The sequence below is a fragment of the Anthonomus grandis genome, chromosome 5 (genome assembly GCF_022605725.1).
Source record: "Anthonomus grandis grandis chromosome 5, icAntGran1.3, whole genome shotgun sequence".
Taxonomy (NCBI): Eukaryota; Metazoa; Arthropoda; class Insecta; order Coleoptera; family Curculionidae; genus Anthonomus; species Anthonomus grandis.
This window is the reverse complement of record NC_065550.1, coordinates 27,868,301-27,931,962: the sequence shown is the minus strand read 5'-3', so window position 1 is coordinate 27,931,962 and position 63,662 is coordinate 27,868,301. Positions and strand designations below refer to the sequence as shown.

The 63,662-nt window shown below is 32.5% G+C and overlaps 3 protein-coding genes across 16 annotated transcripts; all 3 read left to right on the top strand.

Moving 5' to 3' along the window:
* The first annotated feature begins 3,950 nt into the window (after nt 1-3,950).
* On the top strand, nt 3,951-22,326 carry LOC126736424 (conserved oligomeric Golgi complex subunit 1). 2 transcript variants are annotated; one of them, XM_050440757.1, is made up of 14 exons: nt 3,951-4,152; nt 4,233-4,400; nt 4,592-4,731; nt 4,789-4,925; nt 4,974-5,172; nt 5,230-5,368; nt 5,422-5,597; nt 5,650-5,916; nt 5,969-6,203; nt 9,073-9,361; nt 9,415-9,843; nt 10,091-10,288; nt 21,698-21,728; nt 21,871-22,326. In XM_050440757.1, the coding sequence occupies exons 1-13, from the start codon at nt 4,016-4,018 to the stop codon at nt 21,701-21,703; spliced, it is 2,520 nt and encodes an 839-aa protein (XP_050296714.1). In that variant the 5' UTR covers nt 3,951-4,015; the 3' UTR covers nt 21,704-21,728; nt 21,871-22,326. The 2 variants fall into 2 exon arrangements, with proteins under 2 accessions (XP_050296714.1, XP_050296713.1); XM_050440756.1 differs by lacking the exon at nt 21,698-21,728.
* Nucleotides 22,327-22,698: 372 nt separating this feature from the next.
* On the top strand, nt 22,699-26,983 carry LOC126736247 (NF-kappa-B inhibitor-interacting Ras-like protein). Of its 2 annotated transcripts, none has more exons than XM_050440511.1 (3): nt 22,699-22,921; nt 22,978-23,244; nt 26,572-26,983. In XM_050440511.1, the coding sequence occupies exons 1-3, from the start codon at nt 22,856-22,858 to the stop codon at nt 26,815-26,817; spliced, it is 579 nt and encodes a 192-aa protein (XP_050296468.1). In that variant the 5' UTR covers nt 22,699-22,855; the 3' UTR covers nt 26,818-26,983. The 2 variants fall into 2 exon arrangements, with proteins under 2 accessions (XP_050296468.1, XP_050296469.1); XM_050440512.1 differs by having other exon boundaries at nt 22,978-23,248; nt 26,572-26,716.
* A 119-nt stretch (nt 26,984-27,102) lies between these two features.
* On the top strand, nt 27,103-50,435 carry LOC126736678 (uncharacterized). Of its 12 annotated transcripts, XR_007660734.1 has the most exons (3): nt 27,143-27,226; nt 27,319-27,408; nt 50,016-50,435. XR_007660734.1 is itself a non-coding variant. In XM_050441166.1 (2 exons), the coding sequence occupies exons 1-2, from the start codon at nt 34,101-34,103 to the stop codon at nt 50,295-50,297; spliced, it is 603 nt and encodes a 200-aa protein (XP_050297123.1). In that variant the 5' UTR covers nt 34,086-34,100; the 3' UTR covers nt 50,298-50,435. The 12 variants fall into 12 exon arrangements, 1 of the variants encoding a protein (XP_050297123.1); XR_007660735.1 differs by lacking the exon at nt 27,319-27,408 and having other exon boundaries at nt 27,103-27,226; XR_007660732.1 differs by lacking the exon at nt 27,143-27,226 and having other exon boundaries at nt 27,248-27,408.
* The last annotated feature ends 13,227 nt before the right edge of the window (nt 50,436-63,662 follow it).

Genomic DNA, 63,662 nt, shown 5'->3' with positions numbered 1-63,662 from the left:
GCATTAATGCTGAAACTAAACAGAGCTCAGGTTGTTCAGTGAATGTTTTAAATTGAAGACAAGGTTGACTCTTATTTGGGCCAGAGGTTTTTATAGCATCAGAGATAAAAATAAGAACCTCAGCTTCATTTGTGAAAATGATATTTTCTACTTTAATTAGGCCAAATGTTTGAAAACGTTGGGCCGTAATTAAAGCCAAAAGAGATATCACCTTTTTTGAGAGCAACTCAAGAGATAAAATTTCATTAGGGTGAAGATTTCTGAGGTAATTTAGTAGTACCTGGGGATCTCAAGTTATATTGTATCTAGGAGTCTGTGGACGTAGTTTTGAAACGCCTCTTATGTACCTTTTTATTAAGAGGTGTTTACCTAATCTGCCTGGCCGAACGTAAATTGTTAAATGACCCATATTTAAAACATCTTTGTTTAAAAAGGAATTGAAAAAACTGTATCACTTGAGTGGGTGTTGCCTTGAATACAGGAATATTCCTCTCTACAGAATATTTCCACCAGGACCTATAAGCTGTGTCATACTGTTTTTGTGTTGTGGTAGAAAGGGATTCCACCATGACATCCATGCATTCTTCTGGCACATTCCTCAGTCGAAAAGCCTCCCTGATAATTCCCCTGCAACCAGGGTAAGGTTTGCTATGGGGAATGGTTCCCTAAAAGGAGATGTAATCAAATTACTGTCTGGACCAAGAATTATTGGATCTATAGTAAGGAGCTTGATAAAAGTAGGATACCATGCCTGACCTGGCCAGCTTGGTACAATTAGAATCCCTTCAGCCCTATCATTAATAATCTTTTTAATAACTCGTAATATTAGTGAGAATGGAGGAAAGGTATAAAAAAATTCCCCCCTCCATGAAACTGTAAAAGAGTCTACTGCACAAGAGGATGGATCCTTGTTTAATGATATATATCTTTCACATTTCTTATTAATGATTGAGGCAAACAGGTTAATTGATGGTTTCCCAAACCTTTTAACAATTAACTGAAAGGCAGCATTGGATAGTTCCCATTCAATGCCTGGACTTGTTATGCGGGAGCTTTTATCAGCCAAATTATGATCAGTCGAGATATATGAAGCATGAATCCATATATCTTTTTGTTCACACCATTTCCAGATTTTTGGGCTACTTTATTTAATAAATGGTTTCTTACACTACCCATATGATTTATGTAAAATATTGCTGTGACATTATCTATTCTAAGTAAAACATTACAAGATCTTAATTTAAAAGCAAAACATTTTAGCCCATAATATACTGCGAGGAGCTCTAAAAAATTAATATGGTTCTTTTTCTCTGCCTCGCCCCAAAACCCATGTGTCTCCTCTCCTCCTGAGTAAGCACCCCAGCCAGAGCTTGAAGAGTCTGTGTAAATTTCTAAGGAATAATTATCCTCTCGAATATTTTGCCTAGCCTTTGGAATGTTATCAATCTACCAATTAAGGTCTTCAGCAATAATACTTGGATTAATTTTCATATAGGAATCATAGTTTTGATTTGATACTTTGAGGGCAAATAATATTTCTTTTTCTAAATTCTTAAGATATAAAAGGCCATATTTTAGGGTTGGGAGGGTAGAAACTAATAAACCAATTAAATGGGCAAAAAAACTAATTTTACATAAGGTCAGTGTCTTAATTTTTTTTATCTTCCTAATAATTCTTAACCCTTTCTCAAGAGGTAATTCTATAGAAAATTATCTAGAATCAAGTATAAATCCCAAAAAGTGACATCTTGTTTGTTTGTGGCTCTAATGAGCTCTTTTTATCATTAATCAGAAAACCAAGATATTTTAAAAGTTCTAAACATCTAAAAGATTCCTGTCTATTTTGTTCTTTTGTTTTGGACAAAATTAATAGATCATCAAGGTAAATAACACAGCATATGCCCCTTTTATGTAAATATGAGACAACTGGCTTCATAACCTTGGTAAATATATATGGTGCACTAGACAACCTAAATGGAAGACAGTTGAATTCAAAATGTTTTTCATTAAATTTAAATCTGAGATTTTTTTTACTAGATTGATGCATAGGAATTAGGTAGTATTCATCTTACAAGTCTATAATTGACATAAGCCAATTCCTTTGCATTAATTTAACAGCTGTTCGCCAGTCATCCATTTTAAAATTATTCTTTTTTATATGTACATTTAATCTCTTTAAATTAAGTATGAATCTTTTTTTGCCATTAGGTTTTTTAATCAAAAAAATAGATGACAAAAATTGTCCTTTAATGCTCTTACATAGGCTAACTGCACCTGAGATTAACATGTCATTGATTACCTGAGGAACAAGACGGGCCTCTCCAGTTTAAATGGTCTGCCTCTTGAACAGCTCTTCTGGGATTTCATGTTAAACCAGATTTTGTGGCTTTTAGATCTCTACTGTTTTTTTCTAAATCTCTTGCAGTTTTAATTTTATCTGCAAAATCAGAACCAAATAACTTAGAGTCTGGGGTCGTTTTGACCACCACTTGCCGAAGGGAATCATCTAGGGATGGTATGATAACATACCTCCTAGATATTGATACATAATGATGTAAATCCCTTAGTAATTTGCCTGTATCTGATAGTTCAGTTATAATGGCTTTAAGATGATCATTACTTTCTTGACCTAGGATTTTATTTAATGATGAACCCAAGGCTGCTAAAGAAGCTCCTAACTGAGATTGAATGATAGCTAAATACTTATCTTTTTTTAATGTGTCTTGTGATAGAATTTTTAAAATTTCCTCATTTAGATCTGGGGCTTCTAAGGTTTTTATTGGGTACAAGATATTTTTTAGTTAGATCTAGTCTTTTTTGTTTATCTAGCCCGCATTTAATTATGTTAGAGCATCTAGAAACCATGGCTGGGTGTAGTTCAATGCCCTCGCTTATAATGTCATTGGGGTCTGTGTCATCTTTCAGAGTTAGAAACTGTTCTGTATCCTTGTCTGGGTGGATGACTAGGATCTCCTCTCTATTGTCCACCTCAGAGTCTATTGTTCTGCTGTGCACTTGCACTTGCTCGATCATCTTGGAAGGTCTATGATTAGGTTGGTCCAGCTCACTCGAGTCTAGACGCCTATACCTCTTACGTGGATGGATAGGGGTTCGGGGCTCCTGCTCACTCGAGTCAGGGCTCCGCGAAATCCAGTCGCGTCTTCGAGGACGCGCTGAATGTTCTGAACACGAGTCAGATGATCTAGATCGGCTTCTTTTTGGCCTGCCTCTAGATTTAGTATTTCCACGTGTTGTTTTAACTATGAATTGCTCAATACGCTTCATACGGGCGTCGAGGTCATGGAAAGCCAGCGCTGACTCCCTTGAATCGGAGCCAGAAACTGACCTTTTTCGGTTCCTTGAACCCTTTCCCATTATGCTGAAAGAAATTAATAACGTTATTACTTAAAATTACAACTTACTCCTCGGATTTGAGCTGAAATTTATTTGTGGAAAAATTCACTTGTTACCACCCAAGCAGAAGCGGTACTACATAGTGAATAATTGTATAGTAATCTATGAAGAATGAAGCGCCGAAATATAATTATAAACTCACAATGAACCTTCAGTCAGCTAATCTATTGATAAGCAAACATAATTATCTTTTAATTCTTGCTTTCTACTCGAAACTTATTCTATACTAACGATGTCACTCTACGTCAAATAAACGTCATGACGTCAAACATAATATATTTTTGTATTTAAAAGACATATTATAGTCATTAAAACCTTGGCCTTGACTGCTACAAATAATAGAATATTTAAAAGGAATAAGTACCAAGAGATTAATAATTAAAAACTCATGGTTATCCTGCAGTCAGCTAATCCATTGATAAACGAACTAATTATCTTTAAATTCCTGCTCTTTACTCGATATTTGTCCCATACTAACGATGTTACTCTACGTCAAATGAACGTCATGGCGTCAAATTTGTTTTTGTTGACGTTTCCAGTTTTCATTTTTAGGTTATGAAAATCAAAAAAAAAAATAATATTAAAAAACTACCCTATAAACATGAATAGAAATGATTTGATGCGTCTAGATGTTAATAAACTATTTGAGGAACGTAACATCGATGAAATAATTGAAATAGAAAAATTATTAGATGCAGAAATCGAAAGGAAACGCAACGATTTGCGCTCTATGGTTGGGTCAGTGTAACACCAATTTTCTTTAATATTTCTATGGAATTTATTATAAGTTCATTAAAATAACGTGGTTTTTACTGTAGGGATCGTTACAAAGACATACTGGCAGCCTCCGATGCAATAAAATCAATGAAAGAAATATCACAAAATATAGTCTCGAGCATAGACAAAATCACCAGGACCTGTGAAGATCTTGTTCAAGTTCAAAACCGGGACCCTGCAGTAGTAAATAAAGAAAAAGCTAATGGAAAGTAAGTGTTACTTTGCAATAGTTCATATTTTTGTTTTTAAATAGGCATCATTAAAGCCACTCCTTGTGGAATCATTTGTAAACTCATTTCCTAAATATTATTTAACAGATAAATCGGTTGCTGTATCTAAACTACTACTGATCCATAATTTTTGGAGAAAATATCTATAAAAATTACCTCTCTTTTTACAGGAGTGACCATGAAGAAAGGACACTAATTATACAAGTGAGACTGGCCATATTTTTAAATGAACAAATTTGGCTAGCATTAGATAATGGACTAAATCTTGATGCTACCCAGTATTACCTTTTAGCTCAACATATTCACTTGGGTATATAATTCCTTTACAGACCAATTTTCCATTATGATTCATTTGATTCAACTTTAGGTTTCAATTTAACCCAGAATGATCATCTAACAAGAGTACCATTACTAAAGCATTTAAAAGCGAGTTTATCAACACTTAGAGAAAATATATGTGAACATGTTACTGGTCAATTAGAGTCAGTTGAGTTAACTTCAGAGGTAATAAATTAATAAGTTTGATTAGGAATTTCATTTATATGCTTTTAGGAAGCTAGTAAAAACCTAAATGCCTTAATGCTGCTAGAAAATAAAACAATTGACCACTTATTAAGCATATTTATAGACCATAGAAAAACAGCATTACAAAGTGTAATTAACACCCAGTATGATAATGTAAGGCTGCAAATTTGTGCGATGGTGAAATGTCTTGTGACCACTGTACTATTACTACATGACTGTTTTATATGTAAGTGGTTTTTTAAGGTAAATTTGATTATTTTTAATTTTAATTACACAATTTTAGATAATGAAAGTAAAAATGGCCTAATTTGGAAGGAGCTTGACTCTATAGTAGGAAATGATGCTCCGGCAACCCTCACAAAATTAAAACTGCCGATTACACCCTTAGTTAGTTATATTCCTGATATAATAAGAACTTTTAAGTAAGATTTTGTGATTCACATGTCAAATTATTTGCTAAATAATCAAATTGCAGGCCAAAGTTAGATCCAATATTCACCCAAAATAAAAATGAAAAATTAGACAAAGTAGTGGTTGACAGTTGGTTGGAATTTACTCAGAAAAGTATTGATTCTGGTTTAGGAAAAAGTTTGCAACATGTAACTACTGTTAAAGGGTTATATTTAATCAGGGAAGAATCACTAAAAATTGGTAAGTAAAGCATCAAATTATTGATAACTTACTGCTTTTACATGAATTTTAGAGTTGCCTGACTCCTGGCCCACAATCTGCAGTGATCTACTTTTACCAGACAATTTTGACATCTGGTATCACTTTTTCCAAAATTTAATAACCCTTAGGGCACAAGAACTAATTTCTAAAATTATTTTAAAGAACATTAATGAACTTAACGATGATATCAAATCCACCTTAAACAACTCGAAACTGTTAAGAAGTGAGTTGGATTTAAGGTGGTATTCTTGGAAGGAGAATAATGAAGATGTTAGTAAAATGGAGGATAACCATATAGGTATGTGAAAGATTTGCTTATTTAAGATTATACCAGAAAAAATGTTTTCCAGGCCTTTCCATGAAAACCAAAGGCTACTCAAAACTGGTGGTGCAATTGTGCGAAAAGTTGGACAAAAAGTACTTAGGACTATTAGAGGATGTTTCGCAGTATTTATATGGAACTGAATATACTGGAATACCCAGTTTTCCATTTTTAATAGGAGACTTTAAATATAAAAGAAAATTTATTGATAAAGAACAGTTAGAAAATCATTTGATGACTGAAAGTACAAATTATTCATTGGGGTAAGTCTTGAATATTTTCTAAGTTTGAATATTGTATTAGCACAATGATGTTTTTGCCTATCAATATTTAATTTGACAAAATGACTATAAATAGATGTTAATAATAATAATAATAGATGTTTATTTTCCAAATTAACAGAATTCATTTATTTAAAACTGACACTGTCTACAACTGAAGAAAATAAATGATTTACATAGAAATTTCTTTATTTAGCAACTTGCTAAAAATATCTTCTTCAGAACTGTCCAATCATGTTGTCCAATGAATTAGTTGTCTAATACAGTAAATTGTCAAAAACTTGAAAAAAAATACCTTAGTAATATTATAAGCAAAATCATTTTTCCAAATATAAGGCTTAATAAAATACTTATATATATTTTAATAAAACCAGTGAATGAGTGTTTATTATAAATTATTTACCAAATCATGGAATATTATTGCATGTGTGTGCTGTATCCATTCCCTGATGTGAACCTTAGATCCGAAAAAACCGAAAATCCGAACACTTCTATATCTGTTGACCTTAACATCCCTATTAAGTCTACTTCGTGTTATACATTTTACACATAGAACCTGACTTATCCAGTATAAGCATAACTTTGATTATCACCCTATGATACTCACAATAAAAATAACTTATAATGAGTGGAATTTAAAGAAGCCATTTATCTAGGTCAGTATATACACTTGTCAATGAAAAAGAGATACAGAACTACAATTGAATTATTTAAAATATTAAATCTACTTAATAATTCAACATTTACTTTTGCCCAGTGTGATAAATAAAAACTCAAGACTTCAAGATTGGAATTAGTTTAATTTTATTTTTCATTGAACTCTTTTTTAATTTTTTATGTCAATAGGAAGAAATTTATAAAACTTAATTGAGAGGCCGCGTAGGCTATTTTGACAACTTTTTAATCTATTGTGAACAGTAGGTAAGACCCCAAAGTGAAATTTAAATTTCAGTAAGTTGTCCTTAAAGTATAAGACATTTTCGAATATGAAATAAATTGAGAGGGTAGTTAATATTTTGAGACTTCTAAAAGGTTCTCTACAATCTTCCCGAAAACCCAAACCTGCCATGGTTTAGTATCTACAGGAACTCTTTTATTTAAATGCGAGAAATGCCATTTCAAAAGCCATAAATGCTGGCAAGTGCACATTTGCACTGTATTTTGACTTGAGTAAGGCTTTCAATATGTTGGATCACAAACTCTCTTGGATGTCACTAAATCAGTGGGATGTGTCGTAAAGAGTATTTTTCTTCTAATCAGGATGTGGTCGTCATTTTAGATGACAAGGTCACATTTGTTAACCATATAAATACTGTTTCAATAAAGACATCTACACTTCTTCTCTTTGTTACTAGAAATTGTAAATATTTTTCAATAGCTTTAGATATTGAATAGATTGGATGTTGCCAGAATCATGTTGGTACTTTGTAGGGAATCCAACATAATTTTCTGAGGTATTGTACATACCATACTTGCATTACCATTGAAAATCATGATTATTCTGCTATAGATCTTCTACTATTAATCTATTTTTATCGACAGCGGCTGTTTTTATTTACAGTCATAAGTGGATTCATCCAGATCTTTTGAGGCAGATTTACCAATTAAATTTTACGATACCCGAGTGTTTTCAACATTCCTTTAAACAGAAAATCTTATGGTATTCACAACTCATTAGATATGTACCTGGGGCTATTGAATAAATACAATTTTGATTACTTTAACTCATTTTAAAAGACTTCTTGCTAAATGTTGTTGTTTTTTTGTAAATAATATTTTTCGCTTTATGATAATGTATTTATTACTAATTTTGATAATCTTTAAGTTTTGATACATTGCTAATGATGTTACCCTGTGTATTAAATAAATAAATAATTTGAATAGTACTTCAATGTTATAGCTGTTCCTCGTATTTTTCCTCTGTTAATTTCTTGATATTTTCGGTTCTTGAAACTGCCAAAAATTTAGGCATTGTGATGGACAGTAAGTTGAGATTCAGGGAGCATGTTAAAAAAATTGTTCAAAAATCGTTTGCAGCTTTAAAACTCTTATATTATAGTAATAGAGATATTTTTAATCTAAGTCTTCAACGCAGTCTATGTGAGGCCATGGTGCTCTCTTATTTTAACTACTGTGATTATGTTTATGGTTTTTGCTTAGAAATTCAAAATGCCTGTATCAGATTGGTTTATGGCTTACGTAAGTATGATCATATTTCTCAATATTTTAAAACAATTAACTGGCTTAAAATGGACAATCGTAGAATTCTTCATTTTTCCACTTTTTTGATAAAAATCATTAGCAGCCCAAAGGCACCTGCGACTATAAGGAATAGATTGTTGTTTAGAGCAAATGTACACGGGGTAAATGTTAGAGCTAGAAATAAGTTAACCATGCCGGTCCATAGGAGTGCTATGTTCCAGCGATCGTTTTCTTACAATGCTGTTCAGTGCTACAATAAAATACCTGCAGAATTTGTTGACCTTCGTGCAGATAAATTTAGCAGGAAATATAAAATTGTTCTTATGAATATTCAAAACAATTCTCTTACTGTTTAATATGTATCAAATTTGCTGTTTTTTATAAAAGAAGAAAACTTTTTTTGTGTTACATTATAATTGGGAATATTTCTTTACATATAACATGTTGTTATAATGTTGGTTTATATACTTTAAATACACCCTGATCTGGTTCAGTGGAGTAGCTATATAAAGCTAGACTGCGCCAGGTTCAGGTACCTTGTTTTTTTTTTGTATCAAGTTTGTAATGAATTTGAATAATAAAAGACATTTATTACTATTATATATACAAACTATATGTTTATTATTTTTCTTTATATTTTTTTTTCCAGAATTGCAACTTACATCACCAACCTAGTTTCGCTAGACTCAGATCCGGACTTGGTACAAAAGTCCTTATTGTGCGCAAGATTTCTCCAAGCGAGTTGCGCACTGTGCACACACTTTCGCACTTGTTGCGAGTTCGGAAAAGCCGGATCTGAATGGCAGAGGATATGTGATACGTTCAAAAAGACTAGTCAAAATCTGTGGTCTAACTGGGTGAAAAAAACCGTAGAAGAAACCGGGATTTTAGTGAACAAATTCGATTGTACTGAGGCTGATATGTTAACGAATTTATCGGTTAGTGTCTTTACTTTATGGACCGTTTTTATTTCAGCATTTTATATTTTCAGAAGTGGGATGAAATTGAAATCCAAGAACAAGCGGAAGAAAAAGTGTTTAATTCGCAGATAAAAGTACCTTTGAAACCCAGTATACCGCTTACTAAAGTGCTGGTTAAACTTAACCAGGACCTGAGCCAAGTATTGCCCTTTACCCTACCAAAGGCCATTCATGTATTATTTATAGAAGCGAACGTTAATAGAATTTTAAAAAAATACGAGGAAATTTCTACTGCAAACCTAAATCAAATTCAAGCTTTACAGTATTTATTGGACGTAAGGTATCTTACGACGCTTTGTATACCCAGAGAGAACACTACCATGGTGAACTATGCACAAACTATCTGTGATAAACTCAGGGGCAAAATCGACCCTTTTGACTTGGACGTGTTTTATAGTTATTTGCAGACGAATGTTAAGAAAGCAGTAGGACAATCACAAGTAAGAAAGCTAAATTTAAAAAAAAAAAATATTTATAATCTACAGCATTATGACTTATGTTTCACTCTAATAGGGCATCAATTATTAACATCGAAAAATGAAACAACTTACCAATATTCACTTACCACAACCACTAAATAAACCTTGTAGATTTTGATATTTTGTTTAATTCTTTTTGTAAATTCTTTTACCAGCATCCTGGATGAATTCTTTGACTTAGTTAAGTTGATTTTTATAATTATTTTAGTTGTTATTTGGATGCCTGCTGCCCTCTTCTGCTCAGCTGGTGAACCTCGGTGCTTACGCTAAACCTAAGGAACAAGAGAAGAATCCATCGCTTATGTCTTTAAGTACCCCATCTACGAATGCCTGGTTTCCTCTTTTACCTATTACCGCTCCATCTCAGAGAATACCTGGGAGTGGACCTAGTAAACCTAAATTCACGGTAAGGTACCGGAAATATTTAATAATTTCTTATAGTGGATGTTTCTAGTTTGGTTTATGAAAAGAGTGGATTTTTACATATTTACAAAGGAAAAAAATGCGTCAAAACAAGGCAACATACACTTGCGTGCATAGAAATCGGCCCACTGTAAACTTTTGACTTTAAATATATTTTTAAAAAAAATTATACATCAGATCATTTTAATATGAGTAAAAATTTATGAAAACTTATTTGAACATCCTATCTTTAACATAGTGAAATTAATTAATTAAGAAAATTAGGCTTTTTTATTATTAACATAAATAGGGTTATTGACAATTTAAAACTTAACACTTAATTTTTTAATAATGGGTATGACCTCCTCTTGCCCTAATAACATCTCTCATACGATTAGGCATAGATCTAATCAAGTTTGCTATTGTTTCTTGTGGGATGTTTAGCCACTCTTCTTCTACTGCAACAATAAGCTCTGGGATCGAGTTTGGGGTACGAAGTCTAGCTCGAATTCTTCGTTTTAGCTCATCCCATAAATGTACGATCGGATTTAGGTCAGGACTGTATGCTGGCCACTCCATAATTCGAAAACCGACTTCTGCAATGTAATCTTGCACGATTCTTGCGGTGTGCGGCCTTGCGTTGTCATGCATAAAGGTAAATTCATCTCCAATGTAGTCGACGTAAGGTACCACATGAATTGCTTAAATCTCCTCGATATACCTAGCAGCCGTTAAACCTCTTCTTCCGTGAACACGGTCGCCCCTACGAATGAACTGAAGGTCGGTTCGTACTTCTATAGAAATTGCAGATCATGCAGAAACCACCTCCATAAGCACTTTGCTTTTCAAAGCAGCAATCTGCAAATCGCTCTCTTGGTCTTCGGTACACTTTCCTTCTTCGGTCGCTACCATGGAGGCATATTCTGGACTCATCTGAGAACAGAACAGATCCCCATTGTTCCAACGTCCAATTCAGATGATCCCTTGCAAAACGCAGTGCAGAGTAAGTTTTGGACCAATCGCAGGTGTTTTAGGGGTCAGGTTATTTTCCTGCAGTCTTCGTCTCACTGTCCACTGCCTAATAGGCACTCCTCGCACCTCACGGAGCTGTCGTTGCACTTGAACGCCATTAAGGTGAAAATTTCTTAATATTGTTGACACAATAAAGCGGTCATCACGAGCGGTTGTAAATCGCTTCCTACCTGTTCCAGGTCGCCTATGAAAGGGTCCAGTCTCCTCATAACGTTGGCACACTCTTCGAACCGCTGCGCGAGTCATATCCAATTGTCTAGCAACAGCTCGCCGACTAAGTCCATTTTCGATTAAAGCAATAACTTGGGCGGCTTTTTGTGGTGTATTATGCATTCAATTAACACACTTGAACACTATTGAGGTTATGAAAAACGAATAATATGCAAATTTCAGTTGCAAACGCAATAATTTTATTATTTGACAAATTTGTTATATTCGTTACAATCACCACATAAACACGGTTCATTTGTTTACCGGTGGCTACGCATATACACGATAAGCCTTCTTGATAAATTTCTACTCACATTAAAGGATATTAAATTGTCTAAAGTCTAAAAGTCAAAAGTTTACAGTGGGCCGATTTCTATGCACGCAAGTTTATATAGAATTAAACCAAAATGACATTTATAATACGTTTATTTTTTCGCTTTTCCCATTTCATCAAGGTTTTAAAATTTAAAAGAGGAAATAATAAATGGATACACAAAATTCTTTTATAAAAACAATTTTTGATTCAAAATCACTATTCATTTAAAATGACGTGCTTTTTTAATACTAACTAACTAGACAATAAATAGATGTTTTTCAAAAGTTGTAATTAGAGAATATAGTGCCAAAACTGTGAATATTCAAAATCGCGTTTCTCAGGTATTTGAGTTTTAAAAGATGCTGTGAAAAATCAGTTTTTTACGCTACATGTTTTATCTATTAAAATAAAGAAAGAAAAAATGTTTATTTGTCAAAAAAAACTTACAGATTACATTATTCGACATAATTTAACTTAACAAAAGAGGCGAATAGGATAGTGCATCTCAATTATAAGGAAACCGTTCCACAGTAATACCTTAGCAAGGAGTTACGTGTGATGCATCCTTGAAACGATTACTTCATTGAAATTCAAAAAAAAAATTACATATACTTTCTTTCCTGAAAAGAACAAAACATGAATAAATTATAATTTTTAAGAAAAAATTAACATATAAATAGAAGTGAGGAGGGAAGTAGAAAAATATTGATATTGAAACCACATAAAATTATTACATAAGTCTTTATTATTTGATGAATAAAGCAAAACACGTGATATCTTCTCCTAATTGACATCCACAAAATTGAGAATTTATTTAAGAAAAGAGTGATATGATTTCTTTAGGGAATATTGAATAAAAAACGCATTCAAGAATTTTTTGAATTGATTTTGATGTGGCAAAAATGATTGAATCATTTTAAATTATATCTATAATTAAGTAAAGATATGAGTTAGTGAATTGCATATGTCATATTTTGTTTTTTCCGGAAAATGCATCTTAAATTTTTATAAATGCTTTAGTCGCAAATAGGTAATACTTTTTTTATTTATATGAGAATCAAAGGTTAATTTATTCTCAAGTATACAGGGTGTTACTTAAAGGTATGTCATCGTTTAAAAGGGACATTCCTGGACCGATTTTAAGTCGAAAAGTTCATATAAACATGGGTCCTAAAATGCTTAGTTTTTAAGATACAGGGTGTTAAGTTTTATTTTTTTTTTCGTTTTTAATCAATTTTTCAATACGGTTTAAAATATTGAACTGAATTTTGGCACAGGATATTATGGCATAAAAACACATTTTTTAGATGTTCACCTACTTTTTTTTAGCAACCAGCGGCGTCGCTATGATGAATTTTTAATACAATTTTACAAAAAAAAATACTACGGCATTGACTTACGAAAAAAAATAATGATTTTATCTTAATTATCAATCAGTTATAAACAAAAAATTCCTCCATGACTTTTGCCGTAAATCTTACCGTTTGGGTGTAATCGTTAATTAAAAAAACATCTTTTATGCATAAAATGCATCTTTAAAAATTATGGAAATAAATCAAATTAGCTTTGCTCGTTGCCAGAAATTGTTTTTGTTGTTTTAAACATTATGACACTTGCGTTAGTGATTATTCTTGGCAGTTTGTTTTTAGTACCCTTTGGATCTTAAAACGTGAATTGTACTAGTTGAAAAATGGTAGATTATTCTAATTTGGAAATGACGCAAATGCATTTCCTTTTTGGACTTGCCAATGGTAATGCTATGGAGGCGCGGCGTTTGTATCAAGAAAGGTATCCTAATCGCGCTGTCCCAGATAGAAGAATATTTATAAACATTCATCGTCGTCTGGCTGAATCTGGGAGTTTTAAGGCTAATTCTGCCGAGGGAAGGCCCCGTACAGTTAGGACACCGGCAGTTGAAGAGGCTGTCCTACATGCCGTCGAAGAGGATCCGACCACAAGTACATGAAAAGTTGGTATGGTATTGAACATCTGCTACAAGACGGTATGGGAAATTTTAAGGGATTCTTTGTTATATCCTTTTCATATACAAAGGGTTCAGGCATTGCTTCTTAGAGATTATGAACCGCGTACGCAATTTTGTAGATGGTATCTCCAAAAAGTAACACAAAATCCTCAATTTGGTGCGAACATCTTGTTTACGGACGACGCTATTGCAATTCTCCAGAAATGCAATAATCAATTTCCATATTAATCATTACTGCATGGGCTCAAGAAAACTCTCATGCGATTACAGAGACACATTTTCAGGAACAATTATCAATAAACGTTTGGATCGGTACCGTATCCGATCATTTAATTGGACCATTTTTTTTACCAGGACGCCTTAATTATTGTAATTTTCTTCAAAATGATTTGCCTTTGCTTCTCGAAGATGTTCCTCTTCAGTTACGGCAACAACTTTGGTTTATGCATGATGGTGCTCCAGCCTACTTTAGCATATTGGCTCGTGAGGATTTAAATAGAGTCTACCGAAATAAATGGATAGGCCGTGGAGGACCACAGTTTTGGCCACCTAGATCACCTGACTTAAATAGCCTAGATTTTTTTTTGTGGGGACACCTAAAAACATTGGTTTATCAGACACCAATTGTGACATTAGAAGAACTAAGAAATAGAATTATTGACGGATGTGAAACTATACGAAACACGCCTGGAATTTTCGAAAGAGTTCGTGATTCTATGAGAAGAAGAGCAAAAGCATAGAGGCAAGAGGTGGTCATTTCCAACATTTGTTGTAAATTATGTATGTATCTATTGTATTTAATTGTTGTTGCTTTTTGTTCACCAGTTTGTAAAAAATAGCTTGAAAATAAATATTTGAAAAATGTACCTAATAAAAACTGAAAATAAAATCAAACTTAACACAATCAAAAATAATCATTAATGTCAGTGTCATAATGTTTACAACAACAAAAAAACAGTTGCTGGCAACGAGCAAAGCTAACTTGATTTATTTCCATATTTTTTAAAGATGCATCTTATGCATAAAAGACGTTTTTTTAATTAACGATTACACTCAAACGGTAAGATTTACGACAAAAGTCATGGAGGAATTTTTTGTTTATAATTGATTGATAATTAAGATAAAATCATAATTTTTTTCGTAAGTCAATGGCATTTTTTAGTATTTTTTTTGTAAAATTATATTAAAAATTCATCATAGCTACGCCACTGGTTGCTAAAAAAAGTAGGTGAACATCTAAAAAATGTGTTTTTATGCCATAATATCTTGTGCCAAAATTCAGTTCAATATTTTAAACCGTATTTGAAAAATTTATTAAAAACGAAAAAAAAAATAAAACTTTAACACCCTGTATCTTAAAAACTAAGCATTTTAGGACCCATGTTTATATGAACTTTTCGGCTTAAAATCGGTCCAGGAATGTCCCTTTTAAATTATGACATACCTTTAAGTAACAACACCCTGTATAAGGCCTACATTTTTTGCTTCTGAGACCACTGGAATTTTTATATTGAAAATTTTAATAACATTTTTGAAATCAAATCAAACTTTTTATTTTAGTCAAGGAAAAGAACACATGACTTAGAGGCATTTAACTTTAAATTTAATATTATGGTTTCCAGCAGATTTGTAAATATCCTGCCCTGATTGAATTGATTTTGAGAAAAAAGAAAAGAGTCAGCAAAAAAAGTCGCATACACCTGGGAATCGTCGGCAAACTGTTGAGGTTTAAAATAAGATATTACATTTCTTGTCTGCGGCATACAGAGAAAATAACAACGGCTCGAGAATAAATCCTTGTAGGACTCCAGTTTTATATTAAAATAAAGAAATAGAAAAAATCTACTAAGAATCCCAGCATCTTCTGCGTAAATCAAAAATTCCAACTGGTGTCATATATACACCGGAAAATGCAATAATATTTCACAGGTCAAAAAAGGTCGAACATATTTATTAGATTTAAAAAATAAAAAGTGACTGTTCAGATTCCTTAAAGAATACTCAGAATTATTTTTTAAGGCAGTTTATTTTTGTTTTTTGTATATAATATGTCGCAGCCTTCTACTGTAATCAGTCATTACATGAAAAGCTGCCAAACACTGAAACAGATAACTGTTACGCCGAAAGACTATAAATTTTAGACGTTACGTGTAACGTCAGCGTGCTTCGGCCGCTTGATGAAAGCGAGCAAAATTACGTTAGGTGTCCGACTGTATTGGACGTTTCATGTACCGGTTCGAATCTACTTTGCACTTGCTGAATCAACATCAACGAAATAACACACATACTAACCTCAAAATGACGACGGCCGAGAGTATTATTGTCACACAACAAACGCAATTCTACAAGAAATTAGAAGAGTTTTATTCCCAGAAACCTCTACGAAAGCCTTATACAAAGCACAAAATTGAAACAGTTATACAGGAAATTGTAGCAGCTAAGCAGAAACCGTAAGTACTTATCTCATTCTTATAGATTGTTTAGGTTAAGTTTATATCCGGGATTTCCCGGGTTTCTCGTGGACTCGTGATTTGTACAGTGTACGCTGTAAATAAATTCATGCTATTACAAAAACATATCCCCACTGTTAGTAGGTACTACCTGCGAACCTATCATTTTGAAATTTTATACACTTGTGTAGTTTGGATAGCAATATTTAGATATACAGGGTGTCCTAATATTTCGTAGACATCGAACTAACACGTATTTTTGAAATTAAAATAAGTCGATTGGAGACAATTTACCTCTAAACAAAAGTGCTTCATTTGTCTGTTAGAGCTTAGTTTTCGAGATACAGGGTGTTAACATTTTTATAAAAAAAATCGTTTTTTGTTGATTAGTCAAAAACAATTTCTCCGATTTTGATGAAACTTAGTAACTTTTGTTTTTTGTTTAACTAGTATTTTGATGTAACTAGCAGTAATAAGGGGCTACTTTCTATGCAATTAGATTTTGTTTTATATAATAAAAATATCAAACTGTGTTTTTATTGTTAAACTTTGATGCCTTCTAACGGACAAACGAAGCACTTTGTATAGAGGTAAATTGTGTCCAATCAACTTATTTTAATACCAAAAATACGTGGCAGTTCTATGTCCACGGATTATTGGGGCAACCTGTATAATGTTAGGTATACAGGATGGCCCAATAGTGTGGCAAAGTTAGCTTTTTAGAAAAAATGTTTCCTAGAAAAGTTTTATGGGAAGCATTGTACTTTCGCAGAAAATTATTATTAGATACACAGGGGGTTCTATAATAGCGAGGCACAAGAAAATTTTAATTATTTGAACATTTCTGACCTTTCTGACCAATCACATTTAATAAAGAAACATAAAAGCGAGGATGAAATCGAGTTTGTAGTGGCGTACGAGGATTTATTTGAGAAATTATGTGAATATCATATGAACAAAACAGGGCACGGTGGTCGCGTTAAAATGGAAGTAGCTCTCAAAAATAAATTGAGTATCCCACGTCCGGTCATAGAATGTTTTGTTCAATGCTACAAAAGCCGCAATGAAAAGAAACATGGCAAACAAAAAATTGTAGTACATCCCATTGTAAGCAAAGATTTTAATGAAAGAGGGCAGGTGGACCTGATAGATTTCCAATCGCTTCCCGACAAGCAATTCAAATGGATAATGAATTATCAAGATCATGCCACAAAATTCGTATCGAGGAAGTTGCTTCCAACTTATTAAGTATTTTTCTGTTAATAGGAGCCCCGAAAATTCTCCAGAGCGACAACGGTCGCGAGTTTGTAAATAAGTAAATGAGGTCAAAGTGACCCAGCGGTAGTTGTTGCGTTATAAATATTTTTTTGAATTTTTCAAAAGTTTTTTTGCATAAAAATTGTTTTGAACAAGTGTTTATTGTAATTTTTGTATCTAGTTATCCATAAAAATGGATTCCAAATTATACACGGATGCGGAGCTTTTAGACATTATAGAAAATTACGATTTTTGGCAGGACCTCGAAAACGTGAATGAAACTAATGAGTTCACGGATGATGAAAATGGCGCCAATGTGCCCTTGGAAATTGCTGACAATGAACAGGACGCTCTTAGAAAAATTTTGGAGGATGGAGATAAAAGCGATGATTCTGAAGAGGACTGCGAGCTATTTAGTGAACATGATTCTCTGAGTGAGGCTTCTGGGGTTTCTGGCAATGATGATTCTGAGGAAGATCAACCTTTAATTAATTTTACGTCTTGGGTTGGAAAGGATGGAACAAGATGGTCAAAAGGAGCAGCACCACGTGGAAGAGCAGCAGCTCATAACATTATTTACACTAAACCAGGTTTGAAGAGCTTTGCATTGTCCAATCCACCCTGAGTCAGCATGGAATTTACTTATAAATGATAAGATCCTAAAGATAGTTTGTAAATTTACAAATATAAAAATTGGACTGTGTCAGGCCAAATATAAAAGTTTCAAAAGACGTAGGGCTGCCAGAAGAAAATTTCAACCAACGTTTATTGCCAAAACAAGTGAAGATGAGCTAAAAGCCTTTTTTGGTTTGTTATATCTTCAAGGCTTATTCAAGTCTGGTCATGAGGATCTAAGGTCAATATGGTGTACTGATGGAACAGGAAGAGACATTTTTAGAGCTACAATGAGCCTTGCAAGATTTTCTTTTTTGCTTTGTTATTTACGTTTTGATGATTTACAAACCAGGAAGAAAAGGATCAAATTGGACATACTGGCGCGGATTTCAGAAGTTTTTAATACATTTGTGGATAACGTACGGGAAGTGTATAACCCTGGTAATAATGTTACCCTGGATGAGATGTTGGTACCCTTTAGTGGTAGATGCGGATTCCGTATGTACATCCCTAGTAAACCAGCCAAGTATGGCTTGAAAGTACAAATTCTGGCGGATTCAAAGACCCACTATATGTTGAACGCCGAAGTATATACAGGTGCCCAAATTGGAGATCGGGCCCCTAAAGAAAAACGTTTTTCGAATCCTTCGGAGGTTGTGCTTGGTTTGACAAAGCACATAATGGGTACTAACCGCAATGTAACCGCTGACAACTGGTACTCTTCAATTGAGATAGTAAATGAGCTGCTGAATAATAAGCTTACTTATGTAGGCACTCTAAAAAAAAATAAACGTCAAATACCACCAGAATTTCAACCCAGCCGTAAGCGACAACCTAAAAGTTCACTGTTTAGTTTTTCTCCGGCGATTACCATGGTATCATTTGTTCCAAAAACTAATAAAGCAGTTATATTAGTATCAAGTATGCACCACGATAATAAGATAAATGAAATTTCATTGAAACCAGATATAATTGAGTACTACAATGGGACTAAAGGGGTTGATGCTCTTGACGAAAAATGCGTAAATTATTCTACTTCGCGCAGAACAAGACGTTGGCCAATAGCATTATTTCATGCAATATTGAATATTGCTGGAATTAATAGTTATGTTTTATGTAACTGTGCATCTAATGAAACAAAAACTACGCGCTATGATTTTCTAAAGCGGCTAGGGGTATCGTTATGCAAGCTGTTCGTCATAAAAAGACTAGGAAATACAAAGGTACCTCGAAAGGTTCGAGAAATGGGCTCCAATATATCTTACACTGAGATTCCAGAACCTCCTGTACCACTCACTGATAGAACAACGTCCAAGCGAAAAAGATGTGCCATATGCCCATGGTCAAAGGACCGAAAAACAAACACTGTTTGCAATAACTGTAAAAAGCCTATTTGTCAACAATGTGCAGTAAAAGTTATTCCTAACTGCACTAAGTTTTTTTTTGTTAAAATGTTTTTGTTTTTATGTTAGAAAATACGTTGTAAGTGTCGTTACCTTTTTTTGAATAAATAATACAGTGTCAATCAACAGGCAACATCAATAGTTGTTGCGATTTTTTTTTGGAATAGTGGTTAAGGGTTATAGTAGACGGTCGTCCTAGACACCCCCAGAGTCAAGGCAGCATTGAACGGTCAAACCAAGACGTTGAAAACATGATACGAGCTTGGATGTCTGACACGAATAGCAAAAGATGGTCGGTAGGGCTTCAGTTTGTGCAATGGCAAAAGAATATCTCATTTCACAGAACAATAGGACGGTCTCCGTATAAAGCACTTTTAGGCTGTGAACCTAAAGTTGGTCTATCTTCTAGTAACATCCCCTCAGCGCTTGCAAAAACATTAATTTCCGAAGAAGAGCTTATGAAAATTATAAATAACGAAGAAGATTCAGTTGTCGAAATATCGGATGCACATGAAAGTCTCGCTGATGAAGATACCGACATTATCAATATTGTGTCTTGCTCGGAGGAAAGAAGATCTAAAGAAGCAATTTGCGAAAATTGTTTACGTGTTGTTAATATTACTGAAGTTTGTCAACAAGGATCTTCAGTACTGTGCAATTTATGTTCCGCTAGCAAAAACATCTCTGAGGAACGCGCCGAAGCTAGAAATAAAACTGAAGAAGCAGCCAAAAAAAATGTTGAGTAGTTCGGCAAAAAAATTGCCGACTTTCAATGTAGGTGATTGTGTGTTGTTAAATATTCCTAAAGTCGACAGAGGTCCAGGAGATTCCAGGAATATGATTTGTTTAATAATAGATCAGAAAATGGTGTAAATCAGGTTGCAGGTAAACACGGTATTATAAAGGGATGGTTTGGTGCTGAAAATCTCACTGTTGCGGGTTCAGCATTTCTTAATAAAGAGGAAATCCCCTTGGAAAAATCACTGAGCTTAAGAGAGGCTGTGTCATTAGGATCAGGTGGTCAAGGCTTTCTCAAATGTTCGTGTAAACCCAGCAAGCAACAGTGTACTAAAAATAAGTGTATCTGTAAAAAAAATAGCGTACTTTGTGACAGTCGGTGCCATAATAGCTTGCCGTGTTTTAATAAGTAACTTATCATTTGTTTACTTTGATTAATATATTATGCGTTTTACTTTCTTTTATATTTTTGCTCTCGAACTGTAGCTTGAACTGTTATTTTTGTAATAAAATTTATTTTGAGGTTAGTATGTGTGTTATTTCGTTGATGTTGTTTCAGCAAGTGCAAAGTAGATTCGAAGCGTTACATGAAACGTCCAATACAGTCGGACACCTAAGGTAATTTTGCTCGTTTTCATCAAGCGACCGAAGCACACAAGTTTATAGTCTTTCGGCGTAACAGTGATCTGTTTCAGTGTTTGGCAGCGTTTCATAAAAATGCCAGACTTTTCATGTAATGACCGAATGTAGCAAAACAATGTAGAATTTCATTATATCTGGAAGAACAGATTTGAATTTATTTAAGTCGTGCGAAACAGATCAACATTAAACTGTAACTGAATTGAACCCTTGTGCCACAGTTTAGGATATTATACGGACCAAAGATTTTAGTGATTAAGTAATTTATACATGGTCTTCTAAACTATAATCTCTTTACAATAGAATCATTGAATAATCCCTATAACCTCATATTACTTGTTACTGCTTAGTTTAGAAGATTTAGGATTTATAACAGCTTATAAATCCGAAGCCTTTTCTCAGTGTACTTTTGTAAACCGAGCTGTGAGGTTCTCGACATATTACCTGAAAAAGTCATCAAACACACAGGTTGATAAAACGTTGTAAAATTACGTTTTCAAATTAAGGAGCGTCTAAATACTTTATTAATTAGGATTGAGAAGCGTAAGAAGATATGGAAGGCTGCGACATATACATATACAAGGCTGCGACATATACATTATTTTAAACAAAATAAAACCATAATTATTTACGTCCGGGATTTTGGTTATATTTTTTTATTCTCTACGTTCACAAGCCTTAAGTGCCCATCACTATTGGACACCCTTTCGCGTTCCTACTTATCCTACCCTACATTTCACATATAATTATAATTATTTTTTGTTTCCAGGTTTAAATTAGAATCTGGTCTTTACAAAGAGGTAAAAGTGTGTTTCACTTAACCTTTTGGATTTTTTATAACAACATTTAACGCTTGTCCTGTGCCATATAAGTGTTTTGCTCTTTAATACCATTCATTATTAACCCAATTACTGAGTATTTATTTACTTAAATATTTTACAGGAAAATAAACAAAAACCCAGCAAACAAACACCTAAAAAAACCAGCCAAGAACCCGCATCTGTTATGCGGCAAAGCGCCGCCTCGTTGTTCGGAAACTTTTCCACGGACTGGTTTTCGTAACGCTTTAATCCAGTCGCTATAGTTTTTTTATATTAATTATAGTAATTTACTATATTTTGTCGGTTATAGGTTTCTAATTTCCAAATATTTGCTTTAAACGTCATAGATAAATAATGTAAATACACGTGTTTATTATTCACTTGTTTATAAATATTATTTGGGGATATTAGGTACACAGTTTTCCACTTGTACATTTGTAAATTATGCTGTTTTATTAAACATAGGCCAGGCGCCAAAGTACACTTTGGTATCGCTTCATATGTTATATTTTAATATTTATATTTGATATTGTAAAAATATTGGCAAGACTTGTTAATAAAAAAAAGTGTTATAAAATGTTTTTCACTTATCTTTCACTCTCTATAATGAACAATTTTTTATTTAAAAATAGACTTGAGAAGTATTCATCGCTACCTCAATATGTCACCAAAAAATGGCCGTTGCTTGTCACCAAAACATGGTCGCCTACAGTATTTCGGTTTATTAACCAATACCGTTTTACGGGCAAAATGAACCATTTTATCATTAAAGGTAATAAATCATGATTGGTCCACGATTTCTATGAGTTCAACATTATCGCGAATGTATTAATTTTGGCTTCTACTGGCCACAAGTGTGTAAACGCCCTAAGCATCTTATGACAACCACCCTTTAAATGTCATTCTAACGTCAAATGTCATTGTGAAGTGACAGATGTTGCACCTGTCACAACAATAGAACAATAGTAAAAATTAGTAAACAATGTTTTAAAAAATATTTTCTCTGTCTTATACAGAGTAAAAACTTATTTTCTTCAATTTGTTAATAATTTTCAATTAAATCGGATAAAAAATGGGAAAAAACGTGCAAAGTGGTCGTTTGTGGCATGAAAGGAGTAGGCAAAACGGCCATTCTAGAGCAAGTAATTTATGGAAACATTAGTAGTAGTTCTGTAAGTATCATTTCTCGTACTTTCTCATTTTTTTTTAACTCCTGAGTACTATTTAGGAACTCCACCCTACTATCGAAGATATCTATGTAGCAAACATAGAATCCGATAGAGGGGCCAGAGAGAAAATTAGGTTTTATGATACAGCAGGCATAGAAAGTTCACAAACCACCACTGCTAATGGAACCACAAGTCAGCAGTTGTTGAGGCACTACTTGGTGCTTGCTGATGGTTATATATTAATTTACGATACACACAATATTAGCTCTCTTGATGTTCTTATGTCTATTAAAAAGGATATTGATAAAAATAAGGATAAAAAGGAGGTAGGTAAGAGAGGACCTATGTATAATATAATTTGAAACGAGGGGTTGTTCACGCGGGAGAAAAATGTACATGTATTGCGGAAATCCTATAATTGGTGCAATTTCTGCAACAGAAATCATAAAGATTTCTGGTGGTTATCACTGATTCTCCTTTATTTAATCTTCACAATGATTTTTTTAATTAAATGCTGAAAAGGTACCTTTTCATGATATGTTATTTTATATAACTGTTTTACACTGATGCGACCAAGGATGCACATTGCCAAAAAAAAATTCTGTTAATATTGAGTAATCACTGGCAACATGGAATACTAAGCATGTTTATTAACAAAATATCTCCTCTGCCCCCTGTGTAGATGTTGTGCTCAATCCAAAGCAGCCAATGTTTATTCTAGTGTAATCAATGTCCTAAGAGTGTGTGAAATAAATTGGGACTTATCATGATCAGATTCAGATACTGGTAATGTCAACAATATGTTTGCTGTGTTTATTTCAATTCTTGAAAAAGCATATCTCAAATCCTTTCCAGAGAAGACATCTACAGATCTACCTCACACCTGGTTTAACAGAACACTGACAGGTAGGGTTTGAATCTTTTGGATCAGATGGTAAATCAGTTTGAGTCACAGGATATTTCTATATATAATTTTTTTGTAAATAAAAATTACAAAAAAACCATATAAAAGAAAAGTCAACTGGGCAAAGATAGATTCTAATGACAGGCTCATTCGAAAACTCCTCAAATCCAGCAAAAGCAATGTGGCAAATAATAAATACAACATGGGGCAAAACTATTAGTAAGGCAAAACTGCATGACAACATTTCATGCAAAGACTTTAATGAATTTTTCTCAGAAATTGCATAAACCATTTTCCAAAATATGCCTCCTAGTATTAAGGACCCTCTCAAGGGTTTTCCTTAGACAAATGGTCAAATTTCTCTTTTCAGGAAGTTATGTACAACGAGGTAAGAGACATAATTTATCATATTGAAAACAAGACTAGTTGAGACATTTATGGATTAAATATAATCTCTAATTAAGACTGTAAAAAACCACATTATTATTCCATTTACCAAACTTATAAATATTTGTTGTTGTCCAAATTATGTTAAAGATGCATTGGTAAAGCCATTTTTCAAAAAGGAGGAATCATGTTTTTCAGAATCCTTTCCTCAAAAAGTCTATAAAGTAAGGTCAGACCAAGCTGGCCAAATTACATGGTTCTTAAATAAACTGAAAGCAATGAGAGCACATGTCAAATTTTGGAGTCAGTATTACATACAACTCAAAAGTATCTAATAACAACTTACAAATACTAAATGATTTTAAAAAACTTCATAAAAAGGAAATAAAAAAAGCAAAAATTAATTCTAAAGTCGGAGTAATCTAAACTTCAAGAAATCCTCCAAAAACCATGTGAAACACAATAAATAGACAATGAGGAATACTTAGGGCTCTATCTCAATCTTATAGCATCACTACAAAAATCACTTTTATTAGATTGCTTCCAGCTCAATAAGACATATACCTCACTTAAATAGAGATTCAATATAAATCCCTAAAAGAGCTTTTCCTTTTCTGAAGTGTCATTCAACTAGACCTGGTATCTCATAGACAGCTTAAAAAACAAAAATGTGATGTATATGGCTTAAATCCTGTCATTATTAAGATAATAAAAAATATTAGCATAAGGCCTCTTACACACTACATTTTCAGCAGTTCTAAAAAAGGTCATTACAATAACACCCATATTTAAAAAAGTCGAAATTGACACCCTGAGAATTATAGGCTGGTCGCATTGCTCTCAATCACCTCTAAAATAGTTGAAAAGACCACAGCTTTGCGAATTACAAATTTCTGTAAGAGTAACAACTATTTTTCTGGAGCACAGTTTGGTTTCAGGAAGAACAGGACCACTGCTCTTAGCGTTCTTCACCTAGTGTTTTGAAATCCTTACATAGCATGCATTTCAGTACTGTTGTGTTTTGTGATTAAAGTAAGGAGTTTCATTGTGCGGACCATGGGATACTCCTAAAAAAACTACCGAGGTACAACTTCTGTCCACAAGTGTGTCGAAGAAGTGTGAAGTTGATCTAGTTATACCTTGAGAAGAGAGTACAATCTGTAAGGGTGTCGTCGGAGGAGAGTGTTGTTAATATTGGTGTTCCTCAGGGCTCCATCCTTGGATCCATACTATTTCTAATTTATATTAATGACTTTAAAAGTATTGAATCAAACGTCACATACACACTCTTCCATACCACAGTAGGGGTTCCAGGTCTGGACAGTCTGGCACCAAATTGGGAAAAACCTGATGTGTTCTCACAGGTAAATGATGAGAGAATATTTGGGTTCCAGAAAAGAGCTATACAAGTGATGGTGACTCTAGGATATAGAGATGACTGTGACCTATGTATGAGTGTTATATGTGAAGCAAAACATCCAGAGATACATAACACATGAAGTTGTCCCTAATTATCAGACTAGAAATAGGCGAAATCTGCTAAAATCGTATTGGCAATTTGTTAATGCTCTTGAATTTAAGAAATGAATCTCTTGTTAGCTTTAAGAATGCAGTCAAGAACTTACTAATAGAAAATGCTTTTTATACATATGAGGAATATTTTAATCACAGTTTTAATACTTTGCTAATGTACTTATCTTCTTACTATCTATAAAATGTTTTTCTCTTTTTTTGTGTATGTACTTAAAAGTGATACTATTGCTAGGGTTAGTTTGAGAGAGAGAGAGAGAGAATTTAGGTTTGTAAAGATGCGCATCTGAGGCCTTTTAGCGCCCTGTACGTTTTTTTTTTTTATATATTTTATTATATAGATTTACTTCCTTTAAGAATTCTATTATATTCTTTATATTTTCTTTCTTTGGTTCAAGTATATGTTTTAGGTTAGTGGTGATTGGTAAATTGTGTTTTATTTTAAATGTATGCAGTCTATTGCAATGTGCAAAAATATGTTTTATGGTGAGATTATAATCGTTGCAAAAGGGGCATATTGGTTGATTTTCCTTCTTTAAGATAAATTGATGAGTGGTTTTAGTGTGGCCTATCAGAATTCTAAAAATAATTGATTGGACTTTTCTGTTTAAATTTACATCTAGGTAAGGTGAAGGTTGTATTTTGATTATCTCAATAAGCTTATTGTCGGTTTCGTCTAAATCTAGTTTGAGTTCTAAGTTTTATTATATATTCTTTGTATGACATATATTTAACATTTTATTATGTATTAACAATAATAAAGATTTGACACCTTCTATCCTGAAAGTCATGAATTAAATAGACATCCAACAATAAAATTATTATATTTCAGGTGACACTGATAGTCCTCGGTAACAGAACTAAAGACATTGACAGCCCTGACTGCCAAAATGTGATAAGTAAAGCAACAGACTGGTGTAATAGAGAAAAAATCAGGCATTTTACTGCATCTGCCATGCAGAGACCCAGTTTGTATGAGCCATTTGTTTATATAACTAGCAAATTGAACCCTCCGCCTAGTAAAAGTACTTTTACACCCCTATCCATGGGCAGGAAGGTTTTGAAGGACAATAGTTAGACTATTAGTTATTTTAGCAACTACTAAACTAACATGAACAATGTAAAAATACTCTCATAGAGAAATCTCAATAGCATAATATTTTATTTATTTAGTTGATAAAGCTGATTTGTTATAATAGTTTTAAATTGATACAATAAAGGTTCTATTAAGTTTAAATAAGAAACCGTTTGTGTTTTATTGAGTTTGCTTATAAAAATCAAATTCTAACATACTTCCATAAATATTAAAGCAAACACTGAAATCGCCCAAATACTTCAAACTTAAAAGCAGTAAAATCTTTAAAAATAGACAACATCTGGTCAGCCGCAGGCTTGATACTTTTAAGTGATTCAAGATCTTGATTGTATAAAATAGGCTAAAAAATATATAGTTGGGTTTTTCCTGAAACATACAATACAAATTAGAGGTATTTAATATTAATATAAGTTGTATGTATTCCTTGCTAAAACCAGTCTATATGATAATAAAGTTAATTATGATCCATTAAATTGATTGTAGGATGACCGTTTTAACAGTGGGCAAACAGTAAAAATGCGGTATTGTTGTACAGATTGTTCAGTTGTGAATTTTTTTTTGTTTCATATTGAGGTAAGGTATTTAAAATTGTTTTAGTCACGTTTTGGGTATTTCCCTAGAGATCTTAGTTATTAAAGGCTGTTTGATATTATTAGTGTGAATTATCGGAACATTTACCTCTTTTATATGGTTAGCATGTCTAATTGAAATCAGAACTTTTTATCAATAAAATCCCGTATAAATCTTGACCTGAATTTCCACAAAATGGTGATTAACTAGGTGGTAGGATTTAATTTAATATTCAGGACAGCTATTTTCGTTCGATAGGAAGTTGAGGTTTTCCTGTTTGTGTTCTAAGCATTCCTGAATTATTTAAAAAGTGCGTTCTTGAAAATACTTTATTGTAGTAGTTAATTAGTCGAATATCGAATCCAGTGCTGTATTTGAAATCTTGTTATTAGTTTTTTGTGGTTAGGCATATAAAAATGTGGGATAAAGTAAGTTTCTTTATAAAAATTATAGTTGTTACCTTAATACCTACTTTCAGATGTCAAGAGAGTTTACATATTTATAAAGTTGTTTTTTTAATAGAAATATATTGAGTTTACGTATAACGTTTTCATGTTTACATGGAATATCCCAGACAACTCTATGTATTATGGTATAGTTGAAGTATTGTATTATAAATTATTTCTTAGAGATGAATGAAATTTAGTTGTTAATTGAATTCATCAATTAACTCTATCAAGATAAGGATAGCAGAAAGGGGAAAATTATTTTTATTTCACTTAGAGATAAATATTTGCCTTTCTCAAGCCAGTAAGAGAAAATAGATTATTAGTAAAAGTACCAGAAACATCAGTTATTACAACAGTGGTTTAACTGCCTTAATAAAAGTAACTGCATAATTTTAATGTACACGATACCCATTTTTTTAATCATTTCCCTTATTGAACAGAACCATAGACTTATAACCAAGTATATAGATCAAATTACTTATTCATAAATAGAAGTTTAAGCCAATCAGTCATTGAAATTTAAGAAATCTTATTTCGCCTGTAACGGCAACATCTAATATAATATGGTTCAAATTTATTAACCTTTATATTTCGGTTATAGACATTGGCGTAGGTAATTGAGGCGTATTTTACAACAAAATGAACAAAAAGTCAACAAATGAAAAAAAAATTTTGTTATAAAACAAATTCATTTCTTCATATTTTTTTTATTATTTACAGCGTATATTAAGCTAATATATTTAATTCTTGTTTAAAAAAAATAATATATTTGTCAAAAATTTGAAAAAAACTGTTGGACATAAGTTGTTTTTGCAGGAAAAAAAAGTTAAATAATAAAAAACATACGTTTTATTTAAACATAAAATAAATTCTAAACAAGGATTAGTTTAATAGTTTGTAGTAAATTAATCTTCACATCCACTACTATTATCATCTTCTTCATTAATGTCCATGTTATCAGGGTACGTATTATCCAGAATACATTCATAGTAGTTTTTATTAGCTACAAGACGTAGTAACGGTTACAGTGATCTTAAATTCTCAGCTTTATTTGAAGCAAACGGAAGAGGTTCCTTGTAAAGCCTTTCCAGTTGGATGTTGCATGATGAATTTGCTTTGGCCACAATACTGCTTCTGAATGGGCCACTGTCTGAATCCTTTAAAAAAAGTAAAGATGTTTGGTTAGTTATTTTCATAATCCTAATTTTTTTAATGTTGACAGCTGGCTTTGGAGTTTTTAGGAAAAAGTTGCAAGTCGCAGTTTTTTTATCAAAAAAATCGAATTGCTTCATTTTTATCAAATTAAATTGGTTAGGTTTCATTCTGGCATTTAAAATGATATTATCCCAATCCTCTGGTCTCTCGGGTCTCTCCAGGCGTCTTTTCTTTTTCTCGATCAGGGCAAAATCCGAATCGTTTGGCAAAATGGAATGACCCCTCATTGGAAATATGTATTCTACTGAATCAACGATTTTTAGAATATTGACCAAGGTGTACAAAAAATTGAGCCAATTTTTATTTTGCCCTGGGCAACCGTCACTAAAAATAACCAAACTGCGGTTATCGATGTGGTTTTTAAGGAAATGCAGTAACATCGACTTCATTGCCACCCTTTTTGGCTTTACTTTCAAGATAAGTGTACATCCAAACATTATCAGTTCCAAGGTCATGTATACCAAAAACATTATACCAAAGTTGACGGCTATAAAAAACAGGGTTAGATGGTATGTGAGAAAATTTTGCATAAAATCAAAACTAATACACATTACTTCTCCAGCTTTTGCTTTGATTTTAAATTTTCGTTTTAGGTCAAAGAAAGCTTCAGCTTTACGAAGGTGTATCTCCTTTTCTAATTCTAATAAATAAAAATATTTTAATTTATTAATAATGTTATTAAGAACTGAATATCGCGCTCAATTACGTAAGACTGTATATTGAATCTTATTAAACCAAATCACTGTGTGTTACCTGAAATGTAATCTTCAGTTTCAGTTGACTGTGCTTCGGCAGTATCAGCATTAGTAGGGTCTTGTAAAAGTATGTCGTATACAGACGCAGGAACCGTATCTCCCTCAAACCAATTGAAATCGTAGTGACCATCGATAAAGTTCCAACCATTATTTTCGCGTTGGCACGGAGGTAGATTTGATGAATCATAACATATTATTTTTTGCATAAATATGTTGATATTTTTCGTCATATGTGGCAAGGAACTTCTCATAACGTGCGTTATCAAATCTTTGACATTTTGGTATTTAAGGTAATTTGACTTGAAATGTACCTTTGTACCATTTAAATAAAAATGTACCGAATTGCTTGCCATTAGATAAACGGTCTTACTCACACTATGTGCATTCACGTTGCGCCTCTTACTCGTACGCTCTCAGCATCTTTTCCCTCGCCTGTCAAGGTCTTATGCTGTTCAGAACCGCCTGTCATTGTACACATTTATTTGAAAAGACTTACTCAAACACATACTTAAATTTCAACTTTACAGGATAAAGTTTATTTAACCCTCTAAACTATGCACCTTTCAATTCACCTGGTAGATACTTTTGCTTACTAAAATCGCCTGTCAATTTTTTTACATAATTATCAATAAACAAACTAAATTGTATTAAATTTTGAAGCTTACAGAAGTAAGTTTTTTTATCTTATTTATTTTACATTTTAAAAAATAAAAGGGCTAATGACGTGCAAGGCTGATGCCTGCCAGGTCATTGTTGTTGGCCTTGGTGTTCTATGACTTATCACTCCACAAATTTCTAGCCTTACAGGAAGACCGTTAGTCGGAGGGTTCACTAGCTCTCCTGCTATAAGTAAAACTAGCACCGTCGGTTTTTTTATTTATTTCAGATCGGGGACGTCTTCTAATAATATTGTTCATTGATATGAGACCAGTTAAATGAGAATCTTGATTATTTTTGTCAGTCATATTATTAAACTGGGTTAGAATGGCAATTCTTTTTTCTTCAGCAACTTTGGAAAAACAGGAATTTTTGCAACTATAAAAAAATATTTTTTTTTATTGGAAAACCCACACTTAAAAAATATACCTTCTAACATACCTGCATGCTTCGCCAGTTTTACGCGCTAAAACACATTTGCCCTTGTGATTTATGTGCTCTTCACCACGAACTTTTAACTCTTTGATCACTGTCTCCTTCTTTATATTCTTTGGCTTTTTTTGTAGGCCAATTAGTTAACACTTCTTCACGATATTGCATTCTTTTAAGTATAATTTTTGAGCAAGAAAACGCAAATTCTAACCTCCAGTCAAAAATCACAAGAACACGTCTGGCTTATAGACAAAACAATAACAAACTGACTAATAATTCGAGCGCTTCAGCGAGATTTTACGACAAAAAGCACACATGTCCTATCCTGTCGCACGGACTAATGCTGTATTTGGTGGAAAAACAAGGGGCATGTGTGTTTTTTGCAGAATTATCGAATTTTCAATTAGCTCTATCTTAGTACTTGTGCCGTTTTTGTAGAATCTTATTTTAGGATATTAAAAACATCAAATTTTTAAACTAGATGGTGCCACTAGCTCAATTTCGTTGATTTTGGACATGTGCGGTTTTTGTAATAAAACACGCCTTAATTCTTTTGTTATTTACTTTTTCGTAATATATTAATTTTTGGAACTTTCAAACTTTAAATTTATTATAAGTTTATGGCTTATAATAAATTTAATTAGATATTGCTGTTTTCGTCATCAAAATTGAAATAGAAAAATGTTGAGATTCGAAACATTTATAAATTAGGCCTAAATTATATCTATGTTTTTGTTACAAATTATTTACACTAAATAATAACGACATAAATATACTTTTTACATTGGTTATATATTTGACAGAACAGCAAAGATAAAATAATACATATAAGAACTCAAAATATACTTTGTTATTATGAAAAATAAGTTGTTATAAAAAAATGAAAATGAACAATATATGTATGTTAAATATATGCTATTGAAAGGATCATGAAAGCGTTTTAATATTAAATGTTTTTTTTAAATTTCTATGTATTTTTTATAAGCTTACCGTGAAATGGTCATAGAACAATTAAAATGTAAAGTTAAAGAATAACAAAAGTAGTGCTCTAACTAAAATCCAATTTTCATAATAAAATTTGGATTTAATTTTAGAAAATAGGAATTTTGATTTGTATTCCTAAGTAAATAATTTGAATTGTATTTATAACCCGATAAAAACAAATCGAAATTGGTTCGTCGGACCACGCTACTGTGTCTATTTATAAATATTATATATGTATTTTTTTTGTCATTTTACAAGTATTAAAACGTTATAAACATATTTATTCGTATATGAGAAATAAAAATGGCACCAATAAACTTGGCACCATTTATCCTTTGCCTATAAGCAGAACTTTCACCATTTTAATCCAATTTATGCATAACTTTAATGTACACGCATTAATCATATTTCTCATATTGAGCAGAAATTTCACTATTTTCTATCAAAATTAAATTCGTGAAAAATCATTTTGGAAGTCTGGAAAATAGGAAGTACTGTTTTAAATTCCTGAAAGCATTTTAAAATGAGACCAAACTGCTGGAACACAATAATATTTTTGAAACTTGAAAAAAATTTTTTTTTCGCCTTAATATAAACCTAAATTGCAAAACAAAACAAACAATCTAAACTATGAATCTATTGCAATTGCAATGCTATTTGCATCGCATAAAAATTAATGAAAACTCATAAAACTAATCAAAACAAAACAAAAATCAAACAATTCAACAAAACTTTTTTAAAACAGGATTACCAAACTAAAGACCTACTGTATTTTGTAGCCCTTTGAAAAACTGTTATTACCGTACTGCACCAAAGCAAGACACAGATCAAGATTAAAATTAAAGGTCCATATAAGTGGACATGTTAATTTCTAATATTTACCAAACCATCAATAAGCTGTCTATTTTGGATATTAAATTTTTTGATCCTACTTTTAGCCAATCCCAATGCGTTGCTACCTAGAATAACACCTCTCATTTCTACTGGTAAAAAATTATTATAACATCTGGCAAGAAGATAAGTAAAACAATGTTGCCCTATTGTCTTCCTAGCTCTAGTGGTTTGTTAGGCATTCTGTTGACGATTTCTTGTATTATACTGATGGGTAATTAATGAAATGTTTGACTTATATTTGTGTAAATATGTTAAAATATTATAAAAAAATATTTGACGAATATCGAAAATGTTTATTTCACTGTACAGTAGATCTGAGGAATATAGTTTAGGTTTTTTATATCATTTTTATGATACTCTTCTGAACGATTTCTAGGCATTTTAGAAATACGTCTCTAGCCCTTCCCTATCCTAGAAATTCCGTATTGGAGACGAGATTCTACCAAGGCATAATAAATTATTTTTAAATGCGAAATGCTTAATATTCCAGCTAAAAACTTAAATCTACCCAATAAAGATCTTAAGGTATTTGCAACGTGTTGTATATGAATATTCAACTTAAGTTGTTCATCTATGGTAATACCTAAATATTTTATGCTAGGTACTGCTGAAACATAAGTTATCTTATCGTTCAATTGAGTATTTAACCTATCACAATTTGGAAGACCATCTCTGTATGATGAAAAACGCAGAAATGTAGTTGTATCATAATTTACACTCAATTTCCTGCTCGAAGACCAATTAAAAACATCCTTTAAAACCTCTTCTGAAATTCTTTTTACAATTTCCCAGTTTTTTTCGGTAAAAAATAAAACTGTATCATCCGCGAAGCTAATAATATCTGCTGAAAAATTTGTTTCCAATAAAGTAAATTATAAAAAACAAAGGTCCTAGTATAGTGCCTTGAGGTACACCGCACTTTACAATTCTTGTTTCGCTAAAAATATTTCCTATGGCAAGCCTTTGGGTGCGACCAGATAAATAATTTATAAATAATTTATGCGGTATTCCCCATATTCCAATATTATCCAAGTCTTCCAACAGTTTATGGTGGTCAACTGTATCGAATGCCTTAGCCAGATCCAGGAAGACAAGACAAAACGATGAAAGTCCATGCGTAATTTGAAATAATGATGAAAGTCCACTTATCAGCCGTTAGAAACAACGGACTTCCGTCAGTTCTGAATCAGCTGTTACATAGACGTGTTGTTTCTTGTGTGAATAAATTAGTGTGGTTAGGTGTGCTAAATAATTAATAAGTATTCCTGTTCCTGTGCTATGTATACACAAACGAAAAAACGTAAAAGACATGGAAGAATGGTGGATGTTGCGAAGAAATTACGGGTGCATAGCCATTAAACTGTACCTGATTGTCAGTGCAAACGTTACAAGTGTTTTTCAAAGATTAGTGATAGCAATTGAAAAGAAATTCTTAAAATGTTTAATAACTTTGAAACCTTCGACGAACAGAACAGAGAACTCCTATTTAGCTAGTCTAATAACAGTCGTGCCTGTGCAAAGGCGAAGATCCAGACTTGCTGAAGCACAAGTACCCAAGTTTAACGACGCTTCATATACTTACAGAATAAGATGTAATTTAGAGGAGAATGAGAATAAGATTGACATTCAGGTATGTTATAAGGCATTTATCTCATTGCACGGAATCACTCCTCGCAGAATACAAACAATTCAGACTAATTTGAAATTGGATTTCAAATTAGTCTGAATTGTTATTGGTGGGGGAGCCCCCAAGGATGCCAGGGGAAGTCACGAAAACAAACCACATAAACTGTCAGACGTAAAACTTGGAAAAACGTAACTATACTCTATTTCAGAAGTGTATAGAGCAATAAACTGGGGAATTCCGTTCTGTTTGGCTACATTTCGTGGTAGTTCATAGGCGCAGGTACTTATAATATTTATGAATTTAATTTTTACGGATTAAATGCCTTTATTTTGAAAGAGATTAAATACTAAATAAATACTTTTAATCCTTTTGTATAGGTACCTATCTTTTAACGCTTTGTAACATGCAAAAATGGGGTCAGGTAATATATACAGACTATAAATACTTTTAAATCATATTTTAAACGTTAGTAGTCACTGCTACGCTGTAGTGTAATCACAATATTATTATCCCAATATTTAAAAAATGGAGGTATTCAGTCCAACGAAAAGATGTACTAAAAATTCTCCACGCTCCAAAATGCTAAATGTATAATTCGAAGAAAAGTTCACTCTTTTTATTTTAAAAAGGATATACCCACCCTAGACAAAATTTTAATGGAGCTTGGCCGAGATGACAGTATTCCGTTGATAAGTAGAAAACTTTTATGGAAAACTTTAAAAAATATGGATTTTGCCTGGGAAAAGCATAACCGCAAAGCACTTTTACTGGAGAGCGACGAAATTCTTTGTTGGAGACGACAATACTTGAGAAGTATCAAGCAGTACCGCAGGGAGCAAAAGAAAGTTTTTTATCTTGATGAGACGTGGATTAACGAAGGTTATATAGTCCAAAAAATGTGGCAAGACAAAAATATAACCAGTGCTCGCCAAGCTTTCATAGAAGGCCTGTCTACGGGTATTAAAGTACCTTCGGGAAAAGGAAAAAGACTTATAATCACACATATTGGAAGCGAAGAGGGATTTTTAAAAGAAGGTCTGCTAACCTTTGAGTCGACTCGCACAGGAGATTACCATGAAGACATGAACTCAGACGTTTTCGAGGACTATTTTGGTGAAATGATAAAATTTCTTCCGGCTAATTCGGTGGTGGTTATGGATAACGCAAGCTATCATTCACGGCGAATAGAGAAGACGCCAACTTCAAGTTGGAGAAAGCAAGAAATTATCGATTGGCTGACTGCAAAAGGTATTGCGTTTGAAGCAAATTTGATAAAAAAAGAACTGCTGGCAATAGCAAACTTACACAAAACTCGTTTCATGAAATACGCCGTGGAAGATATAGCCGAAAAATATAATATAACTGTACTGCGCTTACCGCCATATCATTGCGAACTAAATCCTATAGAACTGATATGGGCGCAGGTAAAAGGATTTGTAGCAAGACAAAACACGACTTTTAAAATGAAAGATGTTAAGCTACTGTTTGATCAAGCCATTACGGAAGCGACACCAGAGAATTGGCGAAAAGCAGTCCAGCATGTAATTAAGCAAGAGGACAAAATGTGGGATCTTGACAACCTCATCGATCAGACAGTCGATCCTTTAATTATAATGTCAAGAGGTGATGACAGTTCGTCAGATGACGAAGAAGACTACAATCTATTATAATTTAAAATTGTTATACACTGTTCAAAAAGTGCCAGATCCAAAAGTGACATTTTCAACTGTTTTACTCTACATATTATGTTCAATAAATTTGTGAAAAAAATATATTATTCCATTTAAACAAAAGTAACTTTCTAAAATAAAATAGCATCTAAGTACATTAATTATAAGGTAAAAAACAAGTCTCAGTTGCACGCCTTTGGCGAACCGTTTTCAATGTTTATCAGTGGGTAACAATGGGCAAAACTCATAAATTGACCCAAAACCAGGTGGCACTACCTGCAATCAACGAAAAGAAAGAATTTTACATTGAAACTAATACCCAACTAAGGTAGTGGCATAAAATATTGGTGGATCACCAGGTACCACTTTTGCATACCTAATGAGGTTTTATTGCTCTACACACTTCTGAAATAGACTATAAGAATAAAAACAATAAATTTATGCATAACATTAATGTACACGACATCCGTTTTTGTGATATTTTCTCATTTTGAGTAGAATTTTCACAATACTCTTACAGAATTAAATTAATAAACACATGAAAAATTACTCTGCAAGCCTGGACAACAGGAACTATTTCAAATTCTCTACTCCTCTAACTCCAAGCAATACACGATAGTTAAATGAAAATTTCTTTTTGGTTTACACCAGCTGGTGTACATTTTTAGTTGTACTTCAACTACAAATATCGGATAAAATGTCCGTGTGATATACCTATGTTGAGGCATTTAATATTATAAAGGGTGTCCCAATAGGAACGCACGTTTTGAATTGCGCAGCATTCTTTTTTTATCGCAGTATGTCAAAAAAAAACTGAAAAGAATAATGTAAACAGTTTACGATTAGTAGCCATGGAACGATATACGGTCGAATAACGAATTATTATTGTTAAAACACACTACAAATATGGAGAATGTTTTGCGGAAACAGTTCGTAAATTGCGGGGCATTTTTGGTCGACACGATGCACCAAATCACACGACCGTCCAAAGACTAATTGATAAATTTGAACAAAATGGTTCTGTCGTGGATGTAAAAACACCAGTGCGTCACCGTACTATAATTTACTTTTATTTATTATTTACTTATATTTTATACTTTATAGCCGTTCTGCTGAAAATATTGCCGCAGTGCGTGAAAGTGTTGGCGAGAATCCGGTAACATCTATCCGTTATCGTGAACAGCAGTTGCACATTTCGAAGAGCACTACCCACCGAATTCTAACAAAAGATCTTCATTTACATGCCTATAAGATTCAATTGACCCAAGAATTAAAGCCAGTGGACCATGCGACGCGCCGTACATTTTCTTCTTGGGTATTGCAAAAACAACAAATAGATGTCGATTTTTCGAAAAAAAATTTGTTTACCGATGAGGCACATTTTCACCTTAATGGCTTTGTTTATAAACAAAATTGCCGAATTTGGGGCGAAGGAAATCCTAGAGTCATTCATGAGAAGAAAATGCATCCATTAAGAGTCACTGTTTGGTGCGGACTTTGGACAGGTGGAGTAATTGGACCGTACTTCTTAGAGAACGAGGCTGGAAATGCAGTTACCGTAAACAGCGAACGCTATCGTAATATGCTCACTGAGTTTTTATGGCCTCAATTGGATGGTATGGATACGGGCGGTATGTGGTACCAACAGTATGGTGTGACATGTCACACTACACGTGAAGCAATTCAATTGTTGCAAAGAAGTTTCCCGGTCGTGTCATTTCACGGAATGGAGACCAGAACTGGCCCGCAAGATCATGCGATTTAACACCTTGTGACTTTTTTCTTTGGGGTTTTTTAAAATAGGGATTTTAAAAAACGTATACGCTAATAACCCAACAACAATTCCACAGTTGAAAAACGAAATTGGGCCGCAATTATGTGAAAATGTAATTGAAAATTTCTCAAAACGAATAAGAGTCTGTCACGAAAGTCGAGGCGGCCATTTGCCAGATATTATTTTTCACGTTTAATTGCAGTGTATTAGCTTTACATTAAAATATAAATAACACTCAGTTTAAAATAAATTATGACTTTTATTTACCAATTAAAACGTGCGCTCTTATTGGGACACCCTTTATTTATATCATTCACATTTAACAAGCAGGTTTTGCATATAATATATTCAACATTTCATAAAAGTTAAACGTTTAAGTCGTTAGGTTTTAAACGTTAAGAGGTATATTGTATACTATTTAAAGATGTTTACAAAATGGAATGAGCTTCTAAACAAATATACTTTGAATATTTAGGTATAGAAAACCAGTATAATTGCTGATGTGGAATCTATTATTAAGCTATTTATATAAGATTAAATTGTGGTATATTGTACCGGGTGTCCAGAAACTCTACCGACAAACTTTACACTAATCAAAAAAGTGCACCTCTGCATTTTTCTAAAATAAATTTTATTTTTTAAATCGTGTAAATCAAATTTGTATTCTTGAGTTTTTTTATTTGTATATCTTATTTGGTATAATTATTGTGTTTCAGTTAATGTATTTCCTATTTTTTTCTAGATTTCTTTGTGTATGTTATTCCATTATTACACTATAAGATATTTATGTGTCACACCATTATCTATACACTATATATCTACAGAAGGAAAGTTTTCCCACTTACTACCTAATGAGTCCTTTAAATGAAGATATATCAAAGCGGGGATAGTGCCATTTTTAATTTTGGGTGGAATGCATTTAGTGGGTGAGACACCTTTAAAAACACTAACCAAAAAAGAAGTTTTTAGTGTATGGGGACTTTTATTTGTTTCTTCTTTTTCTATATAAGATAAATTCGTGTAGAGTAAAAAAAGAGTTGTATATCACTTAAATTAAATTCAAAACATTTGTACATGAAGAAAGATGACATGTGTTTTTTGCTTTTGATTTTTTCCTTTTCGTTTAAGCCAAAACGCAGAAACATGTATTGCCAGGAACCACCTTTACTAACTTCTTCTGCTTCCCGTTTACGGGGAGTATCCCAATAAACCCATCTATACCCATTTATTTAAAATAGAAAAAGTCTTATTTATCTTAAAACTTATTTTGCTGAAATATATGTCAGGATATATAAAAAATTTGGCCTAATGAGATATAGGTAGGATATCCTACAGATATTGCGGGTGACGTCTGGGTTAATATACGATAATAAAATTCTAATAAAATATTAAAGTCCGTCACTGGCATAAAATATTTTCCGCCTTCGTTCGTCCAATTGACCATCATTCTTTGTCATTATGAGCCCAACCCATATTACACGAAGTCGGCATGGAAATAATTAAAATAAAACAACACAATATTCTAACAAACCCGTTTTAATGCAAATAGTTATTGAAATAATAGGACGGAGAAAGGGTTACTTTGGGGTTTCTTTATAACATTAGTGGGGGCTAAATTATAGAAGTTCGTGAGAGCCAGGTCGACAAGTAAGCACATACGTATATATATAGGTAATTACCTCTTTTACAACATTTTTAAATTCTACCACAGTAATATATTGATTTTTATTTGAAACCCTTGTGTTACGGTCATCGGTTGTAATAAAGAACTTGTTAGGGCGCTGAGGGTTGTTTTATATCGATTTATTGACAAGGGTAAGTAATTTCCAATTACCTATACGCTATTTGATTAAAGTTTCTTTAATGGTGTCTTTATTATTGCCCTTCGTAGCCCAGAAAGCCAGACAAGGGCGAGATTCGCCCTTTTTACGGTGTGACGTAGTCGGGCACCGTGGCGCCGCTCGACGTATTTTTTTTCTTGTTTTTCACATTTTCATCTCCTTCGGTCGTATAGTAGAGTAGGACGCACGATATTTTTTGTTAAGAGTTTATTAAACTTAGAAACACTTCTTATATACGCTCTTTATATTACAGTGCCATATATAGGCCGAAAGACCTTAGTTAGTTAGTTTACTCAATAGTTCATTATATAGTGTCAGAAATCAGGGAAAATATTGTAAGTAGTTACTAAATATCATAGTATATGTGTATATAATAGAAGAAGGATTTTAAATTAATTAAAAAGAAAATTAATAAGCAGTACAAAGAAATTTGGCGGCAATATTTGAATTGTTAGCAACATTGTAGAGTTTGTCAGCTGTGAAGCGTCATAAGTCAGTCTAAATGTCCATGTAAAAGTTGACAAATACCGTTGAAATTTCTGTACACATTCCATGAATATTCTAGTCAAAAGTTTTCCCGCTATTACCGGTTCTACGTTAAGATCCTGTATTTGTTGACGTGTGAAACAAATGATTTGATTTATTTATTTCATTTATATTTGGTGTGTTCAATTCTCTTATAAACTGGTCTTTAAGGGTTGAAAGAGACGGGTTAAGAACATGTTCTACTATCAGTGTTCTAGCTTGAAGTATAAAACTCGGCCGGAGGACTGAACGGTCCTTAACCTACTACTGACAGAGCATTTATGTCTGGTAGGTCGAACACGGGTCCCTTATTATAGAGTCAAACATTGTAATGTTTGTGGAAAAAAATTTTAGAGTTAGTCTTGGGATGTGTATATTATAAGGGCTAGTATTATATTGATTTAATTGATTCTCTCTATTTTTGCTGTAAGTTTTATAATTCCTTATCATCCCAAGGGGGTTCAGAAAACGATCAGAAGCATTCTAAATTAAAATTTCATTTATCATGCCCATTAAACGTCCCTGTTTGATAAGTTTTACTAAATATAACACTAGAGTCTGTCAAGTTTTATAAGTCAATCTTAAGATTTAAAATGATTCTCTGCATTATATCTCCTCGAAGAAACCATCAATTTTTCCTCAAAGAAACCGGCTTAAGTTAAATAGTAATAAATTAAACACCAAGTGACAGGTCTCAAATATATTGAATATAAGGTCAAAGGCTTACACGTGTTTCGCCTATACTACGCATCATCAGATCTTCTTAAATATTCACTAATAAAAAGAAAAACCAAAAGCAACACTACATGTTACAAGTCCAGGGTAAAAAACAATAAAATAGGACGGAGACTAGATTGAATGCACGGAAATAATCAACTAATTTATTAAGACACATTACATTACGAAACACGTCTACTTACGACTACTAGAAATAATAATTTTTACTGTATTTATATATGTCTGATTTAAATCTCGCGCCAATATTCCGAACTTTACTTCACTTAACTGTCAACCGACTCCCAGCGGTGACGCGGCTCCTTATATACTTGGCTGACCATGATTCCGGAATGACGGAAAATCCGCTGGTTTCTCGGTGTTTACAATATCGTTACAATATGAACTAAAATTTTGTTTTGTTATCTATTAATATTATCATTATCTATTTATTATATTTTCTTGTGATTAAAGTGATAAGGTAAGATTATCTTTTACTAGCGTTGTGGCTTGAAATAATTGGTCAGACGCATATCAGGACTAAACGCTCTTCCAGTCTTCTTTTTTGGTAAGGTGAGGGAATGCTGTTTTACGCACACTCAGCTCCTGCTAGGTAATGTAAAAACTTGCCTGGTAAATAAAAATATTAACTAAATCACTCGTTAAGTAAGGTTAGACTTCTTACCTCCGCTAAAAAACCTGCTTTACCAGAACTTCTATTGATCTAAAGCCTCTTTGCTCTTTTCTAGAAGAGCTCCTCTTTTGGTGAAATTGTCTGTATTGAATGATGTTAAGCAGATTGATGTATTTAATGATGTTGACCAGATTTCGACACCACCGACCTTTTTAGGTTTTCACTTGGTTAACTCAGTAATCATAGGTCTAATCTCTCTCAAGTTGTCTGTTATTAGAACTATGTCGTCGGCAAATCGCAGGTGGGAGAGCATTTCGCCATCGATACATGAAAAGCATGTTAAGAACTGCCGTCAAAAGTCTATTCCTTGTTTAATTCTTCTTTTGACTTTTACACAACTTTATGCAATCTTATAGTCATGGTAGCATTGCTCTATATCTGTTTAATCAGTTTACAGTACCGATATAATTTATGTGGCTTTCATTATACTGTTTGTTTAATCGTATTGAATGAACAAATCCAACGAATGATAATAAAAGTTTCAAAGTTTTTAGGCCATAATTTCTAACTTAATCTCAAATCTTAACATTAAATTCACTTTTTACTTTTTTGTAATAACCATGTGAATTGATACCAGAGGCCCTCCTTTAATTTTAAAAGGATTTTAGGATTTAAAAAAAATTAACGTATTTACAGGACCGGCCAAATCTAGCGCTTAATTAACCCCATCAAATCGTCATCATCATTTGAATTTGGCGGCTCTTTAATTTTACATTAGAGCGACACCTCGTAGCAATTGTTAACACTTCCAACCATTTCTCTGCGTTCCTGTAATAATTGATTTACTAAGGATCCATATATGACAGAGGACCATCCACCATTATGACCCCAATTCTGCTTTCAGCCAGGACATGTTATCTTAGGCCGCTAGATGTCTATACACGTAGATGCGAAATTTACAGGTTTCTGTAATTCTATACCCGTCAGACATACCTGTATTGGTTTTTTGACGTTATTCATTAATACGGGGGGAGTCACCCATGGTAATGAGATATTTCAGGCGGACATGCGCGCCCATGATGCGTGGGACCGTTGGTAATGAATTCTCATGTCTGGCTTCTTCTGTTTCGTCTTTTAACTAGGTTCAAGTGATTGGTGTTGTTATTTCGCTCACGATTTCTGGTTTTATGGAGCTTAATAACACCGAATTTACAGGTAATTACGTCTAAACAACATTTTTTTCTGTCATGGTAATGCTGTTTTCTGTCAAAGACCGACTGACTAAACAGTAATTTTATTGGACGAACACGTTGACCTAAAGCATAAAATATTTAAGAAAATTTCTTACGTAAAAATGACAGTTTGGAATTTCAAAATGGCACATTGGCGCCAAATTGGAAGAAAAACAAAACACATCTTTAAAAATGTCAAATTTACATTTACTTACTTTTCATATATAATTTATTGTTTAGAATTAATTAAAGTTTATAGTAAGTATCGGTGAACTATCAAACAAGGACTTTGTTTTATATATGGCGATTTGATTAGACGAACGTAAACAATTAAATTAAATTTTTTGACGTAATAATGACAGGTTCCAATTTTAAAATAACGGATGGTCGCCATCTTGGAAATAAAATAAAATAGGATGTTGCGCATGAGTGAACAAGTTCACTTGACAATTTTGCTTTCCATTCATATTTTGTTTTTTATATGTCAAATTTAAAAAAATGCAATTGATGACTTATGTAAATCTTTGTGAATGGATGACTTATAATATGTCTATAAATAAAAAAAAATAACAAAGTTTTTAAGTATCCGTAGCTCTGTTCTGTTTTACCCACCAAATTAACAGCGACGATACATTAATAACATCTTGGAAATAAATTTAAATAGTATGTTGCTCATGAGTGTACAACATCACTTGACAATCATTCTTTACATTTAAATTTTGTTTGTTATATTTAAGATGAAACTACACCCTCAACAAAACCATTTTCAGGGTGACAACAGTGAGTATCCGCTCAAACACTAAATTAGAACTCTGCTTTACCGATCGATAGACAAGCGCAACAAAAAATCTTTTGACGTAATGACGTTAAAATTTCGAAATGTCCTATGAGGGCATTTTCAATTTCGGGTTTGCGTGAATAATGTCAATTTAAAAAAATGCTATTGATGACTTCTGTGAATCTTGGTGAATTGACGACTTAGGTTTATAAATGAAAACTAATAGTTTTCAAGTATCCCTAGAAAAAATAATAGTTTTCAAGTATCCCTAGTTGTCATCCTTCAAATGCTAAAAAAGGACCCTGTTTTATCCGCCGAATTAACAGCGACAAACCTTTTGACTTTGACAGAAAAATGACAGTTTCGAATTTCGAAAAGATAGATGAATAAAGAGGTGACGCGTGATACTTACATTTTATTCAGAATCTTTACGACGAAGTAATTACATTCTAAGCTTTTCTCGTTTTCTTTCTTTTTCTTTACATTGAGTAATTTTCGTAAGAAATAGAATCCAAAAATTTTTTGAGTCAAGGAGGGAGGAATAACACAATTTTCTGGTAAATTACATGCTCTGGGAACGGTAAGTGCAATAGAACAGCTTTGGTAAATATTACGTGCTATTCATATTAATTTAATGCGGTTTTTGGAAACTAAACCTGTATCTCGATAACGAGATATTGAAAAAAAAGCATACATTATTTTTGAAGTTTGTAGTTTATACTTAGTATGCCAGACAAGCTGCTCTCACATTAAGGAAAAAGTCCATTCTGAGGTAAAGTCACTGTAATATTAAAAAGTTTTGTATTTTTGCAAATTTTCTTCACAAATAAAATGCCAATTCTAATGTTAGAAGTGATGCATTTCGGCAACTGTTCTTGCCATCTTATTACACTTGCATTAATGAGCAAACTAAATACGAGAGCCACATCTTTTTCAATTCATTGGGTACTTGGTAGCTCCTGCGGAGCTATTTACATCTGTGGTACTAACAGTGGCGTAACAACGGTGAAATTTGCTGTGTTCGAAAAATCGTACGGGGCCCCCTACACTAACGGGGGCCCCCTCCGCCCCCTGTTTTTTTGGTCCTTGCATATCACAAGTGAAAATACAATCATTTTTCAATCTCAAATACAACATATTCATTAAAAATGTTTCTTTTGTGCTTTGGCTTCTGCAAATGCCTTTATCAACTGACAAATATCAAGGTTTCGTGCAGTTTTATTTTCTATCGACAGTAAACTTAATGAACTTAGTCTTTCTTGTCTTTGTTTTTGATGATTTTCAGTTTTGAAAATGATCTTTCTGCACTCGCAATAGTAACTTGGATAGTCAAAAACATGTAACAAGCCGTTATTATTTCTGAGAAGCTAGTACACGATGAATAGTTTTCAATCAAAATGAATTCTAACATTTGTTTCGTTGACACCATTTTCTTTACACTGTTGCCAAAACAAGCTTTAAAAGATAACAACTGATTTCCTAATTCACAAGAAACATCTTGCATTGAATATTTCGCCATCAGACGAACTCGTCAAATACGAAGGAGATACAATGCAAAACGTGCTGTTGATTTTAACGAGACTGCCACTACGTTCTTTCAACTGAGTCGTCAATATATCTAAGGTTCGATAAAAAACATTGATCTTAAAATATTCTTCATCATCAGTGATGGAATGATGGCCACTTTTTTCATCAAACATTATTTTAGGGAGACGTTTTCTTTTAACAGTGAAAACTTCTGCGGTGCCCCACGTTTTTGCTAATTCGATGGCCTCCTTTTTGAAAATTTCAAAGTCATTACGAAAGTTGCTTATTTTTTCAAATGTATCCTTGAACATTACAGAAGCACGTTGAACATCTTGTTCTAAATTTTGTAATTCTTTTGAAACAAAGTCAACGACATACAAAATCTTACTTTCAATAACAATCAAAAGTACTGTATCAAATTTTTCTAAATTCTGTCGCAAGGATAGTGCATTCGCTCTCTCAACTTTGTCTTCAGAAGTTAATGTTACATGAGTCAATATTTTCAAAATATCAGTGTATCTGAAGCGAAGAGCACGAAGCGCATCGTGACGTGAAGACCATCTAGTAGGATTTAATCTTTTCAAAGTCAAAATTATATTTGACGTAACGTATAATGATACTCAACTGATCAATTTTTGAAATATCTTGAGTGGAATCTACTATCACAGAATAAAAAGGAGCATCCTTTATGTCAGAAATTTTTTGCTTCACATTGTTTCCTATCAAGTTGATTATTTCGTTTTGAATTGTAGGACTGAGATAGGTGATTGAATTTTTCGTTTTTTTATCCAACAAATTTTGCAACACATGGTCGTACTTAGCCAAAAGTTGTATTACAGACAAAAATTTTCCAGGATTAGAGGAATCAATAGATTTATCGTGACTTCTAAACGCTAAATTGCAAGATGTTAAAGTTAAAGTTACATCAATTATTCTTTTCAAAACTAGTTGCCAATAAGAAATTTCTTTTTGAATAGAAGAGTCAAGTTGAATATCGACAGTTTTATCCATACGCCACATATCATACGCGCGACAAGAAAGATAATGATCTTTACTTTCTTCATGACGAGAAATTGCTTGCTTTAAATGAATCCAATCATTGAAGCCTTTGACAAACGAATCTTTCAAGTTGGAAAAAAGCCAGCAACGCTGGCAGTAACATTTGTCTAAAATTATTGAGTAACCTAACCAGGAACGTTGAATAACGAGTCCAGACTTTGATACAGTTTGGTAATAATGAGTGGAGAAACTTCTTCCATTTTTGTCACGAGGAAACGTATAATTCGTAGGGCGACAAGGTCCTACCTCAACTAAGTGACGTTTTTCTGCTGTTGTCAGATTTGCATCTTCATTATAATGTCCTTTGTCATTATTAAGAATAGGTTCAGTCAAATTTTTTTCTAAACTGTTACAGTATTTAGTACCTTTAGAAAAATCTTGCTGATTTGATTCTGAAAAATTGAAACCGTGACTAGATTGCCCAACATCATCTAGTTGACCTGGAAAGGATAAAAATTTGTGAATTAATTTTCCTGTATAAAATAATGTTTATAAACTTTAAAAAAATGTATCGCGCGAATTATGGTGTTTTTTATTAGAAATTTAAAAAAGCAAAACATTTTAAATCAATAAGTTAATTTTTGAGTATAATTGACAAAAGTTATGTATAAAAAGTGTTGTCTAATTTATTTATATTGTTTAACTGTATTTCAAAACTTACAATGACAGATTTTGTATGGAATCATGCATGCAAGAAGTACAAAAAAGATCGTAAAATACTTTATAAAATATTTTTACACGTGAATAAAATTATATTATTTTTTCGCACTTCTAACCTCAAAATCACGACTTCGTCGAGATTTTACGGTTATCAGTGCAAAAAATATAATAAGTCACTCGTGCCCAACGCGATTTTTCAGAATTCGCTATAATTTTTAGTAGTAATTAACTAGCGCGAATTCTGAAATAATCGCGTTTGGTACTCCTGCATAATATACTATTGTTTTTTTTATTATCACTTACATTCGGTTCTCTGTCGCAGAGGCTTAGAATCGTTTGGATGAGAATATCTTACGTCATCCAAGTGTTCATTTTCTGTACGACTTTTGTATGTCGTTTTCTCATCATCTTTTAGAAAATTTGAAATTTGATTGTTTGGATTCTTGGTTAAAAAAACAGTATCTGAATCGCAGTTGGATTGTTTGGATTTTGATGCCTCGAAAATATCACTAACTTGTCGAATATCGTTTAGCTGATCTAGAGAAAGAACAAATAAAATCTTATGAGATATAAGTTACACTTCGGTTAACCATTGCATTAAACCATTTTGTTTGAATCGAGAAAATTGATAATATACTGTGATTTTTACTCAAAGTTTGGGAATATATTTACCATTAGATAGAAAAAAGTTTATAGAAACATCAAGTATAATGTCCATATTTTTTGGCTCGTTTCCCTGACGGAAAAATTGTTTTCTGAAATATGAAAATAGAAGATATAAAAAACATAACTATGAAAACTAACCTTCAGTTTCTTTTCGCAGAATCGTATTATCGACTGGAGAGCTAGATATAATTTCAACCAATGGTTCCTTTCCAGATGAAATCAAGTTCAAATCATTAGATGTCGTATTTTGATTGTTGTTGAGCAAATCTTCAATCTGATTCCTTGAAGTATTGGCCAGAAAATCAGTATCTGAACAAGATTCTTTTTGAGTTGTATTCGATGAATCGACGAGAACATCATATTTGTTTCCAACATCACGTTGCTGAACTGCACAAATGAAAATTTTTTAAAATAATATTCAGGTTATATTTATTCGGTCATATCATACGGTTATATTAATCAAAATGATATTATTTTATTCAGCTTATTTTCTATCATTTTTAATTACAAACTAAAATTTTTAGTAAATACATGAAAAATGACATCATATAAAAGTATTAAAATAAAAATTGAATTAAGCCAATCTAGTAATCGTCATACAATCATCAAGAAGAAAACTTCATAGTACATGTAAACTTACTTTCAGTATCTTTTTGAAGAACGCTTTTCTTGATAAATGATGTTATTTTCGGCAACTTATTCTTTTCGTTCTCAATTTAAATTTTTTTTTTTTTCGTTTTTGTGCACCAGACTGATAAGTCCGATTCATGTTGAAATTGGATTTTGTAATATAAAGGCACACGTTTTGCTCATTAGGATGTTGATAAAATGTTTGGTTATGTTTGGTTGAAACAAGTGCACATCCAGCAGCAGAGGTCAACTTCGAAAACATCACTTTGCTTATGCTGCACGTAGTCACACTGTTCGGCGATAACAGATGGCGACACGCACAATTTTCAACTGGCGTAATTTCAAAATTGATATCAAAGCGTTTGTAAGTTTATTTTTTATTCTGAACAAATCTGTAAATTATGGACCAAATCGAAATGCTTTTTCGTGAGTTTATATTTTCAATTTATTGTTTCACAATTTAACTTTAGATATTGAAATTGAAAATAAAAAATTTCAATATTAAATTTCGTATTTTGAATTTAAAAATATTTTTTTAAAGAACTTCATTGAATGACGCTAAAATTAGGGATAGAATAATAATCCGTAAATAAAAAGTGCGGATTTGATTAATTAAATCAATTTTTTATGAATTGTTTGAAAAAATTTCATTGGAAAAACTTTAATTAATTTACCTTTCCAGAAAAATATAAATTTTTCAACTTTCCATTACATAAAATCTTACTTTTTATGAAATCTCGATGCTTTTCTTGTCATTGTTCCCCGTGAAAAAACCTTAATAAAGTTCAAGGAGCTGAATGTCGGGGCCCCCGACCTGTATTTGCATTATTTGGCCAAGACACGAATATATCTTAATTTTTTAATGCCTGAAGTAGGCTAGATTTACAAACAAAGTGTCCGATTTTCTTTGCTTTAAATATCTTCCCCAGTAGATCATTATCAAATAAAAATGTAGAAAAATGTGAATATGATTTTCTTTCAGTAACCATAAATTTGGTAGGGCTCCATATATTCTATAAAAACTCTATACTCAAAAACATTAGAAAATATTTTTCTAGTTTACGGTCGAAACGAAAATTTTGCGAAAAAAATTTTGATAATCTTGCAAACATTAAAATTATAAAGTATTTGGGGGCCCCCTGCAACTTTACAGGACAGATTTTTCAGGTAATAACTAATTAAATGTTAGGAAAAAATTTAAATTTAAATAGCCGAAAGTTCTTTAAAAATGTTTCCGATATCAGTCAGCAGTAGTAAGGGCCCGTGTTCGATGGAACACAGTGGAACACCGGTAGTTACGCCACTGGGTACTAACAATCAGACTAATACTTCCGGTAACGTCACAGTCCATTGGTTCTCTCTCACTCGCCCTCAGTGCTCAGGAGAAATCTGTTACTTGGCAGTTGTTCAACTTGTTGTAATTTTAATTATTTACTGGATGTCAATGATGTCATGCAATTTACCTTTTCAGAATTATTTTTATCTTTTGTGAATGATGACCTCCGTATACATAATTTTAACGGTACTATCGTGTACGATTCCATACGTCACTATGCTAAGATCCAAAAAGACAATGGCGGCATTCTATTAAATCGATTGGAACTCTTATGCGCGTCTAAAACGAATCAAGTGGCTAAAAAGTTCATAAAACCACTGGAAAACGATGACGAATAAAATCGATAACCTACATAAAATTTATCACGTTTACCGAAAATAAACGATAATAAAGATAAAAAAAAAGCCATTATCTAGAAATTTTTCTGATTAGTATTATAGATTGTGCGTTTCAATGATTCTCAATACATTTTACCGTAAGTTCTCCGATTGATTCGTGCCGTGAAAGCGTTTTGAATCGACTTTTAAGTAACCACTCACCATCTTTTTCAGATGTCTGAAAGATACAAACAATCATCATGGTCCTCCACCGAAAAAAATTCAAAATTCACCATTGGCATCATCGGTCTTTTTCTGGAACTGCTGGTCTTCCTCCATTACAACACTTTCATCGGATGGACGAACCATTTCCACATATTCAGGGTCCTTTGCAGGATATTGGGATGCACCTGTCTCCTGTTGGATGGAAAAGCGGAATTTTTTGGAATCGCTTACGTCATCATGACCTTATCCTGGACAGTTGAGTGGATATATCGGAAACTCGCATCCATTTAACATAACCTGAAGTGTATAATTATAAATAACTATATTGTGATATTTACTAATTTATTGTAAATAATAGGTTAATACAGTGTGGCCCAATGACAAATCTGTGTGTTTTCGAATAAAAGTAATATTTTTTTTTACAAGCGAGTGTGTGTTTTTGTTTATTTAATATTTAAATAAGGGGAACAATTTGGCCTTATTATGTCAATAATTCAATAATAAAATCTGGAAGTTAATCGCAATTGTGCGGGCACGTGTACGGAACAAAAGAGCGTTTATCTGGCGGAGAGAACGGAATATTCGATGTTCAGAAAGGTATGAAAACATGCCAGACGCAATCGCCGCCACCTGGAGAGACGATAGGAAATGCCATTTATTCTTTTATCAAAGACAGGGAGGGACGCATGTGTTTCAGGCTTTAATAAACTACGTTTTTCTCCAGGGAGCATGTCCAGTGGCTATGTGTACTTCATATTTTCTCTTCATTTCTTTTTCTGTTTCTTGATCTACTTCTAGACTTAAGAATTCTCTTATTAGAGACTACCTCTTCATTAATTTAAATGTCCATTTTCAACTTATTTCTATCTTTTCCTAATGATTTTTTTATTTTTGTACCAGTCCCTTGATTGGTCCATGGACCCTGATAATCCAGACTGTTCAGGGAGTAGTATGTACAATTTGGATCATGAATGTTCCAGGAATATTATAATTACTACACACATCATCCTCTAAATGTTTTTGGAATGTTCACAAGGATTGGGGATAAGAATTTTCAATGTCCTGGGTTAGTATTATAGCTCTAAGTGGTTCTATTGAAATATATTAAAACTACGTGCGTATAAAGGGTGTTACAGAATAAGATCTTTAAGGGTGTTAATCCTTGGGTAATTTTCTCGATAAAATTACAAAATTAGTTTTTTTTAACTTAAAATTTTAAAAATTAAGTTTAAATAAAGCTGTGTACTGAACTCCTTAACTTTTGAGCTACAGTGTTCAAAGTTGTCACCTTGAGAACCAAATTTAGGAGACCCTGTATGAAATTTTCTTAAACTTTTTAATATTAAAGTACTGCTAGACTTCTAGAATTAGGGTTCTTATACTGTAATGATAAAATAATGTATATATGTTTATGTTTTTATATAATATGTTTGTAAAATAAATATTTTTTTTTACTAATAAATTGACCATGCATAAAAATGTTTTTATTTTTTTGTCCAAGCATGTCAAATGAAAAAAATGGGGATTATAAAAATTGTTTTTATTTTACGGAAAAGCAGTGGCGTACATAAAATTTAAAAAAATATTTAGTCTTTGTTCCTGTATGGACGCCACTGGTTAAACTTAAAAAAACATCAAAAAATGGCTGTTGTTACTAACGATTTTTTCTTAAGATTTTGACACCCTGTATCTCAAAAGTTAGGACATAGCTTTATTTGAAATTTTCTTCTCAAAATCATTTAAGGATTAACACCGGATCTAGGATAAGCATCTTATGCTGTAATAACCTGTATAACCAAACACCTGAAGTTTGCTTATTTCATTTCCTTTAGAAGGGTTTCATGATTAACCCAATAATTATGATAATATTTCCGAAACGTTTCAAGCATCATGTCCAAGCATCAAATATCACAATATTTTGGCCAGACTTGTAAAACTGGTTGAAAATCTAATGTGCTAAAACTTTAAGGAAATTTTTTTTTTAATTTACAAAAAATGATGAAACTCATGTTCAATTATGTAAAGCGGTGCATTCTAAAGCATCACAGGGTACAATTTATTCGTGAATTGACATGTCTTCTTAAAAAACAAAAAAATTGATGAAATACTCGCAGGGGCTATTTATGTCTCAGGAACCCCTTTAGATATGAAAACGACAAATGTATGGTTAGGTGTGTTCAAAATAATGAGGTACCCATATAAACATCCTCTCTTTGCCAGTTGTCAAATTCACTTCTCCAATCGGAGTACAGTAGAGTAAAAACTGCAGTTTCTTCAAGAAATAGTGAAGCACTTATATTAAGCTTACAAATGGATGGATGGTGAAATTGCAGAAATGGCTATATCTAATTTTGTTATTTGGACATCTTTTGCGGTATTTTATATAATAATACATACCGACGATAACAGAGATTTAGCAACATTTTTGGCAACAGAAATTGAAAAAGTGTTGGAAGAATTGGAAGCTTTAAAATTTCTTCAAATTGTCACTAACAACGGAGCTCGTGAAATAGTTAGCAGCAAGTACGTTACTAAAAGATGACATTACTAATTATGGTTGTATTTGTCATATTTATCATTGTAATCTTCTAGTTGAACAATTCTTGAAATTAGACCATTTTTTGAATTTTAAAAAGAACTTAATTTCAATTGTACCTGAGTTGAAAAATTCGCAGATTTTTATCAAATATAGTAAGGCTTCTTCAAAACAAATGTTGGTCACAAATAGAAGCTACTTATCACCTGTTTTAGCCAATCCTTTATTTATCTTTTTTATCGATTTTTTCTGAAATATAGACATTTTAAGTTTGACATCGTCAACAGCCGCATACTTACGGATTTATTCATCAAGAAAGAAGAAACAGACTTACCGTGGAAAGGGCCGAAAAACTAACTTATATTACACATAATTATAATTTACAAAATGAAGAAGATCATTCAAGAATAGTAGAAGTTACTGAGGAAGAAATGGAAAAATCAGATATCGGTTTCGAAATTATAGACTTGACTGAATTACCGAAAAAGAAAGAAGACTCAGATGAGGAGATTGAAGTTTCGGACTTTGACTGCTTAAAAAAAAAACGTTCTTGTTGGTTGTCATAATATTTTTAGAGTTCAAAGAGTATGGAATAAATTACCAATGTTGCCATAATATTACCTCAATTACTCAATCCAAAATCTTCACCGGTCAAAGGCCTCATGGCTAGTTTGAATTCCAGGGAATAAAATTCTGAAGGAAAGAACTGTTTTCTATTAGAATTAAAAATGATTGAGGATTGTTAAAAATCTTATGATTTATTGGAATTCCAAAAAATATTAAAAAACCTTGTCACTAACTTGACATCTAGGGAAGGAACATTTTGGAAAAACTGAATCGTGATCACGAGACAGTTTTACAACTAACCAAAACTCTTTATTTTACTCTCGACACGTGTTTCGCAAAAAATCGCAAAAAAGCAAAAAATCGAATTCCCTTAAAAATGTCAAAATCTTAAAACATTGAAAGGCTAGAATTGGTAAAATACAAGATTGTTTAAGTTCTACATGTGCACAGGGGCAAGGGAGGTATTTTGTTTACAAACATATTCATCGATCGTCAAGTTTACAAGCATTTTTAAAACAGGAAATTTTCAGCTGTATATTAACACCTATAATAATGTTAATTTACCTTATTGATGTTAGATTTTGGATTAAAAGTAAGAAGTAGAAATAGATATATGTTATTCTAAGCTCAGAAATAACACCTTTAAGGCAAAATAAATTATTAACATTCTTATTCCTAAAACCGCTTCTAAAAAAGTTGAAATGGCAATACCGCAGGCATAAAGAAATTTCATCTTGACAAACGGTTTTGTGTTTATATTCGGCATTTGTGAAGTTCTGTGATTTTTTTCTTTAGTTTTTGGTTGAAAAAGGAAAAAAGTTGAGTCATTTCAGTGTTTTTGCGAACTATTACGATAGTAAAAACTTGTGCCGCACCATGGGGAAAGGACAATTTATGTCGATCTTTTCACAAGTAAAAATCAATATTGTCATAACATCATATCAAGGGACAACCGTCGTCATAAAGGTAGAATAAAAAAAAACGTATTAAAAAATCTAAAATATTTAAATAATTATAAAATATTAAATTTCCATAAAAATGCTTTTTATTAGATAAGTACATTTACTCTAATGAAGTACGTTAAAAAAAAAACCATAAACAGTTGATAAACGGTAATATTGTTTATAATTTAAAGCATAATCTATTAATAATAAATATTTTTTGACGACGCCACTGGTATAGATTACTTGTGTCGGTAAAATCAAAAATGGATCCAGCGGCGTTGCGATGTTGTTGGCTTTTTCTCTAATATACTTTATCTACATTCATTAAACTTTGAATGTTTACTTCTTTATAGAGTATCTTATTGTATTTTATGAAAAAAAAGCTTCATATTTCATTAAAGAGAAATAGTATTGTTTTGCTCCTGTCAAAATAGGTGACAAATTTTTATGATATTATAAAGCGTGTTTTTTCCCATTTCTACATAAACATTTGGCATCATTGCATCAGTGCAATGATGCATGTTGCAAGCAAACGAACTGCCTTTAGTTCCAATGCTAATTTTAGTCTTTTAATGTTCTAAGGTCAAAAGTGATTAATTTGAACGTTGGGCAAAGAAAGTAAAGCTCGAGAGAACTAAATTCATGTGTTGTAAGAACTTTAACTAAAGAAAATCTTTAAACAAAAGGAGTTTTCTGCAGAGATAATTGACATGAGCCTGCGAGTAGTCGACAAGAGAAATTTGAAAGAATTCGTCTATTATTTTTTTAATTTTTAAAGGTTTAGTTAGATAAATGGTCAAAAAAAATCCAAGCTTTTCAACTTTTTTCTTTAATTCCCAATGTTTCGGCTTTCTATAGGCTTTCTATATATTTTATATTAGGCTTTCTTCAGGGCACTACAAAATTTAAAAAAAAACATAGTAAAAACATTTATAGACAAGTCAAAACGGTATGTTATACAGTGGTAAAAAAAAAAAAGGTCTGATGATGCTTAATTGTTTAAGCCGAACATTTCGTATTGTTTTAAATTAAGAGCAATGCCAAGTAATTTAACATAATGCCTAGTAGTGAATAAGATGGCATTATTTTTCCAGTTTTCTGATCACTCATGCTTCATTGATTCAAACTAAGCCACTGTCGCCCAGTAATAGGAGGCTTAAGTCTGGGGTCACCAAACTTGTGTTGTCTACATACAAAATATAAGTTTCTGGCTAAGATAATAGGAGAGATCATCTTTGTTATAATATAAATAGGAGATAGAATCCTGCTGAGGATTTTCCTTGAGAAAGGCTCATATGTACGCCCACAATAGTGAAACTCTCGCATATGGGCTAAATGAAATTAAAAGTACCTATGTCTATACTTTTGAGATATTGTAATATTTTTGCCTGATTCCATCCCTGCGTCTTATCCGTTATAAAGCAAAATACTGGCCGGAGCGGGGCATTATTTTTCATGCACCGTCAACCCTGTGTCTGCTAATAAAATGGGAAGAGCCTCTCCGCAACGACTGAAAAGACTGTTTTGATTGCTTGTCATTTGCAGTGTTCTCCGTTAAATTTACGAAAGCCCTTTCGATTATTATAACCGTTCAAGTTAGGTAATATTTACGAAACTTAAGCAGTAAATTACACTTTCAACCCTTAATTTTTTTACGTAAAAATTTTTAATTAAAAGTGACAAAATGTCACTGCACAAAGGCTAACTTCTATGACGTATAAAAACGTCATGGAAGGAATTAAATATTTACAGTCACCCAGCTTAAGTTCTACCTTTTTCAATACTACTTTAAATATTTAAAATCGGATTTAATTCCTTATAAATTTATTGGGAGCAGAATTGATATGGACGACTGTAAGAATTGAAAAAACTCGTTTCTGATCTCGTTGTGTACACTGACTGCCTCTTAAGGTGATTTCTTATTAAGCTAAGTAACGCATTTTTATTCACCAAACACGCGTAAACAAAGTGCAAAATCCCAATAAACTACGGAGTGTCACGTCCGTTTTACTGCTATAACCCGTCGTTTGTTACCTAACATTTTTAAAAGGTCGTATTCATGAAAATAAAGTCGTTCAATCCTAGATTATGTCTTGGCTCGGACGTGAAACGACCGAGCGACGGATGCAAATTTAATCCTTAAAATGTGCCCGTTCCCGGACCATATCCAAAGTGAAATACAGTGGGACACCGCTGAAAAGAATGGACAATCTACTAGTACTCATCATAAGGTTCTCCAAAGCATATTCTACTGAATGGTGTTTTATAGTGACCTATTCATAGATCCTTAAGATGTCTTAATGCAGTTCCATGTTGGAACTGGAAATTCCAGAGCCCACCTAAGTGAATCTCTTTTTTGTTGCTTCCTTCTAAGATCCGTTCTAAATTCAAAAGGTCTTGATTTCATATTTTCGGGAAAGGGCCAGTCTTCTTAGGAAGACACATTTATTAATTCAATCTTTCTACAATTTCTCAATTAAATCAAAAGAAACCTTCAATAAGGTCTTCTCTGAGTTATGTATCTCTTTCTCCTTCCTCCGTTTTCGAATATACCCTAAAACTCAATAAGTTTGCTTTCATGATCATCAAAAAATCGTTATTTTATTTCTTCAGGTAGTAGGTCCTTAAAATCTTAATGAACTCTTAAAAGAGTTTGAATTAATGACTTAAAGACTTTTCAAAGAATACAAAAAATGGGATTATCAATAATCCGTATAAAAACCTAGTATCTACAGGGAATGAAAGCAGCCACTTAATAGTCGATGAAAATAAGATAATTAAGGCGCGTGAACAACAGGCAGAACAATAAACCATAGTCGACACACGAAAAATGAAATAGAAGAAAGAATTATAAAAGCAAGGTATCGCCTGCACAAATTCAATCTTATTGACCAAAAGCATCTCCCTACAAAGAAAACATCAGCTGTTCAACTCCATCTTTAATACCATAGTGCTATTATAGGTGTGAAACTTGGCAACTGCATAAATTCTTAGAACGTCGTGTATTGGCACTAGAAATGGACTTCTGGCGAAGAGCAGCTGAAAGATACAGACTGGGAAAAAATACCCAAAAATTGGATTAAACAAACTATGGAAGTACAGATAACAATAATGAAAGAAATCTGCTGGAAAATAGAAACCAGATATGCTTTCCGGAAAAACGTTTTCTTTTCCTAACTTAATAGTACTCTCTACAATAGATTCTTCATATATCTTAATCCAGTTCCATTTTGACACTGGAAATAACATAGTCCAGGTCTTTGATGTTCAGAAACCTGGATATTGAAAAACCCAGTACCTGGAATTGTTCTTCCCTATGTACCATAGTCTTGGTATTTGGAAGATGCATAATTCTACAACAGAAGACCAATTCTTGCCAAGAAAATCAAAATAAACATCCAATAAACTCACCTCTGATTTGTAAATGTTTTTTTCTTGGTTTCTTCTAGGATTTCTGCCTTTAAATTGTATTAGTCTTCTTTCATGACCTTCTTAAGAACTTCATTTTATTTCTTTAGGTACTAGTTCGACATCCTAATTTTTTTTTGTTTTTCTTGCTTCTATAAACTACATACCTACTACTCTCTCCCATAGATCCTTTAGAAAATGTGCTCTCGTTCAATGTTGCTACTGGAAATTACACAGTCTAGGCCCTTGGTATTAAAAAACTTGGAATACTTGGCTCTTTATTATGCACCAAGTATAAGTAATGGGAACATACTTCATTCTACAATAAAATACTAATTCTAAACCAGAAAATCAATGGAATCTACAATAAGGTCACTTTTGAGTTGTCAATCTCTTTTTTCTTGTCCCTCTATAGGATCTGCTTTAAAATTCAATAAGCTTTCATTCATGATCTTCATAAAATCTTCGCTAAGAAGGAAATTGAAATAAGTTGCCCTTGATCAACGTCTTGGTAATAAAGGAAATTCACTGTTGTCATCATCTAGAGACTTTTTTTAAGTCATATTGGTTAGCATTTATTTTGAATCTGTAAAAGTTAAATTTATGATTATTAATTGATTTGTTAAGAAAATTTCTGTAGTTTACGTAATTTTCTCTATCTATTATATTAGTTTAATTGCTAATATAAAAATTTTATTAATCTATGGTTTGAGTTTTTTGTGTTCTGTATAATGAATAATTGTTTTCTTAATAGTAGATTTTTAAATAAACTAGAAGAAACTGGAATCTCAGGAAGACACATCAGGAAGAAATAACAGAAAACCAATTCTCCACAAGAATATCAATAAAAACCTTCAACAACGTTTTCTCTGGGTTGTGAATTTTTTCTTGCTCCTTTTTGGGATGTGCTTCTAAATTTAATAAATCTTCTTTTTTGTTCTTCATAAAATATTAATTTTCTACTTTCATAATCTTAATCAAGTTTTTATTTTCTTTCTTGAACTTTCGTTTTTCTTGTTCTGACTGCTATATATAAGCTACATACTGCCTAGTTTTTATCTCACTATGATAGTCACTATGAGTCAGAAATCTTGCTCCAGTTCCATGTTGCCACTGGACCTTGCACATTCAATTTTTCTTGGTATTAAAAAACCTGGAATAGGTTGATATTCTCTCTGAACCATATTTTGATAGTAGGAAGACACATGAAATACTAATTCTTAGCAAGAAAACTAAACTTCTGGTGCAGATTTTCATGATATGCGCATCTCAGTTCAGGTGCCGCGACTATACAGATAATTTCTACTTGGCTGTAAATATCTTATAAGCCTAGAGAATAAAGAGAGTTGAGTTTAGACATGCAAAAAATTGTGAAAAAAGTTAATTTTGGATGATTTGGAGAGTTTTAGTTAAGGTATCATTGGTGATACCTTGGGATTCTACCGATTCAGATATATATTATATTATTATTTTTTAGTTGATAAAAACTACTCTTTTGATGATAATATTTCTGTTTTAGGACCTTTAACACAAAAGGAGCTTCAAGATTTAGCAGACAACATTGATTTGAACCAGTCGGTTATCGGAGAGCTGTCATCAGAAGATGAAGAGGAGGACCTGACAACGCATTTTGCTGAAGATGAAGAAGATCAACAAACCGACTCTTCATCATCAGACGATGACCTACCTTTGTCCCATTTTCTCCCAGCAAGAAAAAAAAGTTGGGGCCGAAGTGCTAAGCTAGAGGTACATTCTTTTGCATTTTTGAATGATGCTGCTGATGTAAACAAAGAGTTAGAGTACCCCATCAAATATTTAGAAAAATAAATTTCAGACGACTTTTACGGATAAAGGTCGTTCTTTCGAGACTACTTCTGATGAAATAAAAATATTTTTTGGAGTGACGATATTAATTGGAATTTACGGACTTCCAAGAATTCGGATATTTTGATCCAGAGAAATGAGGGTTCCCATGATATCTGATAATATTACCAGAGACCGATACTTTGGTTTGTGCTGTCGTCTGAAACTTGTAAAGCAAAGGAGTTTAGATAGGAGTTAGTTTTGGAAAGTAAGGCCAATGCTTGATAGAGTTTTGAAAGTATGTAGACAAAATAAACGTACTGAGGCGGCATCGATCGACGAACAGATGATACCATTCCATGGTAAAGTAATAATGCGACAATTTGTGCATGGAAAACCTGAACCAATAGGCATTAAGAATTTTGTAATGACAATACCAACTGGAATTCCTTTGGATTTTTGCTTGTACGAAGGAAAGGGCTCATCACTAGAGTCAGCGCTCACTCCTATACCAGAGAAGCTTGATATAGGTGGCAAAATTGTACTCAAACTAACTGACACTTTACCAGCTGGTGTTTCAGTTTACACTGACAGATATTTTACATCTATTCCACTAATACTGAGAGAATGCTATGTCTTTAAATCATGCAAAGAAGGATATTATGGATTATATTGATTTTAAACTCTCGCTGGGTATACCGTTAATTAATTCTGCTAATGAAAGCAAAAATGAAGAAAATAATATTGAGGAAGAAGAAGATGAATTACCAACTTCTCGCAAGCAAAGAGAAGTTGAGCCCGTACCAGACAAGAGAGCCAGAAAAAAAGGAAATAAGCATTTACCTACTTTCATGAAGAACCAGCAAAAATCACGATCTAAATGTCGAAAACCTCGCTGTGGAAAATTAACATTTGCAAAATGCACCTCCTGCAATATTTTTCTGTGTTGTACCGTTGACAGAAATTGTTTTGAGTTATTTCATAACTAATATATTATTATAAATATTAAAAAAGTTATGAAATAACTCAATTAATTAGTTCGACAAAAATTAATAAGTTCGATTTATGTATATTTGTATTGATATAATCCCAACGTATCATATATGATACGTATTTTTTTTTTCAAAAATATAAAAAAGTAAAACAAAAAAAATTGAAAATTGTTTTATTAACATACTACCTACAAGGATAATGCAATGTGTTTTTGTAAATTTCATGTAATAAACTCTTGGGTCTGAAGAGGTTAAGGTTATCAAATTTTGTTTGACATTATTCGCTTTCTATACATTATTTCAGTTTCTTTTTTTCTTTGGCTTTTCTTATTTTCGCCCTGGTTTCTCTCTATATGTTCAGGTATTTTCTTATTTAATTTTTAAAGAATTTCCTTCTTTTCATCACTTCCAAGATCTCGTGCGTCATCCAAAATTTCTTTATCTGTTTGTTCAGGTTTGAGCTATTTTCTTTGACTTTGTGTATAGTTTCTTTTTAATGAAGCATTTTATATTTTTTTCTATATCTCCATCATTTTCTTGCTTTTCAGTTTCTGTCAAAAATAATTTTTTTTCCAAATTGTTTGTGGCTGTCTTTCAGTCTTTTGAAATCGTATCTCCCGATATGTTTTTTCTCTACTTTCTTTAACCTGATTCCCATTTTCGTATTAAGGAGCTATGATCTGATTGTACGACACTACTAGGTTTTAATATTTCTGCTGATACTTCGTCTCTTATTAATGACTACAAAGTCTATTTGATTCCTAGTTTTCTTCTTTCATGATCTTCATAAAATATTCATGTTGCTCTTTGGGTGGTCTTTCTTCTTATTCCTACTATATGTATATATAAACTACATATCGAGACCACAAATGCCTCAGAAATCTTGAATCAGCTGCATGTAAAAAATTGCACATTCTTGGCCCTTGGTATTAAGAAACCTGGTATAGGTTACACAATAGGTTATTCTGGGATCTGATTCCATATTAAATAAGTATTCTTTCATGATGCTTATAAAATATCCATTTCCTGTCTTTAAATGGTATTTCATATTTCTAATCAGGTTTTAATTTTCTTTCTTCAGCCTGATTTTTGTCCCATTTTTCTCTTCAGGATCTATGGTAGATTGTGGCTACCTACTACTTACTTCAGTTCTGTGTGAACACTGGAAATTACCCAGGTTCTTGGTATTGTTAGTAGGAAACCTGGAAAAAGCCAGACATCAGCATTGAAACTATTGCATGAAGAAAATCTATCTCAAGAATTCTTTATCAAAATGGAAGCAGAGGTGAATATGGTAAGTTATCGATATGACCTAGCATCTCTTGACGAAGATGTTGATATCTAAGTTAGATTTTACAAAACTAATGGAAACAACAAAGACTCAAAAAAAACTAAAGAAAAAGACTGAAATTTATACTTAGAATCACTCAGACCGTTCCTCTAAGCTAAATCTTTAACAAAAGGGACGAAACCTCCCTTTTTGCCATTTAACAATCTACTTCAACCCCACTGTGCAGCACGGCAAATCTCATTCATCAACTCGGAAACTGAGTACAGTATCGGGTATTATGTAAATTTTAAGGCGCTCCAGGAGGAGTCCAGGAGGCAATAAATTACGGGGACTCCGTTATATTTGCCATACAGCGAACGGTTGGCAAGCAGGCGACAAACTTTTTGCGATATCGCCGCTAGGGTCAGTCGACAACGATTTCCACTATGTGTGATTACATTCCGGATTCGTCTGGATTAATACGACAATTCGAAATGGAGATTGAGCGTTGAGCGGAGCGGGTATGATGTCTAATTCTTATGCATATGGGGGAGTTGGTTGTTTATTTATTATATGTTTTATTAAGAGGGATTTGGAAATGCACTCTTTGAAGTTAATCAGTTTTGATTTTTGAGCCACTGATCAAACCGTAAGAGGTCAAAAATGTGAATAGTAAATAGCAAGATGATAAATGACATTCACTGAAATGAAAATGATCAAAATATTACTGATATCTACAGTGTGACCCATTTGTTTTCGGGTCACCCTGATAAAAAATTTATTTTTGGTTCGATTTTGCTCGGGTTTTTTTTAAATGTTGGGTCCAAAAAAACTGCATCATTATAACAAAAAAAAATTCTGCCATGCAAATTCCAAAGCCTAATAATGTCAGTTTTTAAGGGCCAAATTTTAAGAAACCATGCTAGGAATTTTTTTAACAAAAAACTGTGCACACTACTGGATTCGGCATCCCCCAAAACGGCCTTATACCAAATTTCACCAAAAAATATTAAGTAATAACAATTTTATAACAAAAAATAAAAAGGGAAATTATGCATTTATTTACATTTAAAAATGTGTAGATAGCCATGAAAAAACAAATTGAACAAAGATAATACAAGCAAATAACAATTCCAAACTAAATACAAATAAAAACAAACAATAAACTAACAAAAATAAATACAAATAAAATAAAAACAACAAACAAAAAAATTAAAAATTAACCGCTACTAAATTTTTGAAATTTCTACTAATCCACCATTGTTTTCTATGCATTTTACATTCCTTTTGCCTACATTTAAAATAACTTTACGGACTTGCTCTGGAGTAATTTCTGAACAAACCTGGATTATTCTGACTTGTAGATCTTCTAAATTTTGAGGACTTGATTAGTACACTTTTTCTTTAAGTAAGCCCCAGAGAAAAAAATCGAGTGGCATTAAGTCAGGGGATCTCGGTGGCCACTCAACGAAAGGACTGTTTTGTCCTATCCAACAGTTTTTAAAATGTTGATTTAACCAGTCTCTTACTAAACGAGCATTATGGACAGGACAACCATCTAATTGAAACTTCAAATTAAGGTGATATCTTAAGGGTAAATCTTCTAATGCGTTCGAAAATTCATTCTCAAGAAAATTCAAAAATTCAATTGTATTCAAATTACCAATAAAGAAAAAAGGGCCAATAATTTTGTTGCTTAGTATTCCACACCAAACGTTAATTTTTTGCGAATACTGTCTCCTGGCATTTATTAATTTATTTAATTTATTTTATTTTTTTATTTATTTATTAATTTATTTTTTTTAACTGATATATTACTGTATATATCAGTATAAGTATACAGTAAAGTATACTTTACCCAAAGTTAATGGAAGATCTGTAAATTTCCCTACTTTGTATGTCTCCATCCTCTTTGACCTCTCAAGTTTCTCAAACAAAATTAATCAAAATAAATAATTAAAAAAAGCTGAAGAGAGAGAAGAACGAGGAGCAAATGAATACAAAAATGAGAAAGCCAATAAAAAAAATTAACTGTTTTTCCTACTTGTCTTTTTTGGTTTTTGCTTTAAAGTATAATTGATTTCAGGTTCTGAAAAGAAAACCAAATTCACGTTTTAATTATCCTTCCTTGATTAA

Excerpts from the sequence above, each read along its gene's own strand:
- LOC126736247 (XM_050440511.1), top strand. The coding sequence starts at position 22,856 with ATGAAAGGAGTAGGCAAAACGGCCATTCTAGAGCAAGTAATTTATGGA. Across the intron at positions 22,922-22,977 it reads GAAACATTAGTAGTAGTTCT|GAACTCCACCCTACTATCGA; the intron begins GTAAGTATCATT and ends AGTACTATTTAG. Across the intron at positions 23,245-26,571 it reads AAAATAAGGATAAAAAGGAG|GTGACACTGATAGTCCTCGG; the intron begins GTAGGTAAGAGA and ends ATTATATTTCAG.
- LOC126736678 (XM_050441166.1), top strand. The coding sequence starts at position 34,101 with ATGGAAGAATGGTGGATGTTGCGAAGAAATTACGGGTGCATAGCCATT. Across the intron at positions 34,422-50,015 it reads AGAATAAGATTGACATTCAG|ATGTCTGAAAGATACAAACA; the intron begins GTATGTTATAAG and ends CATCTTTTTCAG.
- LOC126736424 (XM_050440756.1), top strand. The coding sequence starts at position 4,016 with ATGAATAGAAATGATTTGATGCGTCTAGATGTTAATAAACTATTTGAG. Across the intron at positions 4,732-4,788 it reads AGCTCAACATATTCACTTGG|GTTTCAATTTAACCCAGAAT; the intron begins GTATATAATTCC and ends ATTCAACTTTAG. Across the intron at positions 9,844-10,090 it reads AAGCAGTAGGACAATCACAA|TTGTTATTTGGATGCCTGCT; the intron begins GTAAGAAAGCTA and ends TAATTATTTTAG.